The sequence below is a fragment of the Setaria viridis genome, chromosome 4, assembly GCF_005286985.2.
Source record: "Setaria viridis chromosome 4, Setaria_viridis_v4.0, whole genome shotgun sequence".
NCBI classification, from domain to species: Eukaryota; Viridiplantae; Streptophyta; class Magnoliopsida; order Poales; family Poaceae; genus Setaria; species Setaria viridis.
In genome coordinates, this window is record NC_048266.2 from 9,672,370 (window position 1) to 9,733,317 (window position 60,948).

At 43.9% G+C, this 60,948-nt stretch overlaps 3 protein-coding genes across 3 annotated transcripts; all 3 read right to left on the reverse strand.

Annotated features, from left to right (window-relative positions):
- Positions 1–11,932: 11,932 nt before the first annotated feature.
- Positions 11,933–13,643, reverse strand: LOC117854221 (anthranilate O-methyltransferase 1). Its single transcript, XM_034736523.2, has 4 exons — positions 13,486–13,643; positions 12,999–13,388; positions 12,504–12,758; positions 11,933–12,292 (listed from the first exon to the last, which is right to left on the reverse strand). The coding sequence occupies exons 1-4, from the start codon at positions 13,558–13,560 to the stop codon at positions 11,933–11,935; spliced, it is 1,080 nt and encodes a 359-aa protein (XP_034592414.1). The 5' UTR covers positions 13,561–13,643.
- A 22,835-nt stretch (positions 13,644–36,478) lies between these two features.
- On the reverse strand, positions 36,479–38,260 carry LOC117854005 (anthranilate O-methyltransferase 1). The gene is made up of 4 exons (XM_034736286.2): positions 38,142–38,260; positions 37,654–38,043; positions 37,159–37,413; positions 36,479–36,945 (listed from the first exon to the last, which is right to left on the reverse strand). Exons 1-4 carry the CDS (start codon positions 38,214–38,216, stop codon positions 36,586–36,588), a joined length of 1,080 nt encoding a protein of 359 aa, XP_034592177.1. The 5' UTR covers positions 38,217–38,260; the 3' UTR covers positions 36,479–36,585.
- Positions 38,261–56,848: 18,588 nt separating this feature from the next.
- On the reverse strand, positions 56,849–58,497 carry LOC117854120 (anthranilate O-methyltransferase 1). The gene is made up of 4 exons (XM_034736413.2): positions 58,379–58,497; positions 57,891–58,280; positions 57,396–57,650; positions 56,849–57,208 (listed from the first exon to the last, which is right to left on the reverse strand). The coding sequence occupies exons 1-4, from the start codon at positions 58,451–58,453 to the stop codon at positions 56,849–56,851; spliced, it is 1,080 nt and encodes a 359-aa protein (XP_034592304.1). The 5' UTR covers positions 58,454–58,497.
- Positions 58,498–60,948: the final 2,451 nt, after the last annotated feature.

Genomic DNA, 60,948 nt, shown 5'->3' on the forward strand with positions numbered 1-60,948 from the left:
CTAGGTGGTTAAAGTGCTTAACTCAGTGGACTTGTTGTATTCTCTGGAACCACTCACCTTTGTGTGAGTTTGCTAACTTGTCCTGTTCGAGTGGTTAAATTGGATGAAATCCGACGGCACTTCGTGTTAACTTGGCTTAGGCATGGGTGTCGCATGTTAGGCGACTTAACCCTGTTTAACCAAGCTAATCCGAAGTGGATCCACCACAGAATTATTTTGGAGCGGATCCCTGCCTCGTCTTATATTACGGAGGGCTGGGTTACAGGTCAATTATTTACAAGAATGCTAGTCGGATTTGAGTAGATGAGTCCTACTCGTAGCAAAGATTTTCTAATCCTCAACTAGTTCCTGTCTTGCCACGTAGACCACGCTATCCTGCACCGTAGTATCCATATCTAACACGCCTCGGTGTCTAGCCCTGTATCTAGGACTGTCCGAACCTTTTGGTGGGTCCATAGATGTATGTACGACAAGCCCCCGAGTACTTTTTAGTCAAATGCAGCAGTTCCGAGTATTTTTTGTATATTTCTCTGACTAGTTTTGGTGCTCTTCGAGTACTTCATCGTGTTGAGTCTTCAAACGTACTCGAGCACTGCCATGCGGCTAGAATGCGCTCAAGCCTCATTTAACGTGGTCTTAAATTTTCAATCTTGAATTTTTTATATGGAAGTACGACGAAAGTCGCACTCCATATGGAGTAGCCCCGAGCCTTAGGTTGAATCGAATAATCAGGCTGAGGGTCAATCTGTAATTAGCATCTCTTTTTCCTTAAAACCGAGAGAAAAAACATTTTAGCCGATGGGCACACAGCCCCCGAGCCGTTGCACGACTAGATTGGTGGGTATAAGGGTCATCCTTTGGTTAACGTGACCATCCATCAACAGTAACCTTATCTCTTCCGAAAATAATGGAAACTGCCAATCAGGTGCGGAATCTTCGGGCCATTAAACCAGAATATTCCCTTTAATTCTGCTGTTGTTACTATGCTGTGGTTATAAATAATGGAGAAAAATATTCCTTTCGTTTTACCCGTGCCATCTGCTCTTTCAACTTTCGCATTGTAGCCCTAGCACCGCCACAGCCTAATCCTCGAGCTCTAGCGCTGCTGTCCCCCACCACTTAGCCCCCGAGTGTATGCGAAAGAAGACTCTCGTGGCAACAAGGATGGGGAAGAAGGCAACTGCATCCAAAGCGGCGGAAGGCGGGAAGAAGAAGGTGGATAAGAAGAAAGAGATCCAACTACTAGCTCCGAAGTATGGAAAGACTGACCAGACTGCCCCACCGTTTCCTACTTGTGCCTGGAAGCGCTCATCGCTGAAAGAAGAGGACATCAAGGCACTCATGGCGGCCAACCTCCTCCAGGAGAAGGATGTCATCAACTGGAGGTCCGCATTCAGCAACTCGTGGCCCCTAGAAACATACGTCGATGAGACGGTAATCTTCTCCCATTTCGTTGAGCGCGGACTTGTTTTGCCTGCCTCCGACTTCTTCCGCAACCTCTTGGACTACTACAAGATTGAACTTGTGCACCATAACCCCAACAGCATTCTGCATGCCACGATCTTCATTCATCTGTGCGAAGCATTCTTGGGGATTCAGCCACATTTTCAGCTTTTCGCAAGTTTTTCCACATCAAGCCACAACCCAAGAGAGAACATACTGAAGTAGTCAGAGGGGCTAGAATCCAGATGAGAGAAAGTAAAGGGCTTGTACTTGGACTTCGAGTTGATTGACTCGCATTATGGGTGGAAGGAGAAGTGGTGCTACATTGGTAACCACGAGCCCAAGCTCCCGAAGTTGGATGACTTGGAATAACAGATGGTTGGATGAGCCTTCTCACGGGGACTGCTTGCAGCTACCCGAGCTCCTAGACAGAATTGCCAAGCTCAAGCAAAAAGGGCTAACAGGAGTTAGGGGAGCCTTCAGCTTCATGAAGAGACGAGTTCAACCCCTGCAACTCCGGTGTACCTGGGGCTATGACTACTTGGGCCCCAATGACCTATCCAGGATGTCACCGGAGGAGCTCAGTGTTGATGAAGTCATTGCGCGATTGAGGTGCCTGTTTAAGAATACAAGCGAGATCCTAACGATTGTGCTGGAATTCTGCACCGCCAACCCACCGAGTAGTGTAAGTACGCATGGACGTAGCCCCCGAGTACTAATTTTTGATTACTCTTGCGGGCCAATCTTTCTTTATCTTCTTCCTCTGATCCACTTTAAGCCCATATTGGCCCAATCGCTCTAGCTTTCCAGTCGGCCGATCTCCAACTCCGTCCTCCAAAACACTGTAGCGCTAATCGACCAATCCCCAACTATAGCACCAATCGGCTGATTCCCAATCGTGACCTTTTAATCTGCCGCATCGGCCAGTCCTTTCCTTCCTTGACACCGATTCCATACGTGTCAAAATCTAGCGTCAACACATGCCCCCCAATTTTGGAGTAAAACATAACTTTTACTTCGAAATTCCTTTTTAACTCCTCCTCCGAAACAAACGCATCAAAAATATGCTTCCATTTGGCAGTCTCCTACCTGATGATTTCAATCTTTTCGAAACAGGCGCCTGAGACAACCATTCCCTCGAAATTCGCATAGACGGCGCGGTAAAAATCCCGCCTTTACCCCTTCTCGGACCGTCTTTAAATACTGGCACGCCCCGCACTTCTTCTTCACAAGCCAGTAACTTCCTTCTTGGTGCACTAGTTTCCATCTTCTTCTGGCGCCCTCTCGGCTTCCAACCACGTCTTACGGCGACCCCTTTTCATCCGCATTTTGCTCCATCTTCCCAATGGCGGCACCGTCATCAACCTCACTAGCAACGAAAACTCCGGCGGCAGCTCCAACTGAAGCGGCAGCAGCTCCATCGGTGACAGAGGTTCCACCGACGGCCTCGGCGGCGGTAGCTCCACTAGCAGCCCCGTCGGCGACGATGACTTTCATCCCGGAGGTATTCACCTGGAACTTTTCTTTTTACCTTTACCACCCAGGCATTTGTTTTAGATCCATTCTTAGTTTCTTCCCTTTTTACCTTTTTTTAGGCGGTTAGACACCAAATCACCATTCGCCTTTCCGAAGCTCCTGGTCTCATCTGTCTAGGTCCTATGGGAAACTCAGACCCAACCGACCTAATCAACTTGGAAACCCATAGGATTCCATTTAAGTAGTCGACTATGGACTTGGATCATTGGTCAGGCACTTTCAGATCTTGGCCGAATGAAACTCCCAGTTGGAAAGAATGGTACCAAAGAATGGCCAACTCTAAGAGAGTTCAATGGGACGAGCAAAAAATCGACCAGTGCATCAATCTCTCTCTATCTCAGATGGAGAGGTATGAACCCTTGGTGATAGCAGCCTCCTATTTTTGGTCCGATGCTCTCAACATGTTTCTTTTCGGACACGGGCCCATGACCCCCACTCTGGGCGATGTTGTGATGTTGACTAGCCTTGACATCTCTTCCCCCGATACCCCCTTCCATTATTTGGTAAGGCCGACCCATCGGCTGGAGACAAAAGGAATCGGCAGGTGGAAGGGGTTCATAAAAAATAACATGAAGACCGGGACAGTTTCAGAGAGAGAATATGCGGCCTTCTTGATGATGTGGCTGGAGAAACACCTTTTCTGCGGGCCGAGCAGCCGGCCCTTCTTCCAATACACAAGCTCTAGCCGAAGCACTATCAATAGGAGCCGGTGTCCCTCTCGGGAAGCATCTGCTAGGATCGGTCTATCATATGTTGCACCAAATCGGCGTCAAATTATCAAAGGGAGAGCCGATTGGAAATCCAGATGGCCCCTGGTGGTTCATCAATCTCTGGCTCAATTTATATATGAGCAAGATCTCACAGCAACGGGTAGAGCACATGACATTCCCCAATATTGAATCAGAAGAAAACCCCACCATACGGCGCCGACGCACCTCGTTTGGCGAAGCAGCGTCAATCTTCTCTAGTTGCCAGCTCACCGCCACCAAAGTAGCCGAATACTTCAGATGCTTTTACAACAGCTTTAGTGAAGAAACCACCAGCTGGTACTCGTATCAGAGATCAGAACCACTTTTCGAGCTCCCCTTCTGTTATGACTCGACGACCAATACCTTTGACAATGATCTCACAGATGTCTTGATCAAGCCAGGGATCTTACCGGCGAACTTTTTCTCAGGGAGGATGCCCCTACTTACGAGTTTTACAATCCATCCGTTGCGGCATGGCAGTTCGGCCTAGGTCAGCTGCCAATTTATGTTTTCTTTGCCGGTCGTGCAAAATTCCGAGATGAGCTCACCAAAGGTCTCGATTATAGTCGGCTGTGCGACCGAGTGCCTGACTCAAACTGTGGTTGGCAGAATCGAAACAGCATCTCTTTTGTGCATCCCCTGTGATATACTGCAACATCATGGATCCCGACAACATTGACCCGAATGCAGAGGTACCGTTCTTCCATTAGCCGATTTCGATGCCATTTTTATACTACTAACTCTTATTTCTTTTACAGTCCGAGAGCCAACTCCCTCCAAGGCGCAGCCGGAGTGGCAGGCCGATAGAGAACTGTTACCTGTAAATGAAATTTCCACTCATCGGCCATCATGCCCCATCCATTGATGACATCACCACTGGCCGATTAAAGCAGACACCGAAGAAAACCTTAAAGAAAACAAGCCATCGAGTGCGCGCCCGGATGGAATCGGCCGTTCAGTCTGCGGCGGCATCGGCGGAAACTTTGGCTGCGCCGATTCTCCCGATCATCGAGGAGGTTTATCCCCAAGCTACTACAGAAGCTGGAGCGGCCGCTGCATCACTGCTATTAGAAGCCATTCAGGTAACCTTGTGTTCATATCCTCCTGAGTATTCTCCCGATACTGACTTCTCCTTCACATTAGGCCGCACAAGATGCTCCGGTGACTCCGCAGCAATCGACGACGCCCCAAGCAGAAATTGGAGCACCAGTAATTCCTTCCACTGAGGTAAAGAATCCCTTCACTTAATTTTTTGATACTTAATCAAAAGCTTGACCGATTCTGATGTAGGCTACCCTTGGTATGTCAATTGTACATTCTCAACAGCCATCGGCCAGGGAAACCACGGAGGTACAACAATCACCACATGTCATCAGATCTAACCATTTGCATTATACTCATAAGAACTTGCTCCTCGTACCTTTCCAGGAGGCCGGTCCAAGCAGGACACCAATAATCGTCGAATCCTCCTCCTCCGATGAGCTGGTCGCAGGAGTCCCTGAATCAAGTTCAGCACTCCCATCGACGCAAATAGAAGAATCAATAATTGAATGCCTTTTAGGACAGCTCAGTATTCCGCTTGATTATTGGTCGCAGAAGCTTCTATCGGTAGAGAGAAATCATAACTTGCCCCCTGAGGTGATATGAGAACAATGTCGATTCTTGATCCGGCGTCACATGACGAACCATCAAAGTATAGAGTCCATGGAGCCGGCTCAACGACAGCGATTTCTGGTCCGCAGTGCTGGGCCACGAAATTGGCCATGACTTGACCCTTGACAGCTTTGGCCGATTCGTATCTTAGGTCAAACTCTGACAGAGCCAAGATCCATTTTCCAATTTGTCCTTTCAAAATCGGCAATGATAGCATGTACTTTACCACATCATCTTTGCATACGACTACGCACTCTGCCGACAAAAGATAGTGCCTGACCTTGGTGCATGAGAAATAAAGACATAGGTATAGCCGTTCTACCGGCGCATATCTTGTCTCGGCGTCCAGAAGTCTTCTGCTAACATAATATATCACCTGTTCCTTCCCTTCGAACTCCTGTACCAGCGCCGATCCGAGAGCCCATTCATCGGCCGATAAATACAGTCTGAACGGTTTGTCAGCTTGTGGTGGGACCAATACAAGTGGCGAGATCAGATATTGCTTGATGTCTTCCAGTGCTTTCCACTGCTCCTCTCCCCACACAAATTCTTGGTCGGGCTTTAATTTCAATAACGGCGTGAAGGCTTGAATACGTCCGGACAAGTTGGATATGAATCTTCTGATAAAGTTAACTTTGCCGATTAGGGATTGCAACTCAGTTTTGTTCTGTGGGGCTACAACCTTATTGATGGCCGCTATGATTTTTCCGTTGACTTCTATCCCACGCTCGTGAACCATGAATCCCAGAAACTGCCCGGACGATACACCGAATGCACACTTGTTCGGGTTCATTTTCAACTCATGCTTCCTTGTGCACTCCAATACTTCTCATAGATCGGCCAGATGCTCTTGATGCCCTTTTGATTTGACTACGACATCGTCGATGTAGATTTCCACCAGGACGCCAATAAGTTTGTGGAAGATGTAATTCATAGCTTGTTGGTATGTAGCGCCAGCATTCTCCGAAGGTCATTACTACCCACTCGAATAAACCGAGGTGGCCCGGACACCTGAAGGCCGTTTTCGAGATGTCTTCTTCGACCATTAATATTTGATTGTACCCAGCATTACCGTCCATAAAACTAATGACTTTATGTCCTGCGGCGGCATCTATCAATACATCGGCTGTCGACATTGGATACCCATCCATCAGGGTAGCCTGATTAAGGTTCCCAAAGTCAATGCATACACGCAGCTTTCTGTTCTTCTTATATACAGGTACAATATTAGAGATCCACTCGGCGTAACGGCACTGCCGAATAAATTTCGCTTCAATCAATCTCGTAATTTCGGCCTTTATATCAGGTAGAATTTTAGGATTGCATCATCGTGCGGGCTGCTGATACGGCCGATATCCTGATTTTATGGGCAATCGGTGTTCAACAATGGACCGGTCTAGGCCAGGCATCTCATGGTATTCCCAAGCAAAACAATCTTTAAATTCCTTTAATAAGTTTGTCAATTTACACTTATATTCTGGATCCAAGTTAGCACTAATGTACGTCGGCCTCGGTTTGGTGCCATCACCTAGATCTATCATCTCTAATGAATCGGCCGACGTAAACCTAAGCCCCAGCTTTCCATCTTCTCGGACGAACTAATCCATCTAATCTGAATCTTCAGAGCCGACTGCTCGGATCGGCTGTAGGCCAAAATTGGACACTTTTAGGAAATCGGTGTCCCAAGTTCTCCCGGATATGCACTTGACATGTTCGCAGCTCCACTACTGCGTATTGGCCGTAGCAACACTGTAGGCGGAATCTGCGGTGACTATCTCGATGTTGTCGCCGACCCATTGTACGAGGCATTGGTGCATTGTAGATGGGACACAGCAATTCGCGTGTATCCAATCGCGTCCGAGCAACATGTTGTGGGACCCTTTGCCATTAATAATAAATAAAGTAGTGGGAAGGGTCTTACTGCCGATGGTGAGGTCGACGCAGAGCGCTCCGCGCACGGAAGACACGTTGCCCTCGAAGTTCTTGGGCATCATGTCCATCTTGGTTAGATCCTCATCGCTTTTACCCAGCTTTTGGAACATGGCGTACGGCATGATGTTGACTACAGCGCCTCCATCTACTAGTAGCCTGGTGACGGTCGACCGTTGACGTGCCCTTTGAGGAATAGTGCCTTGAGGTGTTGTCATTTTTCATCTTCGGGTTTCTCAAAAGTGGCTGTCATCAGCTCCAAAGCCAATTGCGCCATCTGTTCCTCCATCTTCGTCATGTCATACCAATCAGCGGGAGCCATGAACTCCATCGGCAAGATGAACACCATGCTGACGTCAGCTGCCGATTCCTGGTTGCCATCTTCCTCATTGTTGTTTCTTTTGGGGCGCCAGACTTGAGACCTGTCATCCTTCTTATCCACCATCTGCCTCTGCTTTTCTTCCTGTTGTTCCCATTGGCGCAGGCATTGGATTCTTCATTTTTGGGATTTGGTCAATCCATCAGGGCACCACCTGAGGTTCAACGGTTTGGCCGGCGGTCTGGCGTGTTCCCAGTCTGGTTCCCATCCCAGGGGATTTTCATCTGATACCCAAGCATTGGCCATCTCTTCTAGCCGATCGTGTGCGCTGACTCTGCCTCCTGGTCGGTCGTGCTGGTCAGATCTGCCCCCCGGCCTATCATATTGCTCGTGTATGTCCCTTGGCCGATCATATCGGTCAACTCTGCCCCCCAGCTGATCACGCACTGAAAGGCGCCGATCCTCTTGCTCGCGCTAGTTTCTACTGATTGGCTCTGATCCTCTATCCTTGTAGCGAGACCTCTTGAACGGGCGATTATTGCGATATGGACCACTGCACTCCGGGCAATTATCGGCTGATGGCAACCTGAGGTTACTTTCCCAGCAATGGATGAAGAACGGGCATCGCCAATGATCTTCGTGTCATCATATTATTTCTTCGCAATATCTCGAAATTTCCTGCTGCCGTTGATATTTATCAAGCAAAAATTGGGAAGTAATAGGTCTGCGATGCCTTTCCAATCCTTCACCCTTATCGTCAACCTGTCGCTTCCCTGTGACATCTTCCACAGTAGCCTGATTTTTGGGGTCCACAATGCCACTCCTTTTAGCCGATTCTGACGTCAGCACCTTGGTTTGAAGCGCGTTTCTTCCCGTATCAACCATGTTAGTGGGAAAAGGATGCTGATCAATCTTCATTGGCTTTGCTGGCTTTGTCGGGACCTCGAACTTGAGCCTACCTTGCTCGATGGCCGATTGTATCTGCTGACGGAAGATTTTGCACTCGTTCGTGTCGTGGGACATGGCATTGTGCCATTTGCAATACTTCATCTTTTTTAGCTGCTCGGCCGATGGGATCATATGATAGGGTGAGAGTTTGATCTGCCCCTCTTGGAGAAGTAGGTCGAAAATTTTGTTGGCGTTTGACGTGTCAAAACCGAACGCCTCCGGTTCCTTTTTCCCGAAAGGACACGATAACGGTTTTTTTCCTTTAACCCACTCTGCTAGGCCGATTTCTGCTTCCTCCTCACATTCAGATCCCTCTAAGTACGCCACCTTCTTCTGAAAATTTCTTTGCTGATCAAAGGGGCGTACTTCTTGACCGGACAATCGATGGACGATCTGACTCAGACTCTCGAACGCCTGGGAAGCGTATTTTTCCTTGATATGTGGCAGGAGGCCTTGGAAGGCGATGTTGGCCAGCTGCGCATCGGTCAGGACCAGGGTGTAGCATTTGTTTCTGACTTCCTTGAACCTTTGCACCTAATTGGTCACGGGTTCGTCGCTCCTTTGCCTGAGGCTGGTTAAATCTGAGAGCTTCATCTCATGGACTCCCGCGTAGAAGTATTTATGGAACTACTTTTCCAGGTTGGCCCAAGTAACTATGGAATTGGGCGGTAGCGTAGTGAACCACTAGAAAGCCGACCCAGACAGGGACGATGAGAACAGATGCACCCGCAGAGCATCTTGTGTAGCCGCCTCCCCACATTGGATGATGAATCTATTTACGTGCTCCACAGCTGAGGTGTCATCTAGCCCTGAAAACTTGGTGAAGTCGGGAACTTTGTACCGATGGGGAAACGGCAGTAGATCATAGGTAGGCGGGTATGGCGTTTTGTACGTGTAAGTTTGTACCTTCAGCTTCAACCCGAACTAATCTTGAATCACCTCCGCTATCCTTGCCGTCCAGTCCACTTGCTGCTGATGGATTACCAGCTGGGGAATTGGCACATGTTGGTGGATCAGCGGCGGGATGGCCGGGTGATGAATGAAAGTGTGCGGCGGATTCTGTGGTAACGTGGCCGGCTGAGCGGTTGACATTTGGTGGCGCAGCGAACCGGCCGTCTCATCGTATAGTATCATCGGTCCCGCACCTTGGAGCGCCTCAGCAGCGTCTGCCCCCCCTGCCGATTACTGACGTGGCAGGTTGATACTGTGGAGGAGTCGGCCGAATGGCCGATTGGAATGGTGCCTGGATCGGGGGGCCTCCATAGCCGGTCGATTGATCTAGAACGGCCACTGTCGACGGTGCCCCCCAAGGCACTGAATTTGATGGCAATGATTGTGCGAAGGAAATCTGAGCAGGTTGAGGTGGCACTTGTGACTAAAAGTATGGCGCACCGTTATATCCTGGATGCATTGAAGGCAGTGAAGCATTGTGCCCTCCATGTTGAGTTGGCATCGGCTGAGGAGCCGAGTGAGATGTGCTGGCCCTGATATCCTTGGGATACGCCATTGGCTAGGGAGCTGATAACGACATTGTATACCGTGTTGGCCATCACTGGGGATTGATCAATGAAAGCCTGGTAGACGGACTGCTGAACCATATCGGACATCTTGCCCGAGTCCTCGGCGATGGTAATTTGCTGGGGATTTGGGAAAGGAGCTTTCTTGATGGTCTCCCCACTCCTGGTACGACTGAAAGATTGCAGGCATGTTTTCCGGTATTGTTCTATCTGCTTTACCAACTCTTCTTTCTGGTCATCCTTGAGATCTGCTTCTGTCACTTCGATGACATTGTCCTTGGAGATTTCGGCAGCTTTCGACATGTTGGAGGTCGAAGTGGCCCCACCGAGCGTGCTAAAAGTGTGTTGGCGCTAAAAGTCAGCCGATTGACCTTCAGCGTCGGACACACGACCCGGGAGAATCTGCTTAGCTCCTGTTCGCATGGCGTGCCAGCCAATCTGACCTGTTGATTGGCAAGGAAGGAAACGTGTCAAATTCCAGGGGTTCCGATCGGCTAAGGTTCGGATCTCAAAAAGCGTATCAGCAAATCGGCCGATTTGCTATAAAAAGATAATTAGCTATAATACAGCCGACAATCATATAGCGATTGTAAAGAAAACTACTAAAGTAAACTAGACAAAGCTACGAAAGCAATACTTGAAATAGATCTAATCGGCTATATGACAATGGGAATGAAAATAACAACAACAAAGCTGACAGTTCAAATCTCAAGCTGGATAACTGAAGATAAAACTAGAACAGATAAAACCTATAATTCTAGTAAATATCGATAACTGGTGAATAAATCTAAATGAAACGACAGCGATGCGCCCGAAGTTAAAGCTTAGATATTACTCGATAAGCGGAACTTACGAAATCGGCCGGAGATCGTGTCGATGCAGCCCTGCCAACCCGTACGAACTCGTGAAAGAAAAGTATTGGCGAAGTCGTCGACTTGAAAGTAAAGTGTGATGAAAAAGTAGATTTGTTTGTATTGATTGATGTGTTCTTTACAAATCTCTAAAGGCCACTATTTATAGCCAATTACAACCAATTTCCTAACCGACTAGGATATATTTCTAATCTTAAACGAAAATGAATATTTACAATCACAACTCGAACCGGAGTTGGTTATTATACTCTTGCGGGCCAATCTTTCTTTATCTTCTTCCTCTGATCCACTTTAAGCCCATATTGGCCCAATCGCTCCAGCCTTCCAGTCGGCCGATCTCCAACTCCATCCGCCAAAATACTGTAGCGCCAATCAGCTGATTCCCAATCGTGACCTTTTAATCTGCCGCATCGGCCAGTCCTTTCCTTCCTTGATGCCGATTCCATACGTGTCAAAATCTGGCGTCAACAGGTACATATTCTAATTTGTTTTCCATATGTGCATGCGCAGTATGTGAGATTCGAATCCACACTCTCAAACTTTACCCTTAGCATCTCACATACACAGCACATGTGATAGAGTTAGATATACTTTACTTTTGAAGTAACTGTGGAGGATCATTTAGTACTGGGTCATAACACACCAACCGATACTAAAAGGCTTCTGAGGACCCCTAAATTTGAACTTGGTACTAATATTAGCATTAATACTGAGTTAAAATATGAACAGTACTAACGCATTGAACGAATGGTCGTTTTTCTAGTAGTGATAGTTCAAAGCGTACGATGGGAACACGAACACCTAGAATACTAATATTCTTGTTTTGCAAGAAACATAACATATTAATATACCATGGTAACATCTCAAAATTGCTTTGCGAACAATCAAATCATCATACCACAAAATCAATGAAACTAAAATACACGAAGATAAAGATGGGAAAGATCAATAACATGTGCAGTATGCCTATCTTCTTTGCAAGGACAGGACCATGACTGAGTACTTGCCCTTCTCCCTTTCCAGATACTCTGCTACCTTGCTTGCATATTCTTTGAAGAGGGCATCAAGAATGGATTCACCGAAGTGGCTTACAAAAAGAGTTTCCATCACAGCCCTTATGCACTTTGCGACATTCACCCCACTCTGGATGTTATCTTGCACATTGTCATCTTCGGAGTCGTCATAAGGATCCCAGTTTGACTCAAATAGTTTAATTTCATTGATGTCAAACAGCCCAGTCTGCTTGATAGCTGCCTTCACTTCATCAATGGACGCCCCAAAGATTGGTAGATTGAAGGAGTTCAGTTTATCTTCCTCCACGAGGTCCTTTTACAAGATATATATACATTAAAGTGAGCTTAGTTCCAATATTAACTCTTCTTTCATCAAAATAAAGCAACCATAGATTTTACTGAAAATAAAGCAACCATTTTTACTGAACTGATTTATAATCGTTTGCATTCTACTCCAAGAATAGTAGTCATACAAATTTTTACATACTGCATACTACTATATTTTTGCATTATAACATATGTACCTTCTCAACAAGAGACTGAAGAGATTGTGCGAGTAGTTCGCAAAGATAGTTCAAATTGCCACTGTATAGATCCTCTTCCTTCCTCCCAAGAAAAGTCAGAACCATTTGCCCGCCAACCACTAGTTCATCATACCGCAGCTCAAGGAATAAGATCAAGTCCTTCTGAAATTGCTCTTGGTACAATTTCACCACAGACAGTGGTGTGGCCTTTGCAATGTAAATGTTTCTCTTGTTGCCGTCTAACCCATCAGGAAGCTGAATGGCATACAGTGCCAATCTTCTTAGCACATTGATGATCAAGAAAGAATATGTACTCCCTCAATCCCAAATTGTAGGTTATTTTGATATTTCTAGATTCATAACTTTTACTATGTATCTAGATATAATTGTATATTTAGGTGCATAGCAAACTTTATGAATCTAGAAATGTCAAAACGACCTATAATTTGAAACGGAGGGAGTATAAAACACTAAATTACTCAGCCTGAATTGTACCTGAGAACGCCAATGGAGGCTATAGGATGAGTGAAAGAGATGAACGCTTTGGGAAGGGAAAAGCCTAGTGTAGTAGGACCCGGATAGCCCAGCAATATGGAATGGAAGCCGTCTTTCTCCCTTGTGACATGCTGTAACTGAGCTCTTGAACCGTTCAGCTGATCGGAACACATGGCTGAAGTCGTTGCCCGGCAGATCATTGAGGAAGAATTGGATCTCCGGCACATTATGGCTGCTACTGGCTTTGATCACCTCCGAGAGGAAGATGAGTGTGTTGTCACCCGGACCGCAGCCTAGGTCACAAACCACCAGATTTGGAGGGAGGAGAGCAGAGCAAACTTGTCTCACAGCCTCCTCGAGCACTGATTTAGTCTCGAACAAAGCTTTTTGCTAGGACATACAGACGGAAAAATAGAAAGGTAAGATGGAGAGTACTTTTTATCACGCATGTTTGCTAAGAGAGAAATAGGGAATTCCAGGTACAAACTTGAAGTCTGGAGTTAGTGGTGTAGCTGGTTTCTTCATCTCCTTCCACCATATGGAAGTCACGCTCCATGCTCATGATATGCCTTCCACCAATGGGTTCATCACGTTGTGGAAACTGGAGGGCACCATGACCCTTCCATATATATGTATTGGAGTACTCCTTCCGACCCGAATTATAGTTCGTTTTAGATTTTCTAGATACATAGATATTATTATACAATTAGATATAAAGTATATTTAAGTCCATAACAAAATCTATAATTTTAAAGAAGTCAAAACAACCTATGATTTAGAACAGGAAGTACATGATTAAAAAAATAACTTTCCATATATAGGAATGAAGACATGCATGGTGCACCTGCCTACTTTCAGATCAATCGCGGAATCGCCAGATAGGAGCTCAGCTCAGTAATAAAGAATGTACTAAACGATTCCACGATCTGACGATACACCCTCACCGAAATCCAGGGTGCTGTCCGGATCTTATCTCCTGGCACCTACGTTTAATTTGATGGTTTTTGTCAGGCATATAGAACTGCGTACCTCGCAGCGATCTGAAAATTTGTCAAAGATCACGAGTTTTAGCCCGATGGCGTCTTACAAGTTGCACAGGCCCATTTAGCCATGTCGGCCGAACCGTGCAGACCACTTCATTTTTGTATTTTATAACGAGGCGTTGTCCAGCTTGCATAATGTAATGGTTCTGTAAGAACATGACCTCATTAGGCTATTGTTTGTAATTTTGGTAGTCATTGAGACTAATGGCTTATCTAGCATATATCTTGTAGGTTTTTTAGGTTCTAAGTATGCAAACCAAACCAAAGCAAGGGCCAAATCATGATATTCAAGTGATCCAAATGATGGTATTTTCTGTATCCAAATGGTGGTATTCAAGTGACCAAGCTACGGTATCTAGGATTATTCTATGATATTCAAGTGTCCAAATGATAGAGTGTTGGTATTACTTAACGTTAAGAATAAATCTGCAAGCGCACGGATATACCATTGTAGGATTTTACCCGGAGAGTATTAAAGGTATCGTTATTTATATTTTTCCAAAGGATGACATTGGTATTAAAGGATTTACCGGATACATATCCAGGATCATAAGCTTAACTAATAGACCAATGTTCATACAGAGGTAAACCATGATAATTATATGAGGGTAATGTGACACACATGAGCCAATCTCAAGAATAAAGAATAAAAGAATAAGCTTAAGGTTAGCAAGAGCAAGGCATAAAAGAGGCCCTAATGGAATCTATTTGTACTAGCAAAGGTCATTCAAGCACATGATCATAGCTAAGTCTAGGCATACAACATTACGGGGAGAATACCCGTCCCTGGTCTGCCAAGGCAAGGTATCTTTCAGAACTCCTACACTATATCCGTACGTGGGGGACTACAGGGATGGACAGGGCTGTCATCACCTACCGCCTACCCCTCAGATCGTGGGGCACAGTCATATTTGATGGATCCCAATGCGCTCGAGCACCATGCTCGTACATGTGATCACTACTCTAGCCCCTCCAGAACCCCGACCATGATGATCGATAGGCATAGAACGAGAGCAAGCCCGAAGGCGCAACGAACCGATGCGGTAACATAGATTCAGCCTGAGCCTATGAGTATAACTTAATAAAGCATAGGACATGGCATAATATACTACTGAAATAGCATAACAACCATACTCTTTAAAGATATGATACCGACAAGTCGAGTACAAATCCATACCGAGACCTGCAGGTTACGTCCCTCAGCCAGCCAACTAGGGGCCGTAGTGTACGGGCAGCCAGGGTGGAGGCTGCCTCCCTGGTAGGCTCATGTCGGAGTCGTGCAGGGCCCTTCCATGGCCAGCAGCGACCCACCTCCACGCCCATCGCCCCCTTCTATTCTTCCTGCTCCCGCACCAAACTTAGCACCGCCAAGTGAGATTTTTGACCTGCTGATTTTAGATCCAAGCTCGGCGGTGACATCGTTTACTTCCCGTCCGCCTCCTGCAAATCCTGATGCGTATGTGGCTCGCTCTCTCATCTCCCTCCCTCTCTCTCATTTGTTTTCTGATTTTCCCCTGAATTTCTTTACATCCCAATCTAGGGTATGGACCACATGGGGGCTGCTGAGCTGCTGCTTGGTTGCAGGCTCATTGAAATTTCTTTAGATCCAAATCAGTTAGTGATAGGTTACTGAAATTTGTGGCTGCATCCTTATGTGTTAATTTGTGACTACATGTTGTGATGGCATCTATCTTCACAACAATCTTTTTCTTGTATCTATGGTAGATAATACTGATGCTGGAATCTGTGGTTATTTTGGCTCCTGTTGTGCTTATATGATATTCATTTATTTTTTCCAGTGGGAAAGAAGTTTATTTCATAGTGGTATACCTCCTTTTATGTTTGTTTAAATGAATTGGCAAAATAGAAAGGGAAGTACAGTGCTAGATATTCAACATGTTGTGAGTGTTTTCTACTTGTAGCACCACTTGGAATCCTTTGGAGTTTGAATCTCTTAACTCTGATATGCTCTAGTAGTTTTATCTTGTAGAGAGTATAGACTAAGAGATTAGAGAACTAGAGAATTAGAGATATTAGTAGTTTTATCTCTAAACTCTGGTATGCCCTTTATTTGTATTCCTTTTATGTCATATACTTGTCCTCTTCTGATGTTTATCTGGCCATTATGCTTTTCAAACAGGAACCATTCATGATTTGCTTGTGTTTGTGTTTGTTGTAAGCCATTCATTGTCTTGTTGTACAGGTCTATGCAAACGTCTTAGGTGAGGCACCACTGGATGAGCCCATGATTGATCTGAGTTCAAGCACTGCTAGAGAACTGACTTTAGATCCCACCCCCTTTAATCTCGGTTTAATTTCGGCCTAGGAGAAAAGGAGGTGCGCCACGGTAGGCTGGAATGGGGTGCACCTTTACTCTCGGTTCTTTTTTTGCAACCAGGACTACAAGCCACCCTTTAGTCTCGGTTAAAATGGCTAGTTTCCGGGCACCGACGGCGCCACCCTTTACCCCCGATTGGAGCCACCAACCGGGACAAAAGATCCAACCTTTTGTCCCGGTTGGAGTTACCAACCGGGATAAACATTTTACTCCCGATCACACCCGGTTTCTGGACAAAACCGAATGCATCACATATGTGTGCCAGGATCCGTTCTCACACATATGTTGACGTCATCAGTGAATACATCAAAGACAGTGCTCAAAAATGAACATAAACCAGTAGGAACTTTATTACACTCAGCGTGATAGACACGACGATCTTTAATCGTTCACCGATAACTTAACACGCACACACACACACAACGCAGCTTCTCCACAGGCTTGACTAGTGAACACTTGCCTAGAACTCCTCAAAGTCATCGAAGAACTCCCCGTCGTCACAAGCTTCTGAACAGCGTTTGGGCAAGGGTGAGTACACTTATGGTTGGTACTCAGCAGGTGGGGGAAACATGCAAGGCTTACAAGGAATGGCTCAAAGCTTTAAGCGGTTAGTGTTTTAATTGGTCAAATTTTTATTAGTAGCACCTAAATACTAGATGTAAGTTTATACCAACCCACTTAAGCATATAACATTAACATTAACCCAAAGGTAAAGGTAACACAGTTAATTTCATCTTTAAGTTTAATTATCATGTGAGGGTCCAAACCACTCTTAACCGTGAGCACGGCTGATATACCAGTTTTCACTCTGCAGAGGTTGTACACTTTACCCACAACTCGTGGTCCCCCATGTCACCCGGGTTTGCAAAGCCCTTAAACACTTCCTTTGGTGAGTGGCTGGGGGGTCCACTAAGAAGCCTTTACAAAGACATGCAGATAACTGGTAGCCCGCTAGAGTTTCAGTAGCGATGCGAACCACAACCCGTTAATGAGACAGCACCTTAGCGAAGGCTACTGCTCCAGATCATGCACCCAACACCTTCCCCCTCCTTGCCCTTTCGGTAAAGCCACCAGTTAACCACATGCCTAATTATTCGGCTAAGATCAGAGCCATGTGATGTTGTGGTTGTACTGTTTTCTTGGGTGGTTCTCCATGTTCCGATTAAAACAAGTGTTCTTGCAATTAAATAGGTATAGCAACATAAATAAAGCATGATTAACATCTTTCATGATTAGAACATTACCAACCCAAATTAAGTGACTAGCAAGTCTACCCAACATGATTAAACAGGTTTTCAAGGAATAAGGATTAAAACTATGTAAGTCCTTAATAGGCATTCCCGTCAAACTTATGCACATACAAGAAATAAATAAAATGTTTAATCATGATATTATTGGGACAAAAAGAACATGCAGGGGGAGAAGGACACTTGCCTTCCTCGGCAAACTGGGAGTACTCTTCTTCGAACGGTGGCTGCTCTTCGACTTGCTCCTCCACGAACGTCACGTTGTCTACACGATCACACAAGGCAATCAAACAAAGAATAATTAAAACAGTACAACAAACATATGCAAAGGCTTATAACAAACTCCTAAAACTAATGTTCATGCAGAGACGATCGCGTGAGCGCGAGAATCGCTGAAATCGGATTTAAAACGAAGAAGATATGAGATAAACAAGTTTCAGGGGCTAAAACAGAATTAACTATATATACTTCAGGGGCTAGCAAGGAATTTTAGAAAGATATACTGAACAGTACATGCAAAAACAAAGAAACATAGGGTTAGATCTACAAGATAACATGACTCGGTTAAAATAAAAGAATACAGGAACTTTAGGGCCTTCTCTGGAAGATTTACAAGACACAAGAATTAAGTAAAAGGAATAATAGAGAGTTTAGGGACTAGATCGCAAAACATCTTATCTTCTTCTTCCTTTCTCTAGAAACAGGCATGCGCCTGGGCATGGCCGACGGGAAGGGACCTCGCTGGCGTGGGCGGAGGCCTCGCTAGCGACGAGCTCGCCGGCGCGGGCGGCGGCACCCCGGTGGAGGAGAGGAGGGAGAGAGGGAGGGAAAGGAAGGAGAGACGCTCACCGACGTGGCGAACTGGAGAAAACAGAAGCTCGACGTTAGCAGCAAGAACTTGGACGGCGGCGCGACGGTGCGAGAGAGTGGCGGGTGAGTAGCAAAACGGAAAGAGAAACTCTGGGCGAGTTGATTGGCGGCTTTTATAGGGCGCGGATGGGAGCGGAGAGGGCTCCCGGGAGAGATCGAGAGCCGGTCGGCCATTAATGGCCTTGAAGCTTTGTGCGTCCGTTTCCGGGAAGAGGAAAAGAGGGGGTCGCAGTTTGAGACCGGGAGTGGGGGAGGGGAGATGTCGCGAGGTCATGGACGGGCTCGGGAGGCCGAGGGACGTCGGGAGGCGAGGAGGCCACGGCCGGCGGCGCACAGGGGGGGTGCACGGCACCCGTGCAACTATCTCTGGCGTTTCAGGCGCTGGAGGTGGAAGATGGAGGGGTAGCAGGCCAGTTGGGCCGGCTGGTGGGGAGGAAAAGAGAGGGAGGTGGCGGCCCAAAGAGAAAATGAAGGGGAGCTGGGCCGGCGCAAGGAGAAAGGAGAGGGAAAAAAAAGAAGATGGGCCGGCGGGGTAGATTGGGCCCATGCGGCTGGAAGAAGGAAGGAAGGAAAGAGAGGAGGGATTTTGGCCCAAGGAGAGGATGTTGGGATACGAGGTAGGCTACGCTAGCGCAAATCAAAATTTCTACCGCGTATAACCAGGAACAACTGCCGTATAAGGATCACGGGATTACCACTCGACGCACTACTGGTGCGGAAGATGTAGATGTGCGTCGGTGCAGTGAAGACGATCACGTAGTCGTACGTAGTCGATCAACGTAGTCGTACGTAGTCGATCACGTCCAGCAGCTCCTCAGCAGCTCGTCCACGTGCACGGCAAGATCGCCTCCGGTACCGCGGCTCGTCGTCGGCTCGTCATGGCTCGTCGGCGGCTCGTCGATGGCTCGTCCAAGTGCTGCAGGCGCAACACCTCCAAGGTATCCACACGTGCAAGGAGGAAGCGTCGCAAGCCGGACTGCTAGATCCGCGAGTTGCAACAGGCGAGGGCGTGGGAGGCGCGGCAAGTGTGTTCAGCCAAAAGGTGTCAAACCCTAGGGCGCCCCCACCCCTCTATTTATAGGGGTTCCTGATGGGCCTCTGGATCCGAGGCCCATTAGTACTCCTAAACCTAATCCAACTCGGATCAGATCCGAATTGGGCTTCCAGCCCCTTAAGTGTGTGACCCTATGGGTTCGGATACGTATAGACATGGCCCGAGTACTCCTACTCGGCCCAATAGTCGGTAGCGGCCTCTAGCAAGACGTGCCAACTCCTATACGCATACGAAGATCATATCAGACGAACCATCACAACATAATATACATGCTATTCCCTTTGCCTCACGATATTTGGTCTAGCTTCAAGCCGACCGCTCTTTCTCGATCCTGTGATTCGGAATCCCTTTGTATGTTAACTCTTAACCGTACGTAGCATGGCCATGCATTTTCGGATCCGATCACTCGAGGGGCCCAGAGATATCACTCTCAATCAGAGAGGGGCAAATCCCATCTTGATTGACCATGTCTCATAGCATGCTTCTTGACAAACCCGAAAGCTACCTTTATAACTACCCTGTTACGGTGTAGCGTTTGATAGCCCCTAAGTAGGTCGATCCACATCTAGAATACATGCGACAATCTCAGGTCTAAGGACAAAGCGTATATGTTGTTTAAAGAGAGAACTACTTCTCGTGTTGGGTCAGTCCTAACACATGTCTCCACATGTGTCCACATTATTAGTTCAACATCTCCATGTCTATGACTTGTGAAACATAGTCATCAACTAATACATGTGCTAGTCTAATATTCATGTGTGTCCTCACATGAACTCCGACTAGGGACAACTTTAGAATAACCATACAAGTAAAGAGTTTCACATACAATTCACATAATTGCAAATCAATTCAAGTAGCCTTTAATGGATATTCAATGAACACAATATACAAATCATGGATACAAATGGAATATCATCATCTCTATGATTGCCTCTAGGGCATACCTCCAACAGTCTCCCACTTGCACTAGAGTCAATCTAGAAGGTACCTAAAACCCATAGCCCTTACATGCGCATCATGCTTAGCCTGCGGGAGTGGTTTTGTCAACGGATCAGAAATGTTCAGATCCGTGTGTATTTTGCATATCTTGATCTCACCCCGGTTAACGAAGTCTCGAATGAGATGAAATCGCCGCATTACGTGTTTGTTCTTCTGGTGGTTCCTTGGCTCCTTTGCTTGCGCAATTGCCCCATTATTATCACAGTAGAGATTCAATGGGCTGGACGCATTCGGGAACACACCAAGCTCAATGAGGAAATTCCTTATCCAAACACCTTCCTTCGCGGCTTCCGAAGCCGCGATGTACTCGGCTTCTGTCGTAGAATCGGCCACCGTCTCCTGCTTGGAACTCTTCCAACTAACAGCACCACCATTTAGCGTGAACACAAATCCTGATTGTGACTTTGAATCATCTCTGTCGGTTTGGAAACTAGCATCGGTGTAACCTGTTACAACGAGCTCCTCCTGACCTCCATAGACGAGGAACATATCTTTAGTTCTTCTCAAGTACTTAAGAATGTTTTTCACCGCTGTCCAGTGACTCTCACCTGGATCAGATTGGTGTCTACTTGTCATACTTAGCGCATATGAAACATCTGGGCGAGTACTTATCATTGCATACATGATAGATCCAATAGCCGAGGCATATGGCACTCTACTCATGCGATCCCGCTCATCAGCAGTCGAAGGACACTGAGTCTTGCTGAGATGTATGCCATGTGACATAGGCAAGAACCCTTTCTTTGCCTCTTCCATGCTGAACCGCTTCAACACTTTGTCAATGTAAGTATCTTGGCTTAAACCTATAAGCCTTCTCGATCTATCTCTATAGATCTTAATACCCAGAATATATGCCGCTTCCCCTAAGTCCTTCATCGAAAAACTATTTTTCAGTGAAGTCTTTACGGACTCAAGCATAGGAATGTTATTTCCAATCAGTAATATGTCATCCACATATAAGATTAGAAATACTACAGAGCTCCCACTAACCTTCTTGTAAACACAAGACTCTTCTTCGTTCTTGGTGAAGTCAAACCCTTTGACCACTTCATCAAAACGAATGTTCCAACTCCTAGATGCTTGCTTCAATCCATAAATGGATCTCTGAAGCTTGCATACCTTTCCAGCATTTTTCGGATCGACAAAACCCTCGGGCTGTATCATATACACGTCCTCAGCTAGGTTTCCATTCAGGAAAGCTATCTTGACATCCATCTGCCATATCTCATAATCGAAATATGCAGCTATAGCTAGAATAATCCGAATGGACTTAAGCATCACTACGGGCGAGAAGGTCTCGTCGTAGTCAACTCCTTGAACTTGTCGAAAACCTTTTGCGACAAGTAGTGCTTTGTAAATGTGAACATTTCCATCCATGTTCTTTTTCTTCTTATAGATCCACTTGCACTCTATGGCTTTAACACCATCAGGCGGGTCAACCAAGTTCCAAACTTGATTGTCTCCCATGGACTCTATTTCGGATTGCATGGCACTCTGCCATTTTTCGGAGTCTGGGTCCATCATTGCTTCTGCATATGTCGCAGGCTCATCATTGTCCAACAATAATATTTCCCGCATTTCGCGGAGCCTTGCCGACCTTCGTGGTTTTGGCGGTGCTTCTCTTGCCATGGTTATCTCAACTTGTTCTGCTACGTTAGCATCACTCATTGATTCTTGCCCGATTGGCTCATCTTGAACTTCTTCAAGATGCACTGTCTTTCCACTCTTTTCTTCTTTGAGAAACTCTTTCTCTAGGAAAACCCCGTTCCGAGCGACAAACACTTTGCCTTCTGATCGGTTGTAGAAATAATATCCCAAAGTTTCCTTTGGATATCCCACGAAAATGCACTTATCTGACTTGGGTGTGATCTTGTCCGACTGAAGTCGCGTGACAAACACTTCACATCCCCAAATCTTTAGAAAAGACAAACTAGGAACCTTTCCAGTCCACATCTCATATGGTGTCTTAACTACGGATTTAGATGGTACCCTATTAAGTGTGAAAGCTGCTGTTTCTAGAGCGTATCCCCAAAATGACAACGGTAGGTCCGACTGGCTCATCATTGATCGAACCATGTCTAACAAAGTTCGATTACGTCGCTCGGACACACCGTTTCTCTGAGGTGTTCCAGGCGGCGTAAGTTGTGGAACAATTCCGCAACTCTTTAGATGATTGCTAAACTCGTGGCTCAAATACTCGCCTCCACGATCAGATCGTAAGGCCTTAATTTTCTTGCCACGCTGATTTTCAACTTCATTCTGAAATTCCTTGAACTTTTCAAAGGTTTCAGACTTGTGCCTCATCAAGTAGACATAGCCATATCTACTAAAATCATCAGTAAAAGTTATGAAGTATTGGAATCCTCCTCTAGCTGTCGTGCTCATTGGTCCGCATACATCACTATGTACGAGTTCCAACAAGTCTACTGCTCTCTCAGGAAATCCTGTGAAAGGCGTCTTGGTCATCTTGCCTAGCAAGCAAGCCTCACATGTCTCGTATGATTCAAAGTCAAACGAAGTTAGAAGTCCATCAGAATGGAGCTTCTTCATGCGCTTTTCACTTATATGACCCAAACGACAATGCCACAAGTAGGTAGGACTCAAATCATTAGGCCGAGGCCTTTTAGCACTTACATTACAGACAGGTGAACCATCAAGATTTAAAACAAATAATCCATTCACAATGGGTGCAAAAGCCATAAACATATTATTCCTAGAGATCACACAACCATTGTTTTCACTCGCAAATGAATAACCATCCCTCATCAAACATGAAGGAGACAAAATGTTTCGACTTAAACTAGGAACAAAATAACAATTATTCAACTCCATAATAAATCCTGACGGGAGGTGGAGTTGCATCGTCCCGACGGTCAAAGCAGCAACTCTTGCATTATTGCCCACGCGGAAATCAACTTCTCCTCTTTCCACGCTTCTACTTCTTATCATTCCCTGCATCGAATTGCAAATATGAGCAACCGATCCGGTATCAAATACCCAAGAATTAATAACTGTATCAGCGAGAAATATGTTGTCTATAACATTAACAACAAGCGTACCTGAGGTAGAAGTACTCTTACTTCCGCCGTTCTTCAACGAAGCTAGGTACTGCTTGCAGTTTCTCTTCCAGTGACCAAGTTCATGACAGTAAAAGCACTCTTTATCTGGAGCAGGTCCAGCTTTAGCCTTGGGCGCTGGGTTTGGCTTGGACACTCCAGCCTTACCCTTCTTCTTCCAAGAATTGCCCTTCTTCTTGAAGGTAGGCTTGTTCTGTACAGCCATCACATGGCTGGTACTAGCGCTTTTCTTAATGTCTACCTCTGCTGTCTTGAGCATACCACACAGCTCATTCAGACCCTTCTCCGTCCCATGCATATGGTAGTTCGAGATGAAGTTCCCATAGCTAGGCGGAAGAGATGAGAGAATGAAGTCAGTGGCCAACTCTTTGCCCATTGGGAAGCCCAGCTTCTCCAATCGCTGAGTGTAACCAACCATCTTGATTACATGTGGTCCTACTGCTGCGCCTTCTGCTAACTTGCACTCCAGAAAGGCTTTGGACACATTGAACCTTTCGGTCCTAGCCTGTGTCTGGAACATGTCCTTGAGCGCCACGATCATATCGTAAGCCTCATGATTTGTTTCGAACTGCATCTGCAGCTCGGGTTCCATGCAAGCAAGCATAAGGCAGCTTACCTCAAGATTAGCATCAAATGCCTTCTTGTAAGCAGCCTTAATGGCAGCAGATGCATCATCAGCAGGTACTGGTGGTAGTGGGGTGTCTAGAACATCTTCCTTTTTCTCAGCCCTGAGAACAATTCTCAGGTTACGGATCCAATCCGAGTAGTTTGTTCCATTCAACTTGTCCTTCTCAAGGACCGAACGCAAAGCAAACGATGCGGTGGTGTTGCTAGGTGCCATTTAATCTACAACAAAAGTAATGCAAAATACACTAAGACAAACGTATCCATGATAGAGCAAATTACATTAAACTATTTTAACAGAATCTACTCCCACTAAAATCAATATCCCTCTATTGAAACTTAGTGATTCAGGATCCACAACTAACAAGTCTACTAGTGAGCTTTAGCATCACCGCTAGCAAACGAGGTAGATCGGTAAGCAACTTTTGCTAATCATATCACATATGACTCCTGTTGTTGGGTGACATCTCGATGTCTCGGCGCCCAACCTTTATGCCCCAAGGTCCTTAACCGTTAAGATAACCTTGTTAAGCAAACCAACCCTTATGCGTGTAAGTGTCCGACACAAACCCGTCTAGTCAAGGAAAACTAGTGGCACCCTAATTTCATAGACCCACCACTAATTGTACAAGACATGGGACGGTGCAAGTTTTAGTTGGGAGGGCATACTAACTTAAAATTTGCGAGGGATCGTTCTACTTCTAACATCACAGCATGCAGAAAGTAAAACATAAACAGAATAGCATTCACACAGCTTGTGACACAGTATGGCCCGTTTTCATATGGTGATCTCCATCTCCATAGAACCTGTTCACCATGGTGATCTCCATCTCCATGTTCCATGTGCGCCATCCTCCTGGTGATGAGTCATCCAAGAACTAGAGCATGCTATTACGCCTAATAGCTAGTAAAGAATCTAGTAATGAAGATTACATAGTTGCTTGGATCATCACAGATTGGTACGCAGACCATTAAATACAATAAAGTGACAACACATATGGCTCCTGCCGTGTTGCCGTACGCGCGACACGCAGGTCACGAATTAGTTACACACATGCATCACATACACAAGGGGGCCATACTGATCACAAGATACATCCTGCAAAAGAGAGTTAGGCGTCCTAACGTTCCAAACTTCGGAGGCCCGAAACTCCATCTTCCAAGCCGAATTTGGCAAATCTAATTTCGCCGAAAACGGCGAAGCGGTTGAAATTCACGTGTAACTTTTTCTGTAGATCAATTTTTGTATAGAAATCGCCCCGATCCGAGATCATACCGAAAAGTTACGGCTGATTTACCGAAGCATGCGCATACGGCAAAATCCCGACCCCGGTAGTAGATCCCATCTACCATTGCACATCTAATGCGCCTGGCGTATGACCCTGGATCTCGATTCGACCAATCATATTGATCTTCCCTCACTGCAACTGGATTTACGTGTATCACTTAACTCCGATGGCGGAAACCGACCGGTAGGAGTATGTCGTTACACTACCATTGCAGCAAGGGCACGAAACCAGGACATAGATCAAACAGAAAACTCGCATATCTCCATATGCACACATCCCGAATCCAAAACTAAGCAGCTAAGGCTCTTGATACCACTGTTGGGATACGAGGTAGGCTACGCTAGCGCAAATCAAAATTTCTACCGCGTATAACCAGGAACAACTGCCGTATAAGGATCACGGGATTACCACTCGACGCACTACTGGTGCGGAAGATGTAGATGTGCGTCGGTGCAGTGAAGACGATCACGTAGTCGTACGTAGTCGATCAACGTAGTCGTACGTAGTCGATCACGTCCAGCAGCTCCTCAGCAGCTCGTCCACGTGCACGGCAAGATCGCCTCCGGTACCGCGGCTCGTCGTCGGCTCGTCGTGGCTCGTCGGCGGCTCGTCGATGGCTCGTCCAAGTGCTGCAGGCGCAACACCTCCAAGGTATCCACACGTGCAAGGAGGAAGCGTCGCAAGCCGGACTGCTAGATCCGCGAGTTGCAACAGGCGAGGGCGTGGGAGGCGCGGCAAGTGTGTTCAGCCAAAAGGTGTCAAACCCTAGGGCGCCCCCACCCCTCTATTTATAGGGGTTCCTGATGGGCCTCTGGATCCGAGGCCCATTAGTACTCCTAAACCTAATCCAACTCGGATCAGATCCGAATTGGGCTTCCAGCCCCTTAAGTGTGTGACCCTATGGGTTCGGATACGTATAGACATGGCCCGAGTACTCCTACTCGGCCCAATAGTCGGTAGCGGCCTCTAGCAAGACGTGCCAACTCCTATACGCATACGAAGATCATATCAGACGAACCATCACAACATAATATACATGTTATTCCCTTTGCCTCACGATATTTGGTCTAGCTTCAAGCCGACCGCTCTTTCTCGATCCTGTGATTCGGAATCCCTTTGTATGTTAACTCTTAACCGTACGTAGCATGGCCATGCATTTTCGGATCCGATCACTCGAGGGGCCCAGAGATATCACTCTCAATCAGAGAGGGGCAAATCCCATCTTGATTGACCATGTCTCATAGCATGCTTCTTGACAAACCCGAAAGCTACCTTTATAACTACCCTGTTACGGTGTAGCGTTTGATAGCCCCTAAGTAGGTCGATCCACATCTAGAATACATGCGACAATCTCAGGTCTAAGGACAAAGCGTATATGTTGTTTAAAGAGAGAACTACTTCTCGTGTTGGGTCAGTCCTAACACATGTCTCCACATGTGTCCACATTATTAGTTCAACATCTCCATGTCTATGACTTGTGAAACATAGTCATCAACTAATACATGTGCTAGTCTAATATTCATGTGTGTCCTCACATGAACTCCGACTAGGGACAACTTTAGAATAACCATACAAGTAAAGAGTTTCACATACAATTCACATAATTGCAAATCAATTCAAGTAGCCTTTAATGGATATTCAATGAACACAATATACAAATCATGGATACAAATGGAATATCATCATCTCTATGATTGCCTCTAGGGCATACCTCCAACAGAGGAAAGAGAGGTTGGAGCTTTTGTCCCGGTTGGCATTACGAACCGGGAGTAACAACCAACCGGGACAAAAGCTCTAATCTTTTGTCCCGGTTGGATTTACTAACCGGGATAAAATCTTATCTACAAGTACCCTTTCTTCCTCCTCCACTCCTCCAGCCCGAGCCACTCCACTCCACAAAGACAGAGAAGCTCATCCTCTCCACGGCGCTGAAGCAAGCCTAATTTTTTTTCCTCATTTCCGTGGGGATTTCACTCATCCAAAGTGTTGTGAAGGTTAGCTACTTCATGCTCCATTCATTTATTGTTGTTAAGCTTTGTTTTATACTTTAGAGAGGGAGAAAAATGAGTTTGTTTGTTGTAAAGAATGTTGAGGATTTGTATTTATACATGTTTTTGAGCTACATGTGATGGATAGTTTGAATGTGAGGGAGAATGGACAGTAAATGTAAGGTAGAATTGAGATTATTTCAATTTTATGTATTAGGAAAAAATTAGAGTAAATGTGTTTTTAATATTTATAAATTAGCCATATAATTTGTAGGTGTAATTTCATACTTTAGTACTTTTTAGATAAAGGTATGGAATTAGCCATTTTTAGAATAAGTAAATTATGTGGGAAATATTAAATTTTTTAATAGTTTAGTTATTTGTAAATTAAATATGAGCTAAATAAATTTGTGGTACATAGAGATGGCTTCTGATGCTGGATGTAGTGGCGATGGTGGGGGAGATCGTCGTTCCTCTCGCGGCAAGGGGAAAACCATAGTTAGCCCTCACGATAAGCTAAAGAAAATGAGTGCATGGGAGAAAGCAATGCTTCGTTATTTGCAAAGATATCATGAAGATGCTGTTGCGGCAAGTTAGGAACCTCCTTTTGGTGGTCAGTATGCTCCACCGCCAATCCTGGGTGTTTTAGGTACACTTATAAGTACTACCATTGCAGGAGGTACAAATAAACCACATGATGAGGCTGCGTGAGCGAAACCTTCGTCTTCGCTTCCCAAGGATGCTTGAAGTCCTTATATATAGTACTTAGTGGATGGTTTGTCGTAGTGTATCATGTTGTTGCTGCTCTCAAGTTTAAATTTGTGTATTTCTATGTAAACTTTCAGCAATATTTGAGTTTGTCATAGTGTATCATGTTGTTTGCTTCTGAAATTTTAATTTGTGTATTTCTATCTAAAATTTTAGCAATATGATGGATAATTTTATTGTAATCCATGCGCCCAATGCAGTAACCAGAAGTGTTATTCAAAGGCTTCCTGGGGGACCATTCATAGCCACTTGTTTAGATACGATTTCACGCCTAACTATTTGGTTTGGACCCATCATGGCGAAAGAGGGGTTGTAATGGAAAACGGTGAAGAGAAGGAGGATGATGACAACATTCCGGATTGCGCTATAGGCCAAGCTTTTGCAGATACTACAATGGGTGAGGCTGATGAGGATGAGTTTGCAGAAGATGGCCATACTGATGACCTCGGTCAGATGCTTATGGATGCACACAGAGATTGCGAAACTCAGAAGAAAGCATCAAAGTTGTAGCGCATGATAGATGATCATAGGAAATTGCTATACTTAGATTGCCAAGGAGATCATAAAAAGCTGGGTACCACACTAGAATTTATGCAATGGAAGGAAAAAAATGGTGTGTCCGATAAGGCATTAATGATTCTTTGCCCTCTGGGATTAATGATAGATGATATTGATGCAGTAAAATAATTATTTAAGAAGGTAATATAACTAATGTAGAATTAATGAGCCATTCAAACATGTTGTAAATATAATTGCCAATTAAATATATTTTTGCATTTTTGAAATATGTAAAATTTTAATTTTTGCTTCATGGAATCCAGCAAAACTCGGCGAGATCCAATGCCTACAAGTTCCAACCGGCGAGAATAAATTTCCAAATAGAAGCAAAAAGAAATAGTATAGAATTTATGACTAGTTAAAACTTATTGTAAACAAACTTTTTGATGAAAAGACCCCCAAAAACCAATCGGGAGATGAAAAACAGGAGAAGACCCCCATTTATCCCGGTTATAAAGTAGAACCGGGATAAAAGGGACTTTTTGATTCCTGCCTCGAAGTAACCGTTTATCCCGGTTGATCATAAACCGAGATAAAAGGGGGGCCTTTTATCACGGGTGATCATAAACCGCCTTTTATCTCGGTTTGTATTAGAAACTGGGGTTAAATGTCCTTTAATCCCGGTTTCAGTTACAAACCGGGATAAAAAGGACGGTCTTGTATAAAAGTTATATTCTATACTCCCCACGCCCAACACTTAGTGAAATTTTTCACTCGTCGTCCTCGTCCTGCCCGTCGCCGGCCTCCGCCATCGCCGCTCACCGTCGCCGCAGCCATCATCTTCGCCCGCAATCATCACCGGCCTCCTCCTCCATCCCCGTCGCCGCCGCCGGTGTGTCCATCCCTGTCGCCGCGACCTCCGCGCGTGCCCCTCATCGCACGCCGGCGCCACCTCTTCCCCGTCATCGTAGCCGTCCCCGTCGCTGCAACCGCCATTCCCATCGCCAGTCGGCCAGCCGCCTCCCTCGTCGTTGCCGTGCGTCCTCATCGCCGACATACCCACCTCCAACTCCGGCCGTCCTCCCGGCTTGAATTAATTTTTGAAATTTGGTAGATTACATACAAAATAAATTTTGTATACATTTAGGTCCCGTTTGGATCATTGCAATTGTTTGTGGAATATAGTTATATACTTCTAATTAATGCTTAGAAATTAATTGAACTTTGGTACAAATGTTTACAATTTTTTGTTGAAATGCTTAGAAATTAGTTGAAATTTAGTACATTTTGTATATTACATTTTGTATGTTACATTTTGTATATTACATTTTGTATGTTACATTTTTTATATTACATTTTGCATAGTACATTTTTATATTACATTTTGCATAGTAAATTTGTTGAAATGAATTTTTTTCATGGTTGTTCTCTATATGATTTCATGTACAAAGTAGTTGAGATCGATGGTAGATGACGAGGTCAGAGGTTATCTAATGGAGCGGATTATTGCTGGTGATTGTAGTTCCAACCTTCCCATAGCGTACACCAATGAAGAGGGTAGCCAGGCAGACATGTTTCTCAACCTGTCTGCCGATGGCAATGAAGAGCTCGAGCCCCAGCAAAACGTTACCATGGCAGAAGGTTCCAACGAGGTATAGATCATATTTTAACCCTCTCTATATATAATATATGATGTTATTCATTATTACTATGTACTAATTAATTAATGAATCTTGAACTGTTAGCCCTCTGGATCGACGAACCATCATCCGAAGCCCCGAGGTCCTTCCAAGGTGAAGACTGGAACAAAAAAGGCTATCATCATGGAAGTCACAGAAGAGGGTAGGCCGGTTGCTCCCCAAAAAGTGGCAACATAGTACGTGAGTCAGATCGGGGCAATCGTAAGGGAGAACGTGCCCATCAGCATAAGGGAATGGAAGGGGAAAATGACTAATCCATACGCGCTCCAGGAACCAGAAAAGAATATGTTGTGGGAAGAAGTTAAGAAATATTTCACATTTCCCGACGGATATATTGAAAATGATGTGAAAGCATGGACACTGAAGAAGATGGCCACACAATTCCAGACATTCAAGAAGATGTTGGATACCACCTACATTAAGAAGGGCCGAACTCCAGATTTCACTGTGTATCCATAGTGTAATGACCATTACGAGGCATTTGTACAATACAAGAGCACCGAAGACAGTAAGAAAAAGGTCGCCCAGAACACAGGCAATGCTGGGGGAAGGAGTACCATCATAAGCTAGGGCGAGGTGGTTACGCCAAAGCAATTCCCAAATGGAATCAAATGGAAAAAGACCTGATTGAGCGGGGTATCGTACCAAGAACAATTGATTGGCCCAAACAATTGAAAAATTGGTATTGCGCTCATGGAGGTGAGATAAACCTAGATGATGGGACGCTGGTCTTCGATGACCTGTTACGTGAAGCGGCCACAAAGCTTGACAAGATTATTAAAGATGTTAAGGATGGGACGTTGACGATGTGCCGAGAGAATGATGAGCTCACAATGGCCCTCGGGAATCCCGAACACCTAGGACGTACCCGAGGGTTCGGGCTTGTTCCGTGAAAGTTTGCATTCCGAGGCAACTTGGACATGTACACAAGCCAGATTCGAAGAAAGGAGCAAGAGGATGAGAGGTGGCAGCACATGATAGAATCCAAACTGCAATCTGTAGAAGTAAGAATGTAGGAGGGAGGCAGTTGACGAATGGCCGACGCAGTTGGCAGCTCTTATCAACACCTCGGGAGCAGCTGTGCATCCACAGAGCTCCCTAAGCCACATACGTCAGGATTACCCGTGGAAGAGAAACTATTCCCTGTGGATGCCATCATGCAATGCACCACATGTGAGCTGCATACACCAATCAGCAACCTCAGCATTAAGGTACGTATATATACATAATATTTATGCACCGGAGCCTCGGGAGTGCTTTGGAAATTTGAAGTTTAAGAACTTCATTTCTTTTATATATTCAGGTGGCGTACAGGAGTGCATTGCCAATCCTGCCAAATCAATCATGCCATGGCATGGAGATTCCACCTGATAGCCAATTTGAAGGCCTAGAGCTCGACTTTCGAGCAGGTGACGGGTCAACAACACTAGGAGAAGTGGTTCACGGGGTCATTCTATGGCGCAAACGCTACATCATCATCCCCAGCGTGGAGGCACCTCCTCAGAGCTCAAGATCACTCTTCGCAAATCCACAGCAGCGACCATCTCCTCAAACATCCAGACCATCATCTCCACCGCAACCTGCTCCACGATCAAGGTCTTCATCTCCAACACATCCTGGTGGTTGGAGCGACGACGACGACAACAACACCCCTCCACGATCACCTTTGCCGGGACTAAGAGCACCATTTAAGAAGTCACGACTACCGCCTCCCAAGCCAAGACAGCGTAAGAAGAAAACAAAGGAGCCTGAGGTGACTCCTGAGGAACGCTGGGAGGCAATGACTCATGAGGAACGCTGGATCGAAATCCAAGTACAAGCTAGTGAGTGGTTGAGGGAACAGAGGGAATTAAGAAAAGCAAGGGAGATGGAGCCTCCGTCACTAGATCGAAGAGAATTATATAAATTCATCAAGACACAAGAACAAGCCAAGAAGAGTCAACCACTACTATCGAACTATGAATGGGCATTAGTAAAGGTTGATGAGAAGAAAAAAAGGAAAAAAGTCGAGCTGCCAGTTGCACCGCCAAGTGAACCGAAATGGACCTTTGAGCTAGGCAAGCCTATGGTTAGCCCTGATTCGCTAAAGAAGCTATCAACGAAGATGTACGAATTCCATCAATGGTACATGAAGTCGTCTGCCGACGAGAGGGAGATGTTGGGCCTTAAGATAAAACCGATAGATTTTCACGGCGAAGGTGAGGCAGTTCTGTGGCTACGATTCAAGGATATATACGAAGTGTACCATCATGGTGCCCTAGACGTCTCTCTGATGAGCGCCTGGACTCTGTAAGTGTCCGTTTATATGTACATGTAAATTTTGGCTCATATCATTTTTTTGTGCATGCGTCGCCGTACTAATTAACTTCGTCTTCCATTTTATGTAGGATGCTAATTCGGACGTGCAGACATGAAGCGTACCTCCATATTGGCTTCATGGATCCATCCATAGTGAACCAAGCCCAGATATGAGATTTTCCAGACAAAACGTTGCTGGCAGTATACAATTCCTTAGATAGACAAAAATTAAAGGATCGCATACTACTTCCATACAACTTCAAGTAAGTGTGTGTATACCGTCTATATTCGTTTTCTTTTTCCTTACCTGATATATATGAACATTTACGTATGCAGCTCCCACTGGATCCTCATTATTATTAACATTGATCGAAGTCACGTCACTGTCTTCAATTCGTTGAGGAGAGATCCGAAGGAGTACCAAGACTGCACACACATGCTAGACATGTAATAATTCTGGACCTCTATCTCTATACAAAATTTTATTTCCTAAATTTTCACCTAACACTATATCATTCATTATTTTAATCTGCAGAGCATGGAGAGAATTCATCAGGGCAGACAGATCAGGTCAATTCAAAGAAAAACTTACATGGAGAACAGACTTCCCGGTACGTATGAAGTCTGCACATTTTATACATTCTATAGCACGAATATTTAATAACTTAATTATTTTTCCCCACAACAGTGCTTAAGACAGGAACCTGGGAATGATAATCTATATGGCTACTATGTCTATGAGCACATGCACAATTTATTGGGACCCAAGACCATCAAGGCCACGGAGCACGAATTTAAAGTATGTAAAATAAAACTATTAATAGTTATTTATTTTCTATAATTGTTCGTGTAAAATTCACATATATGTATCCAAATTACAAATGTGGAATATTCAATTGGGACTCTTGAAGAAGGAAAGAGTAGTGGCAATATGTGAAGATCTCATTGGATTCCTGGTGAACGAGGTGGTAAATCCACAAGAAGATTTTCATTACGATGGACAAAAATTAGACGCTCCCCGCACCTCGACGGGAAGATCATCGTGTGTGTGTGTATATATATATATATATATATATAGTTTGATTTAGTTTGTATATATATGTAATATGTACGCTAATTAAATTTGTATATATATAGTACGCTAAGAATTGTATAGTATTTGTATAAATACTTGTTTGATTCATTTAAATAATTGTTTGATTCGTTTAAATAGTAGTTTGATTGATTTTATTATAAAAAAAGTTCTCAACTACTAACGGTTAACTATAGGGGTACGTGAGATATGCACGAAATTATAGACACCAAGCAGGTGCCTGCATGGTGCTATACGCACGCACTTTAGTCTCGATTTGTAACACCAACCGAGACTAAAGGGGTCTGTCCACCGCTTGGCGTGGCAGCCCCATTAGTCCCGATTGATTTTACAAATTGGGATTAAAGGAGGGTTTTATATCCCGGTTGAGGGACCCGTGATAAAAGACCCCCTCTTTATCTCGACATATTAATCCCGGATGCATTTTTAGGAGATATGCAGTCTATGAACCGGTACTAATACCGAGTTCTCTAGTAGTGAAGTCAGTTCTATGGTGAAGGACATGGTGCTAGTGACAAGAGAATCACTAACTTGACTATAAACAACAAGCAGCTAGGTGTTGCTGTGTTTTGAACGATTCTCTCTCTGGGTACGTCATTTTCCCTCGCTACCCGTTAATGATCAAATGTAAGGAGGCAACTGATTGATGTATTTTCTTTTGCTGCTGTTTGTTTGGACCTTCATGCCAAGATGATAAAACCTACCCGCGGACTACATCATGCGTCCCCTCGACACCTATTTGACTGCACCTGTTAATGTAGGTCTTGCTCTTCCCTTGATCTATACAGATATGTTAGCAGCTAAAGTACTATATATATTGGTGCTAATGCATATTTTTATTTTGGTTGTAGATTATTGACGAGAAGGTCTGGTGGATGCAAGGTGAAAACATAATGTAATCAGCTATTGTGATGTGCTTCTGAATGTAACCTGAGATATTGATTTTTTTTTTGAGATTATGAGATATTGAATCTAATATGCTGTAATTTTGATAAATAGGCTGAAAACTTACTTTATATGTCTTTTGGGCTGAAATGCTGCTATGATAAATGGACTGACTAGGTTGAAATTTGATGGGCCTCTTTGATGGGTTGAAAAGTTTATGGTCCGAAATACAATTCAGCACCACGTCAGCATACACATCAGCAGCCACGTCAGCAACCACGTAGGCATGCACATCAGCAGCCACGTCAACATAGATATCAGCAGCCATGTCATTGCTCACGTTGTCGGTACCAACCAGCTATGACGTTTATTTTCGTCATTGATATTGCTCTTGGGCTTGGCTGCGCGGGCCTAAAAGTGTTTTATGATGGTTAAGAAACGTCATAGATTGTGCTGATCTATGAAGATTATGAAGAAACATCGATCGATTTAATCTGTGATGCTCAATTTATAAAGTTATCTGAAATTGTCACAGACACTACTTTATTAGGATTTTTCAACGAACCCTGACATATTTGTTTCGTCACATATTAAATAGTTTCTCATAGTGTAATGTGCTTTGAAGTTACGAAGCTTAACCAGCCTCCGCCTCCAGAAGTTAGATAGAAGGCACCATTAGCGTCGAGCAGACGGAGAAACCAAGGTGACCAAGAGAGACCGAAGCTGCATGGCGCACGCTACCAAGTCGTAAGCAGATCGATAACAACTTACTGGGCCGCCGTCTGCTCTGCTTGCTACGAAGCTGATCCGGTCTCCTCACGAGATGGAGTTCCATCTCCGTACCTTGAATTTTTTAAGTCTACAAATGACAGTGATCTCTGTTGGGTCGAGGTGCTACAAGAGAATTTCAAATTCTTTACTGAGAGTCTACAAAGAACTGTGATCTCTGTCGAGGGGTAACAAAAATAACGGGGTAATCCCCAAGGCCAGTCGTGTACGTCGCACGAACCCAACAACCGTATTCATGTGCTCGAACCAAGAAAAATGAAGAGTGTTGCTCCGTTTTTGTGGGAGTCAGGACGACTTGCAAGTTCTAATAGATGTTATATTGGTATGTATACTACTGCTCTAGCTATAATTACCCACAATTAAAGTCACAATTTGAATACACCGCTGGAGAAGTGGCATTTAGTACTGGACCCAAACCTCCTTTAATACTGGTTTCATAACCGGTATTGATATACCTAAAACCCAGTACTAAAAGCTACCTATTCTAATTTGTTTGTATCACTATATTGGCTCCTAAAACTTGGTATTAATGGTACCTATTCTAATTTGTTTTGCATATGTGCATGCGCAGCACGTGAGATTCGAATTCACAATCTCAAACCTTACCCTTAGCATCTCACATACACATCACATATGATAGAGTTAGATATACTTACTTTTGAAGTAACCATGGAGTAACATTTAGTACCGGGTCATAACACACCAACCAGTACTAAAAGGCTTCCGGGGACCCCCAAGATTTGAACTTGGTACTAATATTAGCATTAGTACAGGGTCAAAATATGGCCGGTACTAACACATTGAATGAATGGTCGTTTCTCTAGTAGTGATAGTTCGAAGTGTACGACGGGAACACGAACACCTAGAATATTAATATTCTTGTTTTGCAAGAAACATAACATATTAATATACCATGGTAACATCTCAAAATTGCTTTGCGAACAATCAAATTATCATACCACAAAATCAATGAAACTAAAATACACGAAGATAAAGATGGGAAAGATCAATAACATGTGCAGTATGCCTATCTTCTTTGCAAGGACAGGACAATGACTAAGTACTTGGCCTTGTCCCTTTCCAGATACTCTGCTACCTTGCTTGCATATTCTTTGAAGAGGGCATCAAGAATGGATTCACCGAAGTGGCTTACAAAAAGAGTTTCCATCACAGCCCTTATGCACTTTGCGACATTCACCCCACTCTGGATGTTATCTTGCACATTGTCATCTTCAGAGTCGTCATAAGGATCCCAGTTTGACTCAAATAGTTTAAATTCATTGAAGTCAAACAGCCCAGTCTGCTTGATAGCTGCCTTCACTTCATCAATGGACGCCCCATAGATTGGTAGGTTGAACGAGTTCAGTTTATCTTCCTCCACGAGGCCCTTTTACAAGATATATATACATTAAAGTGAGCTTAGTTCCAAGATTAACTCTTCTTTCCTCAAAATAAAGCAACCATAGATTTTACTGAAATAAAGCAACCATAGATTTTACTGAACTGATTTATAATCGTTTGCATTCTACTCCAAGAATAGTAGTCATACGAATTTTTACATACTGCATACTACTATATTTTTGCATTATAACATATATACCTTCTCAACAAGAGACTGAAGAGATTGTGCGAGTAGTCCGTAAACATAGTTCAAATTGCCACTGTATACATCCTCTTCCTTCCTCCCAAGAAAAGTCAGAACCATTTGCCCGCCAACCACTAGTTCATCATACCGCAGCTGAAGGAATAACATCAAGTCCTTCTGAAATTGCTCTTGGTACAGTTTCACCACAGACAGTGGTGTGGCCTTTGCAATGTAAATGTTTCTCTTGTTGCCGTCTAACCCATCAGGAAGCTGAATGGCATACAGTGCCAATCTTCTTAGCACATTGATGATCAAGAAAGAATATGTACTCCCTCAATCCCAAATTGTAGGTTGTTTTGACATTTCTAGATTCATAACTTTTACTATATATCTAGACATAAGTGTATATTTAGGTGCATAGTAAACTCTATGAATCTAGAAATACCAAAACGACTAACAATTTGGAACGGAGGGAGTATAAAAAAATAAATTACTCAGCCTGAATTGTACCTGAGAACGCCAATGGAGGCTATAAGATGAGTGAAAGAGATGAACGCTTTGGGAAGGGAAAAGCCTAGTGTAGTAGGACCCGGATAGCCCAGCAATATGGAACGGAAGCCGTCTTTCTCCCTTGTGATATGCTGTAACTGAGCTCTTGAACCGTTCAGCTGATCGGAACACATGGCTGAAGTCGTTGCCCGGCAGATCATTGAGGAAGAATTGGATCTCCGGCACATTATGGCTGCTACTGGCTTTGATCACCTCCGAGAGGAAGATGAGTGTGTTGTCACCCGGACCGCAGCCTAGGTCACAAACCACCAGATTTGGAGGGAGGAGAGCAGAGCAAACTTGTCTCACAGCCTCCTGGAGCACTGATTTAGTCTCGAACAAAGCTTTTTGCTAGGACATACAGACGGAAAAAATAGAAAGGTAAGATGGAGAGTACTTTTTATCACGCATGTTTGCTAAGAGAGAAATAGGGAATTCCAGGTACAAACTTGAAGTCTGGAGTTAGTGGTGTAGCTGGTTTCTCCATCTCCTTCCACCATATGGAAGTCACGCTCCATCCTCATGATATGCCTTCCACCAATGGGTTCATCACATCGTGGAAACTGGAGGGCACCATGACCCTTCTATATATGCAGGAGTAGTCCTTCGGTCCTATAAGCCGTTTAAAATTTTCTAGATGTATAGATAGTATTATACATTTAGATATAAAGTATACATAAAGTATGTATACATAAATTATATTTAAGTGCATAACAAAGTTTATGGTTTAAAAAATCAAAACGATCTGTGATTTAGAACAGGAAGTACATGGTTAAAAAAAGAACTTTCCATACATAGGAATAGGAAGACATGCATGGTGCACCTGCCTACTTTCAGATCAATCGCGGAATCGCCAGATAGGAGCACAGCTCAATAAGAAAGAATGTACTAAACGATTCCACGATCTGACGATACCGAAATCCAGGGTGCTGTCCGGATCTTATCTCTTGGCAGCTACGCTTAATTTGATGGTTTTTGTCAGGTATATAGAACTGCGTACCTGGCAGCGATCTGAAAATTTGTCACAAAGATCACGAGTTTTAGCCCGATGGCGTCTTACAAGTTTGCACAGGCCCATTTGGCCATGTCGGCCGAACCGTGCAGACCACTTCATTTTTGTATTTTATAACGAGGCGTTGTTCAGCTTGCATAGTGGCATCGTCAGGATTAATAATTTACTCCTCACGCATTCACGATCTGCTAAGAAGAAAATAATGTAATGGTTCCGTAAGAACATGACCTCATTAGGCTATTGTTTCTAATTTTGGTAGTCATTGGGACTAATGGCTTGTCTAGCATGTATCTTGTAGATTTTCTAGGTTCCAAGTATGCAAACCAAACCAAGGAAGGGGCCAAATCATGATATTCAAGTGATCCAAATGATGGTATTTTTTCGTATCCAAATGGTTGTATTCAAGTGACCAAGCTACGGTATCTAGGATTATTCAATGGTATTCAAGTGTCCAAATGATAGAGTGTTGGTATTTTTTAACGTTAAGAATAAATCTGCAAGCGTACGGATATACCGTTGTAGGATTTCACCCGAAGAGTATTCAAGGTATCGTTATTTATATTTTTTCAAAGGATGGCATTGGTATTAAAGGATTTATCGGATACATATCCAGGATCATAAGCTTAACTAATAGACTAATGTTCGTACAGAGGTAAGCCATGATAATTATATGAGGGTAATGTGACGCACACATAAACCAATCTCAAGAATAAAGAATAAAAGAATAAGCTTAAGGTTAGCGGGAGCAATGCATAAAAGAGGCCCTAATGGAATCTATTTGTACTAGCAAAGGTCCTACAAGCACATAATCGTAGCTAAGTCTAGGCACATAGCATTACGGGGAGAATACTCGTCCTTGATCTGCCAAGGCAAGGTATCTTTCAGAACTTCTATACTATATCAGTATGTGGGGGACTACAAGGGATGGATAAGGCTGCCACCACCTGCCACCTACCCCTCAGACCATGGGGCACAGTCATATTTGATGGATCCCAACGCGCCCGAGCACCATGCTCGTACTCGTGATCACTACTCTAGTCCCTCCAGAACCCCGACCATGATGATCAATAGGCATAGAACTAGAGCAAGCCCGAAGGTGCAATGAACTGATGCGGTAACATAGATTTAGCCTAAGCCTATGAGTATAACTTAATAAACCATAGGACATGGCCTAATATACTACTGAAATAGCATAACAACCATACTCTTTATAGATAGGATACCAACAAGTCGAGTACAAAGCCGTACCGAGACCCGGAGGTTATGTCCCTAACTGACCTAAAGACTAGCTTAGCACTACAAGAATTCAGCTTTAGTCTAGCTCCACTAGCCTAAGGATTACACGAGTAGCAAGGGAGAGAGAGGGAGAGAGGCTTCACGTGTGGTGTGTATGAGAGGGGGCCTCCTACTTTTATAGGTGGTTGAGGGTGGTTCCCGGGAGGCATCCATAGGGAATCTTCTCCCACCGCCATCCTTAGTCAACTAGGTACCGCCACGTGGAGGATGAGGGCAGGAACTGCTAGTCTAGGTTCGGTTGGACCTGGGGTTTGGCCAACCCTAGGCTGGGCCGGTTCCTAGCCAGCTTTGCGTGGTGGGCTTTCTGGTGGGCCTTGGTCCTTTTTCTCGTGGACCCACAATGGATTGGGCTGATTTGCTCTGGCATGTGGACCCTCTTAACCATCGTGTACGCGTTAAGTGTTCTTCTGTGTGTTTCATCAGCGTTTGCGCACGTTTCCTCTATGCGAGTAAGGAATATTAGTTTTCCTTTATTCTTTGAGTAGTGTGATGGTCGAATTTTTATATAAGGACTGTCAACAAACTCCCCCAAGCTTGTCCTTTGCTCATCCTGAGCAAAAGCTAAGACTTTGGTTGTTGATCAGGAGTTGCTACAATGCCTTGTTTCTTTCATGTACCATGTGTACAGCAAAAGACTCTTCCTTAAATTGAATAAGTTGGCATTGTCCACCCTTTTTACCTTAGTCCCATGGGGCTTTTGGCTTTTTCCTTGTCTTGGGCGGTTGCATGATAGAACGGTTGTATAAAGTCAACATTTTCTTACTCCTTGTTCAACTTTCTTTTCGGGGATTTTTGATAAATTTTTGAAAGGAAAACAAGTTCCTCATATGATTCTCTTGATCGCTCAATGTGTATAGTCCTCACCAAGGCATGAGTTGCCTCCTTTTCCATCCTACATTTAATAGGCTTTTTGTGGCATTTTGGGTAGCATGTGAAATGAGGCATACTTGCATCACGTAATTTTGCAAAGTTAAAGAGTGGGTCCGAGGAGATGCAATACATACATTCTAATTAAGTGCATGTGTGTGGAATTTTTGGTGGAATTTTATTTGAACTCCTTTTTGCATGACTCCCTATTTTATTTCTTTTTGTTGGATATGGGCTATCTTTTCTTTATGTTTCATCTTCTCTTTCTTCTTCTCTTCTTTTTTTCTCTCATGCTACTTGAGCATGGATATTTATTTCTTCTCTCTTTTTCTTCTTTTTGCATAGCCCATATCTTTTGCAGGATGAATAGAGGGGAGTCATGTCATAGGGATGGAGTATATTTATGTGGGTGGAAGGCATATTTTTGCGTAACTTCCAATGTAGAAGTCAGCGTGAATGTATGCGGAGTTTATGTGATCTTGATAATGAAAGCATGACGAGAACCAACAAGGGTCACAATAATTTGACACTGCTCAATGTGATAGCAAGTAACATCTGTGTACGGTTTGTGCAAGGTAACATCATATGGCTTTGGTAGGACATTTTATCATCATTGAGGAACTTTATTATTTACGATTTTGGAAATATAACTCTGGATGTCATGTTTCACTTGGAACAAGATCATAGCAAACTCTATTGTACCATATCATATCATGCAACAACTTAGACTGCACTCGCAACCCACACGATTCAAGCTTCTAGGATGAACTGCAGCCAACGAACTCAAGACTTGGGACAATACTAAGTTGTAAACTAGGCATATGAAGGAAATGGGGCACAGCACTAAAGCATTCTTACTACACATATGAAAGCAAGTAAATATGCAGAGATAGGAAATGAAGAGATACAAGATACAAGTTACCTCTCTTGGGGGTGTCCTCCCCCAAGCTTGTTTTTTGCTCACTGGCCTGGATGGGGCTTGTACCTCTAGGAGTGGAAGTAGGCATGAAGGTCGTTGTGGCTTTGTTGCAGTGAGGTGTTTATGGCATTGAACTATGTGCCAACCTGTTGTTGCCACATGGCAAAACCTTGGACATGTGTGTTAATGGTGTTTTGGATTTCACCTGTCTGGACGTCGAGATCATTCAGCTGGCGGCTGAGGTCCGTGATGTCATGGTGTCTTCTCGCTGAGAAGGATCGACGTGTGCCAAATAGTGGGGACGGACCACTGGAGCTGGAAGAGGTGTGGTATCCACGTGGTCTCCTTGTTCCCACTCCGCGCTGCTTTTGCTTCGTTAGCCCGAGCCTCCAGCTTCATGTGGCTATGGTGGTTGGTCCCAACCTGGCTGATACTTGGGTGCAAACCTTGGCATCTGCCTGGCTGGAACCCACCCTGCCTGGTACATCTGCTGCATAACGTGCTAGTATTGCGGGGGCTGGTACTATGAGATTGTGGCTTCATTCCTGGACCTGCTCCGAGTTACCCTGCCAGAAACACTACTCCTGCGAGCTTCCTCTTGTGGCATAAGAGAAAGGGTTAGCTCCTGACACTTATAAAAATAAAGCCCCGGGTTAGGTAACAGGATTTCATTTGCATTGCCGGGGAAGAAAAATACAAGTGACTGGTTTGCATCATGCTTAAGAATGTGACCTTGAATAAGATATGCTTCATCAATGATAGTGCAGGGCGTCTAAATGTAAGGAATTGCAATACCATATAACGCCCCAACTTTGGAAACAATGCGAGTAATCAAAGAGGTACACTCAATAGGACCAGTCATCTTAAAATGTTCTAACCATGGCGAAGAGAATTTTAAGCTCATCATTACGAACAGGTTGAACATCTTCCCTAGGGAAAAGCGATAAAGCAAGCCACTTATGCATCACATCACGTTGTGGAAACTGGAGGGCACCATGACCCTTCCATATATATGTATTAGAGTACTCCTTCCGTCCCAAATTATAGTTTGTTTTAGATTTTCTAGATGCATAGATATTATTATGCATTTAGATATAAAGTATATTTAAGTCCATAACAAAGTCTATAATTTAAAAGAACAACCTATGATTTAGAACAGGAAGTACATGATTAAAAATAACTTTCCATACATAGGAATACGAAGACATGCATGGTGCACCTGCCTACTTTCAGATCAATCGCGGAATCGCCAGATAGGAGCACAGCTCAATAATAAAGAATGTACTAAACGATTCCACGATCTGACGATACACCCTCACCGAAATCCAGGGTGCTGTCCGGATCTTATCTCCTGGCACCTACGTTTAATTTGATGGTTTTTGTCAGGCATATAGAACTGCGTACCTGGCAGCTATCTGAAAATTTGTCAAAGATCACGAGTTTTAGCCCGATGGCGTCTTACAAGTTGCACAGGCCCATTTAGCCATGTCGGCCGAACCGTGCAGACCACTTCATTTTTGTATTTTATAACGAGGCGTTGTCCAGCTTGCATAGTGGCATCGTCAGGATTAATAATTTACTACTCACGCATTCACGATCTGCTACAGGAATGGAAGAAAATAACGTAATGGTTCTGTAAGAACGTGACCTCATTAGGCTATTGTTTGTAATTTTGGTAGTCATTGGGACTAATGGCTTGTCTAGCATATATCTTGTAGGTTTTCTAGGTTCCAAGTATGCAAACCAAACCAAAGCAAGGGCCAAATCATGATATTCAGGTGATCCAAATGATGGTATTTTTTCGTATCCAAATAGTGGTATTCAAGTGACCAAGCTACGGTATCTAGGATTATTCTATGGTATTCAAGTGTCCAAATGATAGAGTGTTGGTATTACTTAACGTTAAGAATAAATCTGCAAGCGCACGGATATACCGTTGTAGGATTTTACTCGGAGAGTATTCAAAGTATCGTTATTTATATTTTTCCAAAGGATGGCATTGGTATTAAAGGATTTACCGGATACATATCCAGGATCATCAGCTTAACTAATAGACCAATGTTCATACAGGTAAGCCATGATAATTATATGAGGGTAATGTGACACACACATGAGCCAATCTCAAGAATAAAGAATAAAAGAATAAGCTTAAGGTTAGCGAGAGCAAGGCATAGAAGAGGCCCTAATGGAATCTATTTGTACTAGCAAAGGTCATACAAGCACATGATCATACCTAAGTCTAGGCATACAGCATTACGGGGAGAATACCCGTCCTTGGTCTGCCAAGGCAAGGTATCTTTCAGAACTCCTACACTATATCTGTACGTGGGGGACTACAAGGATGGACAGGGCTGTCACCACCTGCCGCCTACCCCTCAGACCGTGGGGCACAGTCATATTTGATGGATCCCAATGCGCCCGAGCACCATGCTCGTACATGTGATCACTACTCTAGCCCCTCCAGAACCCCGGCCATGATGATCGATAGGCATAGAACGAGAGCAAGCCCGAAGGCGCAACGAACCGATGCGGTAACATAGATTCAGCCTGAGCCTATGAGTATAACTTAATAAAGCATAGGACATGGCATAATATACTACTGAAATAGCATAACAACCATACTCTTTAAAGATAGGATACCGACAAGTCGAGTACAAAGCCATACCGAGACCCGGAGTTACGTCCCTCAGCCAGCCAACTAGGGGCCGTAGTGTACAGGCAGCCAAGGTGGAGGCTGCCTCCCTGGTAGGCTCATGTTGGAGTCGCGCAGGGCCCTTCCATGGCCAGCAGCGACCCACCTCCACGCCCATCGCCCCCTTCTATTCTTCCTGCTCCCACACCAAACTTAGCACCTCCAAGTGAGATTTTTGACTTGCTGATTTTAGATCCAAGCTCGGCGGTGACATCATTTACTTCCCGTCCGCCTCCTGCACATCCTGATGCGTATGTGGCTCGCTCTCTCATCTCCCTCCCTCTCTCTCATTTGTTTTCTGATTTTCCCCTGATTTCTTTACATCCCAATCTAGGGTATGGACCACATGGGGGCTGCTGAGCTGCTGCTGGGTTGCAGGCTCATTGAAATTTCTTTAGATCCAAATCAGTTAGTGATAGGTTACTGAAATTTGTGGCTGCATCCTTATGTGTTAATTTGTGGCTACATGTTGTGATGGCATCTATCTTCACAACAATCTTTTTCTTGTATCTGTGGTAGATAATACTGATGCTGGAATCTGTGGTTATTTTGGCTCCTGTTGTGCTTATATGATATTCATTTATTTTTTCCAGTGGGAAAGAAGTTTATTTCATAGTGGTAAACCTCCTTTTATGTTTGTTTAAATGAATTGGAAAAATAGAAAGGGAAGTACAGTGCTAGATATTCAGTATGTTGTGAGTGTTTTCTACTTGTAGCGCCACTTGGAATCCTTTGGAGTTTGATAGAATCTCTTAACTCTGATATGCTCTAGTAGTTTTATCTTGTAGAGAGTATAGACTAAGAGATTAGAGAACTAGAGAATTAGAGATATTAGTAGTTTTATCTCTAAACTCTGGTATGCCCTGTATTTGTATTCCTTTTGTGTCATATACTTGTCCTCTTCTGATGTTTATCTGGCCATTATGCTTTTCAAATAGGAACCATTCATGATTTGCTTGTGTTTGTGTTTGTTGTAAGCCATTCATTGTCTTGTTGTACAGGTCTATGCAAACATCTTAGGTGAGGCACCACTGGATGAGCCCATGATTGATCTGAGTTCAAGCACTACTAGAGAACTGACTTTAGATCCCACCCCCTTTAGTCTAGGTTTAATTTCGGCCCGGGAGAAAAGGAGGTGCGCCACGGTAGGCTGGAATGAGGTGCACCTTTACTCTCGGTTCTTTTTTTGCAACCGGGACTACAGGCCACCCTTTAGTCTCGGTTAAAATGGCTAGTTTCCGGGCACCGACGGCGCCACCCTTTACCCCCGGTTGGAGCCACCAACCGGGACAAAAGATCCAACCTTTTGTCCCGGTTGGAGTTACCAACCGGGATAAACGTTTTACTGCCGGTCACACCCAGTTTCTGGACAAAACCGAATGCATCGCATATGTGTGCCAGGATCCGTTCTCACACATATGTTAACGTCATCAGTGAATACATCAAAGACAGTGCTCAAAAATGTACATAAACCAGTAGGAACTTTATTACACTTAGCGTGATAGACACGAAGGTCTTTATCGTTCACCGATAACTTAACACGCACACACACACAACGCAGCTTCTCCACAGGCTTGACTGGGGAACACCTGCCTAGAACTCCTCGAAGTCGTCGAAGAACTCCCCGTCGTCACAAGCTTCTGAACAATGTTTGGGCAAGGGTGAGTACACTTATGGTTGGTAATCAGCAGGTGGGGGAAACATGCAAGGCTTACAAGGAATGGCTCAAGGCTTTAAGCGGTTAGCATTTTAATTGGTCAAATTTTATTAGTAACACCTAATTACTAGATGTAAGTTTATACCAACCCACTTAAGCATATAATATTAACATTAACCCAAAGGTAAAGGTAACACAGTTAATTCTCATCTTTAAGTTTAATTATCATGTGAAGGTCCAAGCCACTCTTAACCGTGAGCATGGCTGAATACCAGTTTTCACTCTGTAGAGGTTGTACACTTTACCCACAACTCGTGGTCCCCCGTGTCGCTTGGGTTTGCAAAGCCCTTAAACACTTCCTTTTGTGAGTGGCTGGGGGGTCCACTACGAAGCCTTTACAAAGACACGCAGATAACTAGTAGCCCGCTAGAGTTTCAGTAGCGATGCGAACCACAACCCGTTAATGAGATAGCACCTTAGCGAAGGCTACTGCTCCGGATCGTGCACCCAACACCTTCCCCCTCCTTGCCCTTTCGGTAAAGCCACCAGCTAACCACATGCCTAATTATTCGGCTAAGATCAGAGCCATGTGATGTTGTGGTTGTACTATTTTCTTGGGTGGTTCTCCATGTTCCGATTAAAACAAGTGTTCTTGCAATTAAACACGTATAGCAACATAAATAAAGCATGATTAACATCTTTCATGATTAGAACATTACCAACCCAAATTAAGCGACTAGCAAGTCTACCCAACATGATTAAACAGGTTTTCAAGGAATAAGGATTAAAACTAGGTAAGTCCTTAATAGGCATTCCCATCAAACTTATGCACATACAAGAAATAAATAAAGTGTTTAATCATGATATTATTGGGACAAAAAGAACATGCAGGGGGAGAAGGCCACTTGCCTTCCTCGGCAAATTGGGAGTACTCTTCTTTGAACGGTGGCTGCTCTTGGACTTGCTCCTCCGCAAACGTCATGTCGTCTACACGATCACACAAGGCAATCAAACAAAGAATAAGTAAAACAGTACAACAAACACATGCAAAGGCTTACAAAAAACTCCTAAAACTAACGTTCATGCAGAGACGATCGCGTGAGCGCGAGAATCGCTGAAATCGGATTTAAAACGAAGAAGATATGAGATAAACAAGTTTCAGGGGCTAAAATAGAATTAACTATAAACTTCAGGGACTAGCAAGGAATTTTTGAAATATATACTTAACAGTACATGCGAAAATAGAGAAACATAGGGTTAGATCTACAAGATAACATGGCTCGGTTCAAATAAAAGAATACAGGAACTTTAGGGGCTTCTCTGGAAGATTTACAAGACACAAGAATTAAGTAAAAGGAATAACAGAGAGTTCAGGGACTAGATCGCAAAACATCTTATCTTCTTCTTCCTTTCTCCAGAAACAGGCATGCGCTTGGGCATGGCCGACGGGAAGGGACCTCGCTGGCGTGGGCGGAGGCCTCGCCAGCGGCGATCTCGCCGGCGCGGGCGGCGGCGCCCCGGTGGGGGAGAGGAGGGAGAGAGGGAGGGAAAGAAAGGAGAGAGGCTCACCAACGCGGCGAACTAGAGAAAATAGAAGCTTGACGGCGATGGCAAGAACTTGGGTGGCGGTGCGACGGTGCGAGAGAGTGACGGGTGAGTAGCAAAACGGAAAGAGAAACTCCGAGCGAGTTGATTGGCGGCTTTTATAGGGCGCGGATGGGAGCGGAGAGGGCTCCAGGGAGAGATCGAGAGCCAGCCGACCATTAATGGCCTTGAAGCTTTGTGCGGCCATTTTCGGGGAGAGGAAAAGAGGGGGTGGCAGTTTGAGACCGGGAGTGGGGGAGGGGAGATGTCGCGAGGTTGTGGAGGGGCTCGGGAGGCCGAGGGACGCCGGGAGGCGAGGGGGCCCCGGCCGGCGGCGCACAGGGGGGCGCACGGCACCCGTGCGCCTGTCTCTAGCATTTCAGGCGTTGGAGGTGGAAGATGGAGGGGTAGCAGGCCAGTTGGGCCGGCTGGTGGGGAGGAAAAGAGAGAGAGGTGGCAGCCCAAAGAGAAAAGGAAGGGGAGCTGGGCCGGCGCAAGGTGAAAAGAGAGGGGAAAAAAAGAAGATGGGTCGGCGGGGTAGATTGGTCCCATGCGGCTGGAAGAAGGAAGGAAGGAAAGAGAGGAGGGATTTCGGCCCAAGGAGAGGGAAGAGAGGTTGGAGCTTTTGTCTCGGTTGGTGTTACCAACCGGGAGTAACCACCAACCGGGACAAAAGCTCTAATCTTTTGTCCCGGTTGGATTTACTAACCGGGACAAAATCTTATCTACAAGTACCCTTTCTTCCTCCTCCTCTCCTCCAGCTCGAGCCACTTCACTCCACAAAGACAGAGAAGCTCATCCTCTCCACGATGCTGAAGCAAGCCTAGGGGAGGTGATGCTGAAATTTTTTTCCTCATTTCCGTGGGGATTTCACTCATCCAAAGTGTTGTGAAGGTTAGCTACTTCATGCTCCATTCATTTATTGTTGTTAAGCTTTGTTCTATACTTTAGAAAGGGAGAAAAATAAGTTTGTTTGTTGTTAAGCCTGTAGAGGATTTGTATTTATACATGTTTTTGAGCTACAATGTGATGGATAGTTTGAATGTGAGGGAGAATGGACAGTAAATGTAAGGTAGAATTGAGATTATTTCAATTTTATGTATTAGGAAAAAATTAGAGTAAATGTGTTTTTTAATATTTATAAATTAGCCATATAATTTGTAGGTGTAATTTCATACTTTAGTACTTTTTAGATAAAGGTATGGAATTAGCCATTTTTAGAATAAGTAAATTATGTGGGAAATATTGAATTTTTTAATAGTTTAGTTATTTGTAAATTAAATATGAGCTAAATAAATTTGTGGTACATAGAGATGGCTTCTGATGCTGGATGTAGTGGTGATGGTGGGGGAGATCATTCCTCTCCCGGCAAGGGGAAAACCATAGTTGGCCCTCACGATAAGCCGAAGAAAATGAGTGCGTGGGAGAAAGCAATGCTTCGTTATTTGCAAAGATGTCATGAAGATGCTGTTGCGGCAGGTCAGGAACCTCCTTTTGGTGGTCGTTATGCTCCATCGCCAATCCCGGGTGTTTTAGGTACACTTATAACTACTACCATTGCAGGAGGTACAAATAAACCACATGATGAGGCTGCGTCAGCGAAACCTTCATCTTCGCTTCCCAAGGATTCTTGAAGTCCTTATAGATAGTACTTAGTGGATGGTTTGTCGTAGTGTATCATGTTGTTGTTGCTCTCAAGTTTAAATTTGTGTATTTCTATGTAAACTTTCAGCAATATTTGAGTTTGTCATAGTGTATCATGTTGTTTGCTTCTGAAATTTTAATTTGTGTATTTCTATCTAAAATTTTTGCAATATGATGGATAATTTTATTGTAATCCATGCGCCCAATGCAGTAACCAGAAGTGCTATTCAAAGGCTTCGTGGGGGACCATTCACAGCCACTTGTTTAGATACGGTTTCACGCCTAACTATTTGGTTTGGACCCATCACGGCGAAAGAGGGGTTGTAATGGAAGACGGTGAAGAGGAGGAGGATGATGACAACATTCCGAATCGTGCTATAGGCCAAGCTTTTGCAGATACTACAATGGGTGAGGCTGATGAGGATGAGTTTGCAGAAGATGGCCATACTGATGACCTCGGTCAGATGCTTAGGGATGCACACAGAGATTGCAAAACTCAGAAGGAAGCATCAAAGTTGTAGCGCATGATAGTTGATCACATGAAATTGCTATACTTAGATTGCCAAGGAGACCATAAAAAGCTGGGTACCACACTAGAATTTATGCAATGGAAGGCAAAAAATGGTGTGTCCGATAAGGCATTAATGATTCTTTTCCCTCTGGGATTAATGATAGATGATAGTGATGCAGTAAAATAATTATTTAAGAAGGTAATATAACTAATGTAGAATTAATGAGTTATTAAAACTTATTGTAAATATAATTTCTAATTAAATATATTTTTGCATTTTTGAAATATGTAAAATTTTAATTTTTGCTTCATGAAATCCACCAAAACCCGGCGAGATCCAATGCCTACAAGTTCCAATCGGCGAGAATAAATTTCAAAATAGGAGCAAAAAAATAGTATAGAATTTATGACTAGTTAAAACTTATTGTAAACAAACTTGCTAATTTAATATATTTTTGCATGTTTGAAATATGTAAATATCTTATTTTTTGCTTCCTGAAATCCAGTGAAAACATAAATAAAATAAATTTCCAAAAACCAGTTGGGAGATGAAAAACAGGAGAAGACCCCCATTTATCCCGGTTATAAAGTAGAACCGGGATAAAAGGGACTTTTTGATTCCCACCTTGAAGTAACCGTGTATCCCGGTTGATCATAAACCGAGATAAAAGAGGGGTCTTTTATCACGGGTGATCATAAACCGAGATAAAAGGGGGGCCTTTTATCTCGGTTTGTATTAGAAACCGGGGTTAAATGTCCTTTAATCCCGGTTTCAGTTACAAACCGAGTTAAAAAGGATGGTCCTGTATAAAAGTTATATTCTATACTCCCCCCGCCCAACACTTAGTGAAATTTTCACTCGTCATCCTCGTCCCGCCCGTCGTCAGCCTCCGCCATCGCCGCTCCCCTTCGCCGCCGCCATCAGCTTCGCTCGCAATCATCGCCGGCCTCCTCCTCCGTCCCCGTCGCCGCCGCCGGCGCGTCCATCCCCGTCCCTACGACCTCCGCGCGTGCCCCTCATCGCACGCTGGCGCCACCTCTTCCCCGTCGTCATAGCTATCCCCGTTGCCGCAACTGCCATCCCCGTCCCTAGCCGGCCGGCCGCCTCCCTCGTCGTCGCCGTGCTTCCTCATCGCCGACACACCCACCTCCAACTCCGGCCGTCCTCCCGAATCAAATTATTTTTTGAAATTTGGTAGATTACATACAAAATAAATTTTGTATACATTTAGGTCCCGTTTGGATCATTGCAATTGTTTGTGGAATATAGTTATATACTTCTAATTAATGCTTAGAAATTAATTGAACTTTGGTACAAATGTTTACAAATTTTTGTTGAAATGCTTAGAAATTAGTTGAAATTTAGTACATTTTCTATATTACATTTTGTATGTTACATTTTGTATATTACATTTTGTATATTACATTTTGTATGTTACATTTTTTATATTACATTTTGCATAGTACATTTTTATATTACATTTTGCATAGTAAATTTGTTGAAATAAATTTTTTTTCATGGTTCTTCTATATATGATTTCATGTACGAAGTAGTTGAGATCGATGGTAGATGATGAGGTCAGAAGTTATCTAATGGAGCAGATTATTGCTAGTGAATGATGAGCTCACAATGGCCCTCGGGAATCCCGAACACCTAGGACGTACCCGAGGGTTCGGGCTTGTTCCATGAAAGTTTGCATTCCGAGGCATTGGACATGTACACAGGCCAGATTCAAAGAAAGGAGCAAGAGGATGAGAGGTGGCGGCGCATGATAGAATCCAAACTGCAATCTGTAGAAGTAAGAATGTAGGAGGGAGGCAGTAGACGAATGGCCGACGCAGTTGGCAGCTCTTCTCAACACCTCGGGAGCAGCTGTGCATCCACAGAGCTCCCTAAGCCACATACGCCAGGATTACCCATGGAAGAGAAACTATTCCCTGTGGATGCCATCACGCAACGCACCACATGTGAGCTGCATACACCGATCAGCAACCTCAGCATTAAGGTACGTATATATACATAATATTTATGCACCGGAGCCTCGGGAGTGCTTTGGCAATTTGAAGTTTAAGAACTTCATTTCTTTTATATATTCAGGTGGCGTACAGGAGTGCATTGTCAATCCTGCCAAATCAATCATGCCATGGCATGGAGATTCCACCTAGCTATGCCAGTGTTGGCGTAGAGAGAATCCCTAATAGCCAATTTGAAGGCGTAGAGCTCGACTTTCCAGCAGGTGACGGGTCAACAACACTAGGAGAAGTGGTTCACGGGGTCATTCTATGGCGCAAACGCTACATCATCATCCCCGCACGTGGAGGCAACTCCTCAGAGCTCAAGACCACTCTTCGCAAATCCACAGCAGCGACCATCTCCTCAAACATCCAGACCATCATCTCCACCACAACCTGCTCCACGATCAAGGTCTCCATCTCCAACACATCCTGGTGGTTGGAGCGATGACGACGCCAACAACACCCCTCCACGATCACCTTCGCCGGGACTAAGAGCACCATTTAAGAAGTCATGACTACCGCCTCCCAAGCAAAGACAGCGTAAGAAGAAAACAAAGGAGCCTGAGGTGACTCCTGAGGAACGCTGGGAGGCAATGACTCATGAGGAACGCTGGATCGAAATCCAAGTACAAGCTAGTGAGTGGTTGAGGGAATAAAGGGAATTAAGAAAAGCAAGGGAGATGGAGCCTCCGTCAGTAGATCGAAGAGAATTATATAAATTCATCAAGACACAAGAACAAGCCAAGAAGAGTCAACCACAACTATCGAACTATGAATGGGCATTAGTAAAGGTTGATGAGAAGAAAAAAAGGAAAAAAGTCGAGCTGCTAGTTGCACCGCCAAGTGAACCGAAATGGACCTTTGAGCTAGGCAAGCCTATGGTTAGCCCTGATTCGCTAATGAAGCTATCAACGAAGATGTACGAATTTCATCAATGGTAAATGAAGTTGTCTGCCGATGAGAGGGAGATGTTGGGCCTTTGGATAAAACCGATAGATTTTCACGGCGAAGGTGAGGCAGTTCTGTGGCTATGATTCAAGGATATATATGAAGTGTACCATCATGGTGCCCTAGACGTCTCTCTGATGAGCGCCTGGACTCTGTAAGTGTCCATTTATATGTACATGTAAATTTTGGCTCATATCATTTTGTTGTGCATGTGTCGCCGTACTAATTAACTTCGTCTTCCATTTTATGTAGGATTCTAATTCGGACGTGCAGACATGAAGCGTACCTCCATATTGGCTTCATGGATCCATCCATAGTGAACCAAGCCCAGATATGAGATTTTCCAGACAAAATGTTGCTGGCAGTATACAATTCCTTAGATAGACAAAAATTAAAGGATCGCATACTACTTCCATACAACTTCAAGTAAGTGTGTGTATACCGTCTATATTCGTTTTCTTTTTCCTTACCTGATATATATGAACATTTACGTATGCAGCTCCCACTGGATCCTCATTATTATTAACATTGATCGAAGTCACGTCACTGTCTTCAATTCGTTGAGGAGAGATCCGAAGGAGTACCAAGACGTGCAACACATGCTAGACATGTAATAATTCTGGACCTCTATCTCTATACAAAATTTTATTTCCTAAATTTTCACCTAACACTATATCATTCATTATTTTAATCTGCAAAGCATGGAGAGAATTCATCAGGGCAGACAGATCAGGTCAATTCAAAGAAAAACTTACATGGAGAACAGACTTCCCGGTACGTATGAAGTCTGCACATTTTATACATTCTATAGCACGAATATTTAATAACTTAATTATTTTTCCCCACAACAGTGCTTAAGACAGGAACCTGGGAATGATAATCTATATGGCTACTATGTCTGTGAGCACATGCACAATTTATTGGGACCCAAGACCATCAAGGCCACGGAGCACGAATTTAAAATATGTAAAATAAAACTATTAATAGTTATTTATTTTCTATAATTGTTCGTGTAAAATTCACATATATGTATCCAAATTATAAATGTGGAATATTCAATTGGGACTCTTGAAGAAGGAAAGAGTAGTGACAATATGTGAAGATCTCATTGGATTCCTGGTGAACGAGGTGGTAAATCCACAAGAAGATTTTCATTACGATGGACAAAAATTAGACGCTCCCCGCACCTCGACGGGAAGATCATCGTAGATATATATATATATATAGTTTGATTTAGTTTGTATATATATGTAATACGTACGCTAATTAGATTTGTATATATATATAGTACGCTAAGAATTGTATAGTATTTGTATAAATACTTGTTTGATTCATTTAAATAATTGTTTGATTCGTTTAAATAGTAGTTTGATTGATTTTATTATAAAAAAAAGTTCTCAACTACTAACGGTTAACTATAGGGGTACGTGAGATATGCACGAAATTATAGACACCAAGCAGGTGCCTGCATGGTGCTATACGCACGCACTTTAGTCTCGATTTGTAACACCAACCGAGACTAAAGGGGTCTGTCCACCGCTTGGCGTGGCAGCCCCATTAGTCCCGATTGATTTTACAAATTGGGATTAAAGGAGGGTTTTATATCCCGGTTGAGGGACCCGTGATAAAAGACCCCCTCTTTATCTCGACAGATTAATCCCGGATGCATTTTTAGGAGATATGCAGTCTATGAACCAGTACTAATACCGAGTTCTCTAGTAGTGAAGTCAGTTCTATGGTGAAGGACATGGTGCTAGTGACAAGAGAATCACTAACTTGACTATAAACAACAAGCAGCTAGGTGTTGCTGTGTTTTGAACGATTCTCTCTCTGGGTACGTCATTTTCCCTCGCTACCCGTTAATGATCAAATGTAAGGAAAATTTTGTTAGGCAACTGATTGATGTATTTTCCTTTGCTGCTGTTTGTTTGGACCTTCATGCCAAGACGATAAAACCTACCCGCGGACTACATCATGCGTCCCCTCGACACCTATTTGACTGCACCTGTTAATGTAGGTCTTGCTCTTCCCTTGATCTATACAGATCTGTTAGCAGCTAAAGTACTATATATATTGGTGCTAATGCATATTTTTATTTTGGTTGTAGATTATTGACGAGAAGGTCTTGTGGATGCAAGGTGAAAACATAATGTAATGAGCTATTGTGATGTGCTTCTGAATGTAACCTGAGATATTGATTTTTTTTTTGAGATTATGAGATATTGAATCTAATATGCTGTAATTTTGATAAATAGGCTGAAAACTTACTATATATGTCTTTTGGGCTGAAATGTTGCTATGATAAATGGACTGACTATGTTGAAATTTGATGGGCCTCTTTGATGGGTTGAAAAGTTTATGGTCCAAAATACAATTCAGCAGCCACGTCAGCATACACATCAGCAGCCACGTCAGCAACCGCGTAGGCATGCACATCAGCAGCCACGTCAACATAGATATCAGCAGCCACGTCAGCAACCGCGTAGGCATGCACATCAGCAGCCACGTCAACATAGATATCAGCAGCCATGTCATCGCTCACGTTGTCGGTACCAACCAGCCATGACGTTTATTTTCGTCATTGATATTGCTCTTGGGCTGGGCTGCGCGGGCCTAGAAACCTTTTATGATGGTTAAGAAACGTCATAGATTGTGCTGATCTATGAAGATTATGAAGAAACGTTGATCGATTTAATCTGTGATGCTCAATTCATAAAGTTATCTGAAATCGTCACAAACACTGCTTTATTACCATTTTTCAACGATCTGTGACATATTTGTTTCGTCACAGATTAAATAGTTTCTCGTAGTGTAACGTGCTTTAAGCTTAACCAGCCTCCGCCTCCAGAAGTTAGATAGAAGGCACCATTAGCGTCGAGCAGACGGAGAAACCAAGGTGACCAAGAGACCGAAGCTGCATGGCGCACGCTACCAAGTCGTAAGCAGATCGATAACAACTTACTGGGCCGCCGTCTGCTCTGCTTGCTACGAAGCTGATCCGGTCTCCTCACGAGATGGAGTTCCATCTCCGTACCTTGAATTTTTTAAGAGTCTACAAATGACAGTGATCTGTGTTGGGTCGAGGTGCTACAAGAGAATTTCAAATTCTTTACTGAGAGTCTACAAAGAACTGTGATCACTGTCGAGGGGTAACAAAAATAACGGGGTAATCCCCAAGGCCAGTCGTGTACGTCGCACGAACCCAACAACCGTATTCATGTGCTCGAACCAAGAAAAATGAAGAGTGTTGCTCCGTTTTTGTGGGAGTCAGGACGACTTGCAAGTTCTAATAGATGTTATATTGGTATGTATACTACTGCTCTAGCTATAATTACCCACAATTAAAGTCACAATTTGAATACACCGCTGGAGAAGTGGCATTTAGTACTGGACCCAAACCTCCTTTAATACCGGTTTCATAACCGGTATTGATATACCTAAAACCCAGTACTAAAAGCTACCTATTCTAATTTGTTTGTATCACTATATTGGCTCCTAAAACTCGGTATTAATGGTACCTATTCTAATTTGTTTTGCATATGTGCATGCGCAGTACGTGAGATTCGAATTCACAATCTCAAACCTTACCCTTAGCATCTCACATACACAGCACATGTGATAGAGTTAGATATACTTTACTTTTGAAGTAACCATGGAGGAACATTTAGTACCGGGTCATAACACACCAACCGGTACTAAAAGGCTTCCGGGGACCCCCAAGATTTGAACTTGGTACTAATATTAGCATTAGTACAGGGTCAAAATATGGCCGGTACTAACACATTGAATGAATGGTCGTTTCTCTAGTAGTGATAGTTCGAAGTGTACGACGGGAACACGAACACCTAGAATATTAATATTCTTGTTTTGCAAGAAACATAACATATTAATATACCATGGTAACATCTCAAAATTGCTTTGCGAACAATCAAATTATCATACCACAAAATCAATGAAACTAAAATACACGAAGATAAAGATGGGAAAGATCAATAACATGTGCAGTATGCCTATCTTCTTTGCAAGGACAGGACAATGACTGAGTACTTGGCCTTGTCCCTTTCCAGATACTCTGCTACCTTGCTTGCATATTCTTTGAAGAGGGCATCAAGAATGGATTCACCGAAGTGGCTTACAAAAAGAGTTTCCATCACAGCCCTTATGCACTTTGCGACATTCACCCCACTCTGGATGTTATCTTGCACATTGTCATCTTCAGAGTCGTCATAAGGATCCCAGTTTGACTCAAATAGTTTAAATTCATTGAAGTCAAACAGCCCAGTCTGCTTGATAGCTGCCTTCACTTCATCAATGGACGCCCCATAGATTGGTAGGTTGAAGGAGTTCAGTTTATCTTCCTCCACGAGGCCCTTTTACAAGATATATATATATTAAAGTGAGCTTAGTTCCAAGATTAACTCTTCTTTCCTCAAAATAAAGCAACCATAGATTTTACTGAACTGATTTATAATCGTTTGCATTCTACTCCAAGAATAGTAGTCATACGAATTTTTACATACTGCATACTACTATATTTTTGCATTATAACATATATACCTTCTCAACAAGAGACTGAAGAGATTGTGCGAATAGTTGGTAAAGATAGTTCAAATTGCCACTGTATACATCCTCTTCCTTCCTCCCAAGAAAAGTCAGAACCATTTGCCCGCCAACCACTAGTTCATCATACCGCAGCTGAAGGAATAACATCAAGTCCTTCTGAAATTGCTCTTGGTACAGTTTCACCACAGACAGTGGTGTGGCCTTTGCAATGTAAATGTTTCTCTTGTTGCCGTCTAACCCATCAGGAAGCTGAATGGCATACAGTGCCAATCTTCTTAGCACATTGATGATCAAGAAAGAATATGTACTCCCTCAGTCCCAAATTGTAGGTTGTTTTGACATTTCTAGATTCATAACTTTTACTATATATCTAGACATAAGTGTATATTTAGGTGCATAGCAAACTCTATGAATCTAGAAATACCAAAACGACTAACAATTTGGAACGGAGAGAGTATAAAAAAATAAATTACTCAGCCTGAATTGTACCTGAGAACGCCAATGGAGGCTATAGGATGAGTGAAAGAGACGAACGCTTTGGGAAGGGAAAAGCCTAGTGTAGTAGGACCCGGATAGCCCAGCAATATGGAACGGAAGCCGTCTTTCTCCCTTGTGATATGCTGTAACTGAGCTCTTGAACCGTTCAGCTGATCGGAACACATGGCTGAAGTCGTTGCCCGGCAGATCATTGAGGAAGAATTGGATCTCCGGCACATTATGGCTGCTACTGGCTTTGATCACCTCCGAGAGGAAGATGAGTGTGTTGTCACCCGGACCGCAGCCTAGGTCACAAACCACCAGATTTGGAGGGAGGAGAGCAGAGCAAACTTGTCTCACAGCCTCCTGGAGCACTGATTTAGTCTCGAACAAAGCTTTTTGCTAGGACATACAGACGGAAAAAATAGAAAGGTAAGATGGAGAGTACTTTTTATCACGCATGTTTGCTAAGAGAGAAATAGGGAATTCCAGGTACAAACTTGAAGTCTGGAGTTAGTGGTGTAGCTGGTTTCTCCATCTCCTTCCACCATATGGAAGTCACGCTCCATCCTCATGATATGCCTTCCACCAATGGGTTCATCACATCGTGGAAACTGGAGGGCACCATGACCCTTCTATATATGCAGGAGTAGTCCTTCGGTCCTATAGGCCGTTTTAAATTTTCTAGATGTATAGATAGTATTATACATTTAGATATAAAGTATACATAAAGTATGTATACATAAATTATATTTAAGTGCAATACCATATAACACCCCAACTTTGGAAACAATGCGAGTAATCAAAGAGGTACACTCAATAGGACCAGTCATCTTAAAATGTTCTAACCACTAAGCAATCATAGGCTTAATAGGAGAAACACTAATTTTCTTAACCATGGCAAAGAGAATTTTAAGCTCATCATTACGAACAGGTTGAACATCTTCCCTAGGGAAAAGCGATAAAGCAAGCCACTTATGCATCAACCTCAAAGTAGGATTATGAATATCATTGCAACGAGGAGAAAACTTGTCAACGATGACTTGACCGGAAATGCTTGTCCAAAAGGAATGGTGATTAAAATCATGGACAGCTTTATCAAAGTCAATTAAGCACTTCTTATGCAAACCAAGCAATAGACTTAGGTTTTTCCAAGAGAGTTCATACTCTGTTCCGAAGAGACAGAAGCAAATACCATCATCATATTTTTGCAAGGTGCATAAGAATTGAATGGTGAGTAGGCGGGAACCTTCCTCAAAAATGGGCACGAAATCATTCCTTCCAATTGTATGCCAAATGTTAGCAAAGTCGATGTCCATACATGTGTTCTCAAGAAGCTCGAAGTTGAATGCTCGAGTGTGGATGAAGACTCGATCTTTGATGAGGGCATAGGCTTGTGCTTCTTGGTCGCCATGTAGGTCGGGTTGAAGTTCTTCAACCTCCATGGCTTGTGGTTTAGATTGCTTTTCTTGCGGCATCTCCTCCTCCTGCATTGGGCTTGGCATTTAGTCATCGGAGTGGTGCGTGCTTGCGCTTCCACGGGAGCGGCTTGAGCTCAATCCTGTCACCTTCCTGAACGCACTGGAGAGCTTCCGTCCAACTCCTTTCATGGTAGATGGAGCAAAACACAACTTGCACATGTGTTACGTTAGTGAAATCAAAATGAACTCTTACCCATGAATTGCTCCACCAATGTTGTTGATTCTTGCAGCAAAGAAAATGAGAGAGAGAGGTTTCTTGCACTTGAACTTGAGCAAAAACTTGATGAAATCCTGAGAGCAAAGAGAGGAGAGGAGGTAAGGGAATGAAAGTGTTGATGGATGAACAACACCCTCCTCTTGGCCTCTATTTATAGGGCAAAACCGTCGGGCCGTTGGGAACAGACCAAGGGCAGCGGCTAGGAGCCGTTGGAGTTCGTGGGGCCCAGGAGTCGTTGGACCTGGTTTGACCGAACCAATGGTTCGGCCGACCCCTGGTGGGTCCCACTGGCTGCTAGCATTGGCCCACGACCCCCCAACAGCTATATGGTGACATAGTGGGAAGGTTCAGTCAAAGTTTGCTGCAGAAACGCTCAAAAATAATTTTCAAAGTATTTCGCTCAAGTCACTTTATTACTTTTGAATTTTTAGAAAGTTTTTTATGAAAGGGAAAAAGGGCTAGAATAAATTCCAGCATGCAAATGCAACTTTTGGGAAATCAAATATGCAGTTTGGGAAAACCAAATAAAGGAAATAAAAAAATTGAAAATTCAAATATGAGATAACTATCGATTTACCTTCACCAAGGGCTCACCATTTGAAGTCCTTTGAGCGGGACTTCCTCCGTGGCTTTTTAGCTTGTGGATGGTGCATCCGGTCTAGGAGAAGAAGACATGGATGATTGTATGTCCTTCACCTTCCATACCTTATGGGTTTTCTTGGGCTTTGCAGCTGGAGGTGTAGTTGGTTTCTTCTTGGGTTTTGGGGTCTGGTTTTTCCATAACCCTGGCCTCTTGTCCATTCTTTGCTCTTCTTTCTTCATGAATCCATTCATGAATGGGATGAGGCTATCTGTCTTGTGAGGCATCACTTCGACTTCTTCGATGCCTTGTGGATTCAGCTCGTACTTGATCTTGATCATGGAGCATTGCTCCTGCTTGGGCTGGAAGTTGAACTTCTCCTCTTTACCATTTATGTTGAAGCAGATTTCTCCAGCTCCAACATCGATGTGTGCTTCGGCTATGCTCAGGAATGGTCGCCCAAGAATGAGTGGCTTCTCTTTTGATGTTTCCATGCCGAGCACCATGAAATGACAGGGATGAAGTAGTCCTAGATTTTCACTAGAATGTCTTCTGCTATACCTGTTGGATGTTGACATGTATCTTCTGGATCATCTCAACAAAACAAGTGAACTGCTCGTCCACAGCTGCCTTCCGGTTGCGTGTAGGAAACTGCAAGAAGCTCATATCTACAAACTCTTGCAGGGCTGTTTCCTTCCCAGGCTCCCTGATGTCTTCCGGGGTTACTGGCTCCTCTTCCTTGGCTTGTTCCTTATGTGCTTTTGCCTTCCCTGTATGGTTAGAGTATGGTGG

Excerpts from the sequence above, each read along its gene's own strand:
- LOC117854221 (XM_034736523.2), bottom strand. The coding sequence starts at position 13,560 with ATGAGCATGGAGCGTGACTTCCATATGGTGGAAGGAGATGAAGAAACC. Across the intron at positions 13,389-13,485 it reads CCACTAACTCCAGACTTCAA|CAAAAAGCTTTGTTCGAGAC; the intron begins GTTTGTACCTGG and ends TGTATGTCCTAG. Across the intron at positions 12,293-12,503 it reads TTCAGTCTCTTGTTGAGAAG|GACCTCGTGGAGGAAGATAA; the intron begins GTACATATGTTA and ends ATCTTGTAAAAG.
- LOC117854005 (XM_034736286.2), bottom strand. The coding sequence starts at position 38,216 with ATGAGGATGGAGCGTGACTTCCATATGGTGGAAGGAGATGGAGAAACC. Across the intron at positions 38,044-38,141 it reads CCACTAACTCCAGACTTCAA|CAAAAAGCTTTGTTCGAGAC; the intron begins GTTTGTACCTGG and ends TGTATGTCCTAG. Across the intron at positions 37,414-37,653 it reads GCCTCCATTGGCGTTCTCAG|CTTCCTGATGGGTTAGACGG; the intron begins GTACAATTCAGG and ends TATGCCATTCAG.
- LOC117854120 (XM_034736413.2), bottom strand. The coding sequence starts at position 58,453 with ATGAGGATGGAGCGTGACTTCCATATGGTGGAAGGAGATGGAGAAACC. Across the intron at positions 58,281-58,378 it reads CCACTAACTCCAGACTTCAA|CAAAAAGCTTTGTTCGAGAC; the intron begins GTTTGTACCTGG and ends TGTATGTCCTAG. Across the intron at positions 57,209-57,395 it reads TTCAGTCTCTTGTTGAGAAG|GGCCTCGTGGAGGAAGATAA; the intron begins GTATATATGTTA and ends ATCTTGTAAAAG.